Raw genomic sequence first — 72,089 nt, 5'->3', positions numbered from 1 at the left:
AGACTTGCCAAAACAAAATGCCAATCTGTGTCAGCTGCTACTCTGCTACATTTAAGATGCGTGGAATTTAATAAACGCAAACACAATAACGTATATAAACCCAGAGAATATATTCATAAGAGTTTTAGGCACTAGAATTTAATGCTGTTATCCGTGGAGCCTGATCAGTGTCTCAAATGCATTTTTCATGTCGTGAACATACTGAGATTATCCTATACCCATAATGCACCTGGACACAGCATGTCTACACTAAAACCTTAAAATTTGGTTTCTTCTCGAAGCAGATCTCTTTTTGCAGGAGGTAGAACTACACATCTGCTACAAAATGTTTAACAGGTAGGTGTTCAACTGATTTTAAATTTTATAAGAGTTTATAGTTGTTCAGCTTTGTTTACTGTGTTAACGGTCTAAATCTATCTATCTATCTGAAGATAATTAGTCCGATAATGGTTTGCAAAGTTATTTGAAAAGATAATCCGATAATGAAAACATTATCTTTGATAATTATCGGTCATCGGATTATCGGAACTGTGCCCACCACTGCAAAACACACAGTTAAACCAATCCAAACAATAACAAAAACAACCAACAAATGACACACTCGCCTTCCAAGAAACTCTCACATGGCCCACTGCCAGCATGCACTGGAGAGAGAGCGAGAGAGAGAGAGAGACATTTGTCTCCATATAGGACACAGCTGACAGAGACATTCTGCTCTGTCCACAGTGCTGCAGACAGTAAAAGCTGAACAATGAGTCATACAATGGGACTGGTCAACTCTGTTCTTGGAAGAAACATCACCTTTGTTCGTCCTCCATATTTCATATTAACTGGATTTTCTGGCATACCTCATATGAACTATTACTATGTCTTTCTCTTTTTTGTTTATATTGTGTCAGTGTTGAGAAACACAGCTGTGATGGCTGTAATATTGTTGGACCAAAATCTAAGAACTCCAAAATATGTTGCAGTTTTTAATCTTGCATGGACAGACCTGCTTGGTAGCACTGCTCAGGTACCAAAGGTTCTTGACATCTTTCTGTTTAATCACCACATCATCTCCTATAATGACTGTATGACATTTCTTTTTTTCTGCTACATGTGTCTTTCTATGCAGGCTCTTAATCTGGTTGTTCTTTCCTATGACAGACTGGTAGTGATCACCTTCCCACTGCACTATCACATGAAGGTCACACACAGGTTCATGTTTTCTTTGATTGCGAAAAAAAGTAAAAGCTTTTAAAACCTGCAGCGCTCACCTTTCATTAGTGGCAATTTATTTCCTCCCAGTTTTAATGACATTTACCTTCAATAGATACATTGATTCAAATGGCAGAATTATAAACTTGTCTCTGACCTCTGTCATTCCACCCACATTAAACCCATTTGTTTATGTTCTACAGACACAAGAAATCAAAAAATCTGTGACAAGGTTGTTGAAAATCAAATGCCTTCGTACAAACTGAATTCTATTTTCACAATGAATAAATTCAAAGTGCATGATACTTTAGACTATCACTGCATACCGTATGTTTTGGAATACACAACACACGTAAAAATTGCATCTTAAAGAGCAAAAACACAGATGTCAGTTGCACCTCTTTTCTGACGGGAGCGTGCATTGCCGCTTGTCGGCAGGCTGATGCGGTCAAAGTTCAACCCAATGCAACTTTCGACGCTCTGAGCTGTGACAATAGGAATGACGTGTCGGGCCAAAACACTGAAGACTAGTGGCAGAAACCACTGATCTGTACAAAACAGAAACATCACAGGACTGCTCATTTATACAGCAGTTTTCTGAAGAAAAATCCTTGGAAATGTTTTTTTGTTGTTGTTGTTTGTTACCTCAAAATTTCTGATTACTGTTAAAAAAAAAAAGTTTTGAACACTTGTAATTAAAATAGCTAAATAAATCAATAAATGGTTCTTTAGAAACCTTTCATTTGTAAATTAAAACCACCTGTTATTTCAGATTAGATAATTCTTGTTTAACATAAGTAACCTCGGACATTTATTTTTAGACAAATAAAATAACATGAAACTTTGTACATTTTTAAAGTCTGGTAGATTATTTATATCTCATTTCAATCAGAAAAATAGACACTGTAAATAAATACAAATGTTTATTATAAATGCAACAGGAAATAATTTAACAATGACTGCAGTGTGATTGTAAAGTAGGATTTCTGTGACATAAACCTCATGATGAATTTTTTTATATAGTCATTTCAACTTGCAGTAAGTAAGTCCCTTCAGCTGCTCCCTTGTTTGCACTTGGGGTCGCCACAGCAAATCCAAGGTGGATCTGCATGTTGAATTGGCACAAGTTTTATGCCGGATGCCCTTCCTGACGCAACTCCACATTACATTGAGAAATGTGGCAGAGGTGGGATTTGAACTGGGACCCTTCCGCACTGAAACCAAGTGCATTAACCACCTGTATACATATACGAGGTCTCTTAGATAATAAACCGACCCTTTTATTTTTTTTTTTAACTATATGGATTTGAATGACATGCGATGACACCAATCATGCTTGAACCCTCGTGCGCATGCGTGAGTTTTTTCACGCGTCGGTGACGTCATTTCCCTGTGGGCAGGCCTTGAGTGAGATGTGGTCCCGCCCTCTCGGCTGAATTCCTTTGTTTCACACGCTGCTCGAGACGGCGCGTGTTGCTTTATCAAAAATTTTTCTGGACCTGTGAGGAATATCCGAGTGGACACTATTCGAGAAATTAAGCTGGTTTTCTGTGAAAAGTTTAACGGCTGATGAGAGATTATGGGGTGTTTCTGTCAGTGTACGGACTTCCCACGGAGCGGGACGTCGCGCAGCGCTTCCAGGCGCCGTCGTCGGCGTGTTTCGAGCTGAAATCATCCTAATTTAAGGCTTAATTCACCCAGGACATCGTGAGAGAACAGAGAAGATTCAGAAGAGGCCGGCATGAGGAATTTATGCGGACATTCCACTGTTTAAGGACATTTTTTTAATGAAAGACGTACGCGCAAATTCGCCGAGTCGTTTCCGTGATGACTCGGCAAATCTGTGTGCGCCACGACAGGAAAAACACCTCCGTGTTGAAAACCATTTGTAGAATTCAGGCGGCTTTTAATGGCTTTCAACAAGTGAGTAACTGAGAAATTGTTTAACAGCTTGGGCATGTTCCAACTTGCCCGTTAAGATTTCCAACGGAGGTGTTTTTCCTGCCGCGACCCCCCGCGGTCGGGTCCAGCCCGACATGCGACTCTGCCCGCACGTTCTTTCATTACAAAATGACCGTTAACAATGGAATGTCCGAATAAACTCCTCATGCCAACTTCTTCTGAAAGTTCTCTGTTCTCTGACGACTTACTGCGTCAACAGAGCCTGAAATGTGGAAGTTTTCAACTTGAAACGGCGAGACGCTGCCGCCTCGAAGCGCAGATCGCCGTCAGGCGCCGTGGACCGTCCTTAAAGCGACACTACCAGACCAAAATCTCTCATCAGCCATTAAAATTTTTACTGAAAACCAGCTGAATTTATTGAATGGTGTCCACTCAGTTGTGCCTTACAGTTTTGAAAACATTTTTATCAAACAAAGCAACAGTCTCTGAGCCATTCCTAAACAATGAAAAAAATCGACGAGCGGGTGGACGACTCCTCACTCAAAGACTGCCCACAGGCGAATGACGTAGCCGACAGGCGTGAAAAAACTCTCGCATGCCCACGAGGGTTCAAGCATGTCTGATGTAATCACACGTGATTCAAATCCATATGGTTTTTGAAAAAAATAATAAGGTCGGATACTTTTCGTATATATATATTACACTTAGCACTGGGATACCAATTAAGTAATTATTAAGAAGACTGCTCATATGGCTGAGGGTATTTTATATTATATGAGGGTGTTTATATTCTATAATATCAAAGCTTACGGGCAGATTAGCAGCAGTATTTAATTTGCATTGATACAATGCAAATATAATACAATGCAAATACAATAATTTGCATACAATGTCATCAATTTGATGTACTTGCACAGCAATGCCCCCCCCCACCCACTCACAAAAAAAAAAAAAAAAAAATTGCAATTTTGTCAAAATATGTAATTTCCTTTAATGTTGTTATCAGGACAGAGTAATTTCTAAAATATGAATTTGAGCACAATAAGTGGAGAGTTTCTACTTGTGCAAATGTCTTTTGACTTTGATTTCTGGACATTTTTAATGATCCGTTCATTTATTGTTAAAATAAAAAATGAAACAGCTTTATAAAAAATAATAAAATAGTTGCTGTTGAAAGAGCCTTTTATTTAGATGCAGGTGATGTTATGTTGGATACTCGGGACCAGATGAAGGTCTCTTCTGCAGCTTTGAACTCTGGTGGTGTTGCTGAAGAGCAGAGATGTTTACTTTTGACTGGACTTTGTGGTGTTCAGCTCATCAATGTATTTAGGTTGTCTGCACAGCAAATGTTCCTGATTGGGACAAATAAAAATATTTCTTTAAATATAAAGAAACACTAAACAGTTTATATATAAAAAAGGAAAAAAAAAAAACAGAAAAAAACGATGGAAAAAAACGCCCGAAAAAAAAATATTTTGTGGTCTCTGAAAAAAGCTGTAGCTTTATTTGGTAAAAATAAAAAAGACTGAAACATATACAAATTAAAGTGTTCACTCAGATCAACTGTGCTCTAAGCTAACCTTCACAGCAGTGCAAACGTCACGTTTTATTTTAATATTATTCTCACCTCGATAAAGCTGCAGAACTAAACTCCATTGGGCAAACTGGGACTTCGCATATAACCAAAAAGTGTGAGATTTCGGACTGAGCGGGTTTACTCCATCCCCCGGCTGCCTGCCTTGGTCTGCCCAGGAATAATGCCTGAAGGCCAGCTTCTCTGTGCGGGTCAGCCCGCTGTCGCGGTTTGATCGATATCCCACCAAGTCATCAGTCCTCCCTTCGTCGGCATCACTCCGAAAAGTAGCTGAAAAAACGCTTCTCCCAGCAGGGTGATGGGAGAATCGTTCTACTGCTGTTTATTAAAGCTTTTTTTGTGCTTCAGGCAACGCAAATTCAAGATGGCGATTGCTGAACTTTTTTCAGGTTGTGGAAACAGCCAGAGTGTGACGTAGCAATCTCCGTCCCATTGCCACTTCCGAAGCAAAGCTTCTGACGTCAGGACATGTTGGAAACGCATCTGACAGATTGGAAAGTGTTGACGGATTGGCCTGAAGTGTTCAATGTGAAAGGCCCTTTATGGTTAAAAATTTAAACAAACTAATTCTGGGCAAGTAATTGAAATTAACGTCACTCCTGTCATTTTACAAAGTGAAAATATCAGCTATAAGTTTTAGTTTTAAAGTAATGCACTAATATTGAAGGTTTTCGAGTTTAGACATACATGCTGCAATGGGAACATTAGTTTCCTGACATCAGTGGTTGGTTCGTTGGTATACAATTTACTGAAATGTGCGGTGGGTTTTCCAAATAAATCTGTATTTGTAAATATGTAATTTTTTCATTTGTAAAAAAAGGCAATTTGAAAACTGAAAATTCTGTTTGTTAAGTGATTCAACACTTTTAGCCAATGTGTGGCATCAACATATGCCATGAACTCATGCCATCTACTGGATGGCAGTGTTCTATGGATTTTGACCCATCTACTGGATGGCAGTGTGAATGGCGCCCACCCAAATATCACACGGTTGTTGAGCTGAATCACAATTTAACAAACAGAATTTTTAGTTTTGCAAATGTCTTTTTTAATGAAAAAAATTATGTATTTTACGAATACACATTTATTTGTAAAAAACCAACACACATGTTACAGTAACTTGTGTGTTGGTTTTCACATACAATAAACCAACCAATCAGTGATGAGTGGAGGCTCACTTTACCCATAATGCCTTTTGGCATCTCTGTGTGTTAATGTTCAAACATTAAAAATTAGTGCATTATTTTAAAATTAAAAGATATGTGCTATAGTTTCACTTTGTAAAAGTGACAGAATTGACATTACTGTTGTTCAACTATCTGAATTCATTTGATTTATAAATTAAAAGCACAAGTCACTGGTGCCAAAACTATTCCAAAAAGTGCCAAGAGGGTGCAGGTTTTCCTTATAGCCATTGACTTCAGCAGGTGATTTCACTGATTAAAATCGTTTTGAACAGGTGGGATGAGTTCATCAGTGACTTTCTGAGTTCATCAGAAAGCCACTGAGGATGATGATTAATACAGACAGGAGCCAACATGTATGATTTTAGGGTTTACAAATGCTTTTCACTGTTACTAACTATGAAAAAAAAAGCGGTTAGGAGATTAGTGGAACTGTGCCCACCACTGCTTATGACATTGACATAATGTGTTTGACACATGTAATAGTTAGGACAGTGTCATGTCACTGTTATGACAATACCTTCAAGTAAAGTGTTACCAAAAGGGCCTCTGGCTGCTGTGACATCTCAGACTGCGTCGCCATTAGCAGAGGGGATCATGTACACAGCTATCGCGATAACAGGAGAACTCCCTCGGCAGATAATAGGGTCTCATGCTAACCGCTAATAGCTCAAGGTCTTTACAGCAGAGTAGTTAATTGTGATGTGCTCAGAGTTTACACCATCTATCATTCACAAACAAAGCCAGCCCAAACAAATAACAAATAACTCACCCGTTTGTGTCTGTTTTTGTCCTGTACAAATCATTTTCTCATTCATTAAATGTGTTCTGTGTCAGCTGATGTCTGGAAAGTTTTGTGTATCCAGCTTGTCCTTGTCACTACAGTAAAGCACGATGTTGAATCCATCTCTCAGTGGCCATTTTCCCCTCCTCTTTAAAGATAAAAACAGCATCCAGTTAGCTGTGAATTTTTCCATAAACCTCTCATTGAAAATAAGGTGACATCCTGTTTTCATCTCAAGTAACGCCCGTTAGTGGCAGACGGTGCCAGTATCGCAGACCGAACGGTTCCCCGAAAAATCGGTCCCCCCTGATGATGCGGGTCATGGATTAACACCTCGTTTCTGCTTCAAACTGCACACCAGTCATCATCTATCTCAGTGACCAATATCTGAAGCTTTAGTACAACATTCATTTCCACATAAATTCAGTATTATTTCATGATAAAAGGCGGCGGAAACAAGCTGCTAGCTGATGAATTGGACATTTCAAAGCGTCACAGAATTTCACCTAATTTCTGCTTAAAATGGCCTCGTTTCTGCTTAAAATTGACTTTAGAATGATTTAAGAGGTTTTACCTTTATCATCTGTTGATTAATAATCCCATTAATCTAGTTGATTGCTTTGGGTGAAGAGACTCCGTCTCAGACGTGCTGCTGTGGTCCGAAACGACGCATGCGCAGATGCAAAAGGTGGACCGATTTTTAGGGGTGGACCATTTGGTCTGTGACACCGGATCCATTCAGCATTGTGTAAAACTCTTACTCAAATTTAGCATCATTATCATGAAACAACTACTCACTCACACTCCCTTATCTTCAACCGCTTTTTCCCATTAAGGGTCACGAGGGGCTAGAGCCTATCCCAGCAGTCATAGGGCGTGAGACGGGGTACCCTCCAGACAGGACACCAGTCTGTTGCCAGCTCTGACATGCCTTCATCTTCCAGTTCAGTTAGCTCATTCAACACGGTCAATAATATGGGAGACAAGAGCATTACGTGTTTTGCCAAGAATGTTGAAAGCATATCTGGGGGGAGTGTGGCAATGCTTTGTCAAGCTGTACTTTTCTGGTCTCCACTTCCATCACTAGACCGGACAGCATGGATGCCACTGTGTCGCTGTGGTGCAGTCTATCTCTTTTTATCTTGTCTCTCTTTCTTGTGAGCACATGCCATATTTAACACATTCACCTGTTGATGTAAACAACATTAAGACCCAACACACCAAATATCAGGGAGTGAGTGCAGAGTCCTGGGTCCCCCCTACTGAACTCACAAACACATTCACACCTGCACGCATACCTACGGACAATTTAAACTTTCCAATCCACCCAACCTGTATATCTTTGGATGTGGAAGGAAGCCGGAGCACACGGAGGGAACCCACACAAACATAGGTAGAACATGCAAACTCCACATAGAAAGCCCACAGGTGGGAATCGATACCATGACATTCTTGCTGTGAGGCAACAGTGCTAACCACTAAACCACTGTGCTGTCCATTAAACAACTACAGATTTTTTTTTTTTTTTTTTGTGAGTGGGGGGGCATTGCTGTGCAAGTACATCAAAATGATGTCATTGTCATGAAAAATAATAATTATTCAAGCCAAACAAAAGCTTTGGAAATTGTTTTTACAAATTTTAATCTCCCAAAAAGCTCACACACTGGTGATGTTATCACAGGTAAGACACGGAAACGATGTGAAAAATGTGAAAACTCATTATTCTTTGCTTTTTATGATGTTTTGGGGTCATGAAATTATTTCATTTTGTGAGCATTTAATCAACTTTGATAAAAAAAAAAATGTATTTAACATATGCTGCATTCAGAACCTTCGGAGGTTCAGAGATTTTGAACCCCAGCTCGGGGAAAAAAATTGCCTTGAACGCTACATCAGACCAGAATTTTCACTTGAAAACTCGTGAGGAAATTGAACAACCCAAGGTACCCGAGTTAAAGTCACAGCACGGTTTGCGACTGCTGAGACAATGTTACAAATGGTGAAAATGCATCTTTAAATGAATTATTAATTCCTCCTACATGTAATGTATTCACATTCTATGTACAATTAATTAAGTGAGCAACACCACACATCAGCAAAAAACGTCTGACAATTTCATTTATCCCAAAAGATTGCCTAGCTCTAAAGTGGTATAAGCTAAGTAGGTGACTCACATTAACAAGGTTCTCACAAATGTACTTTTACTGGAAGTAGGATTTTATTATTATTATTATTTATTATTATTATTATTTCCAAATGTCAGAAAGTTCTGAATACAGAATTAGGGTGGATGTTTATCAACTTTGGTGATAAAAGGAGGTGGGCTGAAGGGCCTGGATGTGTGGTCCTGTGCAAAACACCGTGAGTGAAACAAAGTCATGCATCTTGCAAAGAAGCTTGAGGAAAATCAAAATCATCCTAAAAAAAAAAAAAAAAACTGGCAAACCTTAACAACCCTTGGGATGTCTTAAAAAAAGCAAATAATACACTGTAAAATCACCAGTGTTAAATTACCACTGACAGTGAACATATGGCCCCACTCTGTGTACACTGTCAGTGTCGGTTTACACCGGTGATTTTACAGCATAGCAACCAGTGGTGGGCACACTTCCGATAATCATCTAAGATAATGTTTTCATTATCGGATTATCTTTTTAGATAACTTTAAAAACCATTATCGGACTAATTATTTTTCGATGAATTGTCGTTCAATAACTTTAAGACCGATAACTTAGTAAACCAAGCTGAACAACAGCAAACATTTTTAAAATTTAAAATCAGCTGAGACCTATCTGTTGAAAGTTTTCTGAGAGATGTATAGTTCCACTCTCTGCAAACAGAAACGAGCTAGTTTCAGGAGAAACCACTCTACCATCTGCAGAGAGAGAAGAACTGCTCAAAAAAAAAAAAAAATCATTTTTTTTAACAACACACTGATATACTGGCAATATCACCAAAGTCATCCACAGGCATACATTTTTAACTTGTGGTTCAAATTTTAACCAAACTATTTTCAGACAAGTTATTTAAAATTACTGTCATGCCTGAAGTTTTATGAAGTGAAAACATCAGATATATGTTTTAGTTTTAAAGTAATGTGCTAATTTTTAAGGTTTTGTGAGCACATGCTGTGTCCAGCAGTGCTTTATGGGTAATCTCAGTACGTTCACGACAGGACAAATGCATTTCAGACACTCTGTTCAGGCTCCACAGACAGCAGCATTAAACTCTAGTGCCTAAAACTCTCTTGCATATATTCTCTGGGTTTATGGATGTTATTTTATTTGCGTTTTTAAATTCCACCCATCTTGAATGTAGCATACACGGATTATCTGGGATTTTGTTTTGGCAGGTTTTTCAGGCCTCTGCTACCATCTATAGGCCAGTAGTGTTCATGGCAGTATTCACCCGAAGTAACAAGCGTCTGGGCACCAGTAGATGGCAGTGTTCTACTTATTTTGACCCCGGTTATATCAGATGGTTGTCAAATCAACTTTTTGGCTTTGCAAATGGCTTTTTTTTTTTTTTTTATACAAATTAAGTTTAAAAACAAAACAACAACAGCAAAAAACATTACAAGACAGCTCTGCGGTGTTTGTACATGCACAGTGCGAGTGGTTGGATGCTTGTAGCTCTTCAGGAGCAGGATAACCTCACGACGGCCGACCAGAATAATATCAAACAGGTTTTGATTTTCAAACCTGATCGGCGATTAGGAGATGGTCGTGAGATGTTAAACGCAGCTTGTTACTCCATGTACACTACATGATGCAGGATGCGCGATTAACCTGAAACTCGGTCCAACAAATTCTCGCACGAATGAGGAGGATTAGCAGCAATCTTCCATTCCAGCTTATTAATTAATCAAAAACCCAGACAGAGCTTTAATTCATTTGAAAGCTTGACTCTTAGTCTTGTCCATCCAAATTGGAAGTCCCAAAAACCAGTTTTATTTGTTATTATCTATCGTCCACCTGGTCTTTACTGTGAGTTTCTCTGTGAATTTTCAGACCTTTTGTCTGACTTAGTGCTTAGCTCAGATAAGATAATTATAGTGGGCGATTTTAACATCCACACAGATGCTGAGAATGACAGCCTTAACACTGCATTTAATCTATTATTAGACTCTATTGGCTTTGCTCAAAAAGTAAATGAGTCCACCCACCACTTTAATCATATCTTAGATCTTGTTCTGACTTATGGTATGGAAATAGAAGACTTAACAGTATTCCCTGAAAACTCCCTTCTGTCTGATCATTTCTTAATAACATTTACATTTACTCTGATGGACTACCCAGCAGTGGGGAATAAGTTTCATTACACTAGAAGTCTTTCAGAAAGCGCTGTAACTAGGTTTAAGGATATGATTCCTTCTTTATGTTAATGCCATATACCAACACAGTGCAGAGTAGCTACCTAAACTCTGTAAGTGAGATAGAGTATCTCGTCAATAGTTTTACATCCTCATTGAAGACAACTTTGGATGCTGTAGCTCCTCTAAAAAAGAGAGCTTTAAATCAGAAGTGCCTGACTCCGTGGTATAACTCACAAACTCGTAGCTTAAAGCAGATAACCCGTAAGTTGGAGAGGAAATGGCGTCCCACTAATTTAGAAGATCTTCACTTAGCCTGGAAAAAGAGTCTGTTGCTCTATAAAAAAGCCCTCTGTAAAGCTAGGACATCTTTCTACTCATCACTAATTGAAGAAAATAAGAACAACCCCAGGTTTCTTTTCAGCACTGTAGCCAGGCTGACAAAGAGTCAGAGCTCTATTGAGCTGAGTATTCCATTAACTTTAACTAGTAATGACGTCATGACTTTCTTTGCTAACAAAATTTTAACTATTAGAGAAAAAATTACTCATAACCATCCCAAAGACGTATCATTATCTTTGGCTGCTTTCAGTGATGCCGGTATTTGGTTAGACTCTTTCTCTCCGATTGTTCTGTCTGAGTTATTTTCATTAGTTACTTCATCCAAACCATCAACATGTTTATTAGACCCCATTCCTACCAGGCTGCTCAAGGAAGCCCTACCATTATTTAATGCTTCGATCTTAAATATGATCAATCTATCTTTGTTAGTTGGCTATGTACCACAGGCTTTTAAGGTGGCAGTAATTAAACCATTACTTAAAAAGCCATCACTTGACCCAGCTATCTTAGCTAATTATAGGCCAATCTCCAACCTTCCTTTTCTCTCAAAAATTCTTGAAAGGGTAGTTGTAAAACAGCTAACTGATCATCTGCAGAGGAATGGTCTATTTGAAGAGTTTCAGTCAGGTTTTAGAGTTCATCATAGTACAGAAACAGCATTAGTGAAGGTTACAAATGATCTTCTTATGGCCTCGGACAGTGGACTCATCTCTGTGCTTGTTCTGTTAGACCTCAGTGCTGCTTTTGATACTGTTGACCATAAAATTTTATTACGGAGATTAGAGCATGCCATAGGTATTAAAGGCACTGCGCTGCGGTGGTTTGAATCATATTTGTCTAATAGATTACAATTTGTTCATGTAAATGGGGAATCTTCTTCACAGACTAAAGTTAATTATGGAGTTCCTCAAGGTTCTGTGCTAGGACCAATTTTATTCACTTTATACATGCTTCCCTTAGGCAGTATTATTAGACGGTATTGCTTAAATTTTCATTGTTACGCAGATGATACCCAGCTTTATCTATCCATGAAGCCAGAGGACACACACCAATTAGCTAAACTGCAGGATTGTCTTACAGACATAAAGACATGGATGACCTCTAATTTCCTGCTTTTAAACTCAGATAAAACTGAAGTTATTGTACTTGGCCCCACAAATCTTAGAAACATGGTGTCTAACCAGATCCTTACTCTGGGTGGCATTACCCTGACCTCTAGTAATACTGTGAGAAATCTTGGAGTCATTTTTGATCAGGATATGTCATTCAAAGCGCATATTAAACAAATATGTAGGACTGCTTTTTTGCATTTACGCAATATCTCTAAAATCAGAAAGGTCTTGTCTCAGAGTGATGCTGAAAAACTAATTCATGCATTTATTTCCTCTAGGCTGGACTATTGTAATTCATTATTATCAGGTTGTCCTAAAAGTTGTTGTAAATGTACCAGAGACAATATTGGAATTAATTGGTTATCTGTAACTTACGATACATTTTTGGGTGTTTTATCTTTATCAAAGATAACTTTTCAGTTATCTGATTATCTGTTATCGAAGTTAATTTTTTGGTTATCTGTGCCCACCACTGGTAGCAACATCAGACTTAAAATTCTCAAGCCCAACACTTAACCACTAGACCATCACCTCCCATCAAGTCTGTTTTAAATGTCAAGTTAAAACTGTTTTATCTGATCAACATTTGGTGGAGGAACTTAACACCTTTATTACTCATTAATGGATTTTCATGTATGCTTGCACTGTCCAGATGAACGCGTTTAGACTCATATTCGTATATTATTATCACTTTACCAGGGCGTTGCTGGGCCGGTATCATAGATTTACGTCGACACTACCTGGCTATACCCGCCAGCTGTGCGTAAACAAATGTCATAGCACGCAGCCCAAGAACTGTCCGCAGAGGGGAAAAAAAAAAAACTGTCCACAGAGGAAAAGATGAAAAGGCGAGAAGTGTGTTTTGGTCCCAATATGGATATTCTGGATGATTTTCTCATGGATAGTACGACAATGAACAGCAGCTGAAGCAGCCAGCTTGATGAGGATGCACTGTCGAAATCAGAGAGCAGCGCGCTAGCCGACATGACAAGAGTTAAGTGAGCCAACTTTTTATGTACGCGTTACATGTTGTGTATCTCAGTAAAAAGTGATAATAATGCAAATAACATGCTGTTGTCGTGCTGTATGCATTTTCTGAGTCCCGACGTTCAGAAAATGTCTAACTCGGGCAAATATCTGTCATTTTGGGTGAATGGGCTCACCCATTGATCAGCTCCAGGATGATCAAAGACAGTCTGGAGTTACCTGTAAGTGCTGTGACAGTTAGACGACATCTGTGTGAAGCTAATTTATTTGCAAGAATCCCCCGCAAAGTCCCTCTGTTAAATAAAAGACGTGCAGAAGAGGTTACAATTTGCCAAAGAACACATCAACTGGCCTAAAGAGAAATGGAGGAATATTTTGTGGACTGATGAGAATAAAATTGTTCTTTTTGGGTCCAAGGGCCGCAGACAGTTTGTGAGACGACCCCCAAACTCTGAATTCAAGCCACAGTTCACAGTGAAGACAGTGAAGCATGGTGGTGCAAGCATCATGATATGGGCATGTTTCTCCTACTATGGTGTTGGGCCTATATATCGCATACCAGGTATCATGGATCAGTTTGGATATGTCAGACTACTTGAAGAGGTCATGTTGCCTTATGCTGAAGAGGACATGCCCTTGAAATGGGTGTTTCAACAAGACAGTGACCCCAAGCACACTAGTAAATGAGCAAAATCTTGGTTCCAAACCAACAAAATTAATGTCTCGCAGATGTAAAGAAATCATGAAAAACTGTGGTTATACAACTAAATACTAGTTTAGTGATTCACAGGATTGCTAAAAAGCAGTTTGAACATAATAGTTTTGAGTTTGTAGCATCAACAACAGATGCTACTATTATTGTGAACACCCCCTTTTCTGCTTTGTTTTTTTTTTTTACTAATAGCCTAATTTCATAGTCTTAAGAGTGTGCATATCATGAATGCTTGGTCTTGTTGGATTTGAGAGAATCTACTGAATCTACTGGTACCTTGTTTCCCATGTAACAATAAGAAATATACTCAAAACCTGGATTCATCTTTTTAGTCACATAGCAATACTATTATTCTGAACATTACTGTAAGTGTTGAACTGCAGGCACATCTGTGCACGCGAGCCTGCTGACATTTAAGATATATACTCAACAAAAATATAAATGCAACACTTTTGGTTTTGCTTCCATTTTGTATGAGATGAACTCAAAGATCTAAAACTTTTTCCACATACACAATATCACCATTTCCCTCAAATATTGTTCACAAACCAGTCTAAATCTGTGATAGTGAGCACTTCTCCTTTGCTGAGATAATCCATCCCACCTCACAGGTGTGCCATATCAAGATGCTGATTAGACACCATGATTAGTGCACAGGTGTGCCTTAGACTGCCCACAATAAAAGGCCACTCTGAAAGGTGCAGTTTTGTTTTATTGGGGGGGATACCAGTCAGTATCTGGTGTGACCACCATTTGCCTCATGCAGTGCAACACATCTCCTTTGCATAGAGTTGAAGAGAACACTTCTCCAACGTGCCAAACGCCAGTGAATGTGAGCATTTGCCCACTCAAGTTGGTTACGACGACGAACTGGAGTCAGGTCGAGACCCCGATGAGGACGACGAGTATGCAGATGAGCTTCCCTGAGACGATTTCTGACAGTTTGTGCAGAAATTCTTTGGTTATGCAAACCGATTGTTTCAACAGCTGTCCGAGTGGCTGGTCTCAGACGATCTTGGAGGTGAACATGCTGGATGTGGAGGTCCTGGGCTGGTGTGGTTACACGTGGTCTGCGGTTGTGAGGCTGGTTGGATGTACTGCCAAATTCTCTGAAACGCCTTTGGAGACGGCTTATGGTAGAGACATGAACATTCAATACACGAGCAACAGCTCTGGTTGACATTCCTGCTGTCAGCATGCCAACTGCACGCTCCCTCAAATCTTGCGACATCTGTGGCATTGTGCTGTGTGATAAAACTGCACCTTTCAGAGTGGTCTTTTATTGTGGGCAGTCTAAGGCACACCTGTGCACTAATCATGGTGTCTAATCAGCATCTTGGTATGGCACACCTGTGAGGTGGGATGGATTATCTCAGCAAAGGAGAAGTGCTCACTATCACAGATTTAGACTGGTTTGTGAACAATATTTGAGGGAAATGGTGATATTGTGTATGTGGAAAAAGTTTTAGATCTTTGAGTTCATCTCATACAAAATGGGAGCAAAACCAAAAGTGTTGCGTTTATATTTTTGTTGAGTGTATGTTATGGCTAAGGATAATCTCACTAAGTGTGTTCATGCCCACATAGTGCAGCAGATAAGTGACTATTTACTGAGGGATCGTTCAAATGGTGATGCAAGCACCAAATTTGGCACACAGGCACGAGTTCTGGTTGTCTAGACAACTGTTTCTGTGTGCGCACAGCCTCTCCAGCCAAAGATGGCAATCAAACGTGCGGACAGCCATCTGAGGCGCACAGCTGTTTGTGTGTGTGGGCACAGCCTTCTGTGGTGCAGAGCAGTTTGTGTGTGTGTACAATGTTTGTGCAAGACAACGGACTTGGGAGGTTGGACAAAATTGGACGACAATCAAACAGAATGCTGACACGGTACAGGAATGATGCAAACGATGAGGAACCGTCAAGACAGAAAACAAAACAGAATACGGATAAATTGAAGTTGACGTCGGGATTCGTACAGGAGTGAAACTGGACTATGGTTAAATGATGTCTCTGAAAGTCAACATAAATCCAGATTTCTTGTTCAGTTTTGGCTTAAGTATTCTTCGTTAGTGCTGTGTGACCGGGGCTTTGTTGCTAGGAAAGTTCAGTGAACAAAATACCAACATTCTGGGTGAAATGAAAATGTTTTCACTATTTGATTTCTTCGTGTGACTGACATCATGATTCAAGCATTCAAAAGGCTAATCCTACTGACACACAACTCCAACCACACGAGACAGTTCTTGTTGTTGAACGAAACCACGTCTCCCTAACCAGACAGAGTTGTAATGTCATCACGCATGCACGTAGGCGCTGTCTCGTGGCAATTTGAAAAACATCCGTTCTTCCTGCTCAGACGGCCATGCAGGGGTGAATCCAGGCGCAAAGGGGTGTGGTGGAGGGCGCCCCTAGATTAAAGGTCCACTTTGAAGACAATTTTCATATTACTACTACTACTGCTAATGCTATAATAATAATAATAATAATAATAATAACAATTAAAATGTTGAGAAAGAATTTAAATGTTCGAAAAAATGTTAGAAAGAATTTAATACCTACATTTATAAACAATGTATATTATAAATTGTAAGTTTTACAGTTACAGTGCTGTCAACAGTTAAGTATGAGGTCAAGAAAGATGTCTTTATTTTATTTTTTATAAAACAAGTATTTATATTCATTGAAGTCAAGAAGGGTGACTATAAAGTGAGTATAGGCAAAACGGGTTATTTTCATATTGAGGTGGCAGGGGCTTGTTGTCGGCAGCTGCTGAATGGAACAAATAAAGTAACTCTAGAGTTACTTTTAAAATTGAGTTATCAGTAAAGTAACTATGTTACTTTTTAAGGAGTAATCAGTAAATTGATTACTTTTTCAAAGTAACTGTGGCAACACTGATCATCGTAATTGCTCATGAACTCGCTGAATCAGCGTCATCCACATCCTCGCTAGCCATTGTTTACATGGCTTTGAAATGCCAGAACTCTGCTGGCGACAAGGTGCATTCTGGGAAGCGCAGGGGAATTATGGGAAACGTTAAAGTATCGAAAGGGTAAAGCAAAAGACGAGTCAAAGAAATGTAATTGAACTGTATAAAAAATGAAAGGGATATGAAAAGCTATCCAAGGGACTGAGAATGCCAATCAGCAGTGTTCAAACTGGGTCATTCCATGTCAATTCAATGAGGGCCTCACGCACTTTGTCTCAGATTTTCTTCAAATTTTAATAAAATATTCCCAGACTATTCAGAACAACAAATCTGATGTTTGAGGCCTGTAGGCCAAGTAGTTTCTGAGATATGGCCAATTTAGTGTGCATGGGGTCTGCCGTTTTTTAGGCAAAAATTATGGCCGTCATTTCTGGAGCCTTGTTCAAGGTAGAATATCTCAGCAAATAATGGACTTAGAGGCCTGAAATTTTCTGTGGCAGTTGTCATGGACACCCAGACCTGGACTATAGTCAAACAACAGACATTGACACTAAACTGTGAAGTTCATGTATGCTCAAACTATGGAAAATATTAAATTGACCATTCCGAGCATCTATGTTTGAGACACTGATTCATACCATTACACTCAAATAAGCCTCTCCTTTTCTTGGCTCCTTAATGGCAGCTATACTAGCTATGAAATATGTAAATTTGGCATTTCTGTGGTAAACAGTTATTGTGGGAGAAACCTCTGAAATCTGAAAAAAACATTGTGTGGTCGATTTTATTAGAAGAAAAGCTCGTGGGCAGTAAATAAAACTCTTCAAACTGATTCCATTTTGAAGGTATTGATATCTACTTTGTTTTATAAATATGGCCTTCTTTATGAAACTCCTTCCTGGTTAATTTAAGCATCCAATTATGACTAATTTTTATGGCAAATGTATTTCTAGGGGCAGCACGGTGGCTTAGTGGTTAGCACTGTTGCCTCACAGCGAGAAGGTCATGGGTTCAATTCCCGTGGCCTTTCTGTGTGGAGTTTGCATGTTCTCCCCGTGTTTGTGTGGGTTTCCTCCGGGTGCTCCGGTTTTCTCCCACATCCAAGGACATGCGGGTGAGGTGGATTGGAATCTTTAAAATTGTCCTTAGGTGTGCGTGTGGGTGTGTCTGTGTTTGTTTGTCTATTTGTGGCCCTGCGACAGACTGGCGTCCTGTCCTGGGTGTACCCCGCCTCACGCCCTATGACTGCTGGGATAGGCTCCAGCCCCCCGCGACCCATAATTGGACTAAGTGGTAGAGGATGGATGGATGGATGTATTTCTAGTGCTGAAGTGACAATTTCATTTTAATTGTGTGCACACACTGCATTCATACGATTCATGGCACACCCCAGAATGCTTGGACATAGATCTGCCAAGGGGGTTCCCCTTGGTTTCCATGGTTACTAGGCTTATATCCACCTGCATAAGTGTGATGTTGTGTGATGTGCCTGTTCTGCAAAGCAGAAGTTCTCTTATTGCATCATCCAACCCCCAATCTCAATTCTCTTTTGTACCCCTTCCCTTGGCCCTACCCCTACCCCTTTAAAACAAGGGGTAAGGTGAAGGGGTATGCCTCTAGCCCTATGAATTGAGACACCCCGCCGCCTTAGGAGAAAAAACCTGCCCATGTCAAACTGCCGTCTTCACTGTTTGTCAACATGGCAACCGAAGCGCAAGTTGTTGCAGTAGCCTGTTTGCTCTTTTTATTTTCTTGCCTTTCTGCGTAAATGCAAAGAAACAGAAGTCGCAGATTTCTTTGATGCATCACAATCATGTCATGTTAATTAATTGAATTAATTTGTAATGTATACTAATAATAAATAATAGTATTAATAATTAATTAGTAATTAATTTATGTTAATAATACTAATAATAATAATTAATCAGTAATAGTAATACATAATATTGTTTGATTAATCATTAATTGATTGATTAGTAATTAATTAATTAGTAATTAAAATAAATAAACACTTGAAATATATCAGTCTATGTGGAATGAATGCATACATTATACAAGTTTCACTTTTTGAATGGAATTACTGAAATAAACTTTTTCATGATATTCTAATTGATCAGCACCTGTATGTATGTTATGGGCTGCATCTAGTTCTGTTAACCTTATATTTCTTTTTCAAATTCTCCCATTTTTTGCATCCAGCCCTATTTCCTTTAGAAATTTCCTTGACAAATAATAGAAGTCTATTAGGACATCAGGTTATGTGTTGTACATGTGTGTATATATTTTCCAACTTATTCCCATTGGTGAAACTTCTCATTTTCTGCCTGAAAGCTTATCAGGAGACGAATGTGCTCAGGGCTCCCTGTTTGTTTACAAAGTACACACACGTTACAGACGTTGAAATCCAACAGCAGGGATCGCTATTATCCAATGATTTATGAACATACGAATTAACGTGCTTATCCTTTATCACGATTTTCTCCATTGTGAGAAATAAGTGTCTTATCATATCGTTTGTGTGTATATGCATTATAAAGCCTCAGCGCACGAGCGAAGTTACGATATCCCTCAGAACGACAATATACGCAACATGCATCCACCAGCATACACATTGCTGTCATAGGCAACGGCCTGTAAAGTTTTTTGGCAAGTTATAACTTTCTAAACAGCATCATTTGTAATGAACGCCATTTTCATTTTTGTGGCTCTGGGCGCCATGTTTGTTTCTTTGGAGACATCGGTAAGCTCCTCCTACCCCTCCAAACGGAGTAAATCTGGATGCACACTCCGTTTGGAGGGGTTTGAAGCCCTTCACCTACCCCTCCGCCTTGCTCCAAAAAGAGAATTGAGACACCCCTCTGTCTCTCGTGCCTGCGCAAAACGTAGGGGAAGGGGTAAGGGGAAGGGCAGAGGGGTAGAATTGAGATCTGTGATGGGCTTGACCCCTTGTTTCCTACAAGAAACCATGAAACTGAAAAGTGTTATTCCAAAGCATTACATGACTCTTACAAGACTGATCAATACCAACAGAAAAACTGCATTCAGTGTTTATTGGTCTGTTTAAAGATATCTGAAATGTAGATCATCAAAATATTCACCTGCAGAAAGAAGTGTGATGACATTCACTTTCATCAGACCAAAAAGAACAGGGAGGAAGATGTGCAGCCATTCTTACTCCAACCAGACTGAGAGCAGCAGCTTTGGACATGTCCAGACATGCAGTACTAAATTCACTGTATTGCTCATCATGCAGGTGGATATAAGCCTTGTAAACATGGAAACCTTGGGAAATCCCCCTGGCAGATCTATGTGCAAGTATTCTGGGGTGTGCCATGAATCATATGAATGCAGTTTGTGCACAATTAAAATGAAATTGTCATTTCAGCTCTAGAAATACATTTGTGAGTGCACAAATTAGCCATAATTGGATGCTTAAATTAACCAGGAAGAAATTTCACAAAGAAGGCCATATTTATAACACATTAAGTAGATATCAGTACCTTCAAAATGGAATCAGTTTGAAGAGATTTATATACTTGCCCACATGAGCTTTTCTTCTAATAAAATTCAACCACAAAATGTTTTTTTCAGATTTCAGAGGTTTCTCCCACAATAACTGTTTACCACAGATATGCCAAATTTACATATTTCATAGCCAGTATAGCTGGCATTAAAGAGCCAAGAAATGGAAAGGCTTCTTTGAGTGTAATGTATGCTTCAGTGTCTCAAACATGGATGCTCGCAATAGTCAATTTAATATTTCCCATAGTTTGAGCATACATAAACTTCACAGTTTAGTGTCAATGTTGTGTGGGCCGCCAGAAGAGGAGGTACTGCTGGCCCACCACCAGAGGGCGCCCTGCCTGAAGTGCGGGCTTCAGGCATGAGAGGGCGCAGCCGCCTCACAGGAGCAGCCAGGGTGACAGCTGTCACGCATCACCTGCAACAGCTGTTACCCATCATCTGATCAACAGGGGAATATCAGCAGGACGACGCCTCCACCTCTTTGCCGAGATATCGTTTCTACCGAGAAGGTAACGTGCTCAGCTGACTGTTTAACAGTGATCTTTGTGACTTTTGTGCATTGCTCTGATAGTATTTTCCAACGAGAGGTGGAGGTAACTTACCTGCCGTTCGGATTCCTGGGTGCGAACGCGCCCTCCTTTAATTGTCCTTTGTTCCTCGCCAGCAGTACCAGGTCCGACACGCGGAGGCAGTGGCCACCTGGGAGTTCGGGACTTGGCGGCTCCAGTATTCCCGGGGTCTGGTGGTGGAGGAAACCGTGTGGTTCTGGTTCTACTTTGGAGAGGCGTCTCCTATCTTCGAGCCTGCCCACACGACACCTGTGTGAATTTGACTTTGTCCATTATTGTAATCTGTTGTACTTGTTGTGCATATTCACAACAGTAAAGTGTGTTATTTGACCTATTCCATTGTCCGTTCATTTGCGCCCCCTGTTGTGGGTCCGTGTACTTACACTTTCCCAACAGTCAATGTCTGTTGTTTGACTATAGTCCAGGTCTAGGTGTCCATGACAACTGTCACAGAAAATTTCAGGCCTCTAAGTCCATCATTTGCTGAGATATTCTACCTTGAACATGGCTCCAGAAATGACGGCCATATTTTTTGCCTAAAAAATGGTAGACCCCATGCAAATTGGCCATATCTCAGAAACTACTTGGCCTACAGGCCTCAAACTTCAGATTTGTTGTTCTGATTAGTCTGGAAATAGTTGATTAAAATTTAAAGAAAATCTGAGACAAAGTGCGTGAGGCCCCTCAAATAATCCTTGAATTGACATGGAATGATCCAGCTCTAATTAAGAAGTGGAAAATGAAGGATTCTCTTGGAACCAAACCATGGTCAGGTAGACCAGCAAGAATTCTGGCAAAAACTGCCAGGAAAATTGTTTGAGATGTAAAGAAAAAGCTACAAATAACTTCAGCTGAAATACAGGACCCTCTGGAAAAAAAAGTGTTGTGGCTGTTTCAAGATGCACAAAAAGGAGGCACTTGAAGAAAAATGGGCTGCATGGTCGAGTCGTCAGAAGAAAGCCATTACTACACAAATGCCACAAAGTATTCTGCTTACAATATGCCACTCAGCACAGAGAACAAAGACATTTGGAGTGATGAGACCAAAACTGAACTGTTTGACCAGAATCATAAACATTATATTTGGACAGGGTCAACAAGGCCTATGATGAAAGCTATATCACTCCTACTGCGAAGCATGGAGATGGAATGTTGATGTTTTGGGGATCAAAAAAAAAAAGAAAAATATAATGTGTGAGCTACAAAGGCACAGGAAAAGTGGGCACAGTTGATTGCAGGATGAATGTAGCATGTAATCAGAAGATACAAGAGAAAAATTTGCACCCATCAGCCCGGAAGCTGCACATGGGATGTACTTGGACGTTCCAACATGATAACAATCCAAAACACAAATCGACAAGGCTAAATCGACCTGTCAATGGCCACAGCAGAATAAAGGTTCTGGAGTGGCTATCTCAGTCTCCTAACCTCAATATCATTGAACCACTCTGGGGAGATCTCAAACGTGCAGTTTATGCAAGCCAGCCCAGGAATTATGAACTGGAGGCTTTATTCCAAGAAGAATGTGCAGCTTTACCATCACAGAAAATCAAGAGCCTCAATCTACAACTACAACAACAGACTCCAAGCTGTCATTTATGTTAAAAGGGGCAATAGTATTAAGGGCTGGGGTATTAAACATTTGAACAAGGGTCATTTGGGTAGTTTCTGTTGTCAATATGATTTTAAAAGAGTCAACACCGTTTGATAATAAATAGATTCACACAATCAGTAACCATGAGTGAAAAAAAGCTTTTGTGTTATCATTCATATTCTCTGAAAAATGGCCCAAAAATTAAAAAAATTCTGCCAGAGTATGTAAACTTTTGAGCACAACCGTATATACCTTTTTATGTGTACTGAATTTTACAAAAAATAAATAAATAAATAAAAATAATAATAATAATAATTAGTGGAAGACACCCAAATCCTCAAGCCCTGGTGCAGTGTTTGGACTGATGATTGATGGAAAAAAAAAAATTTGTAAAGAGGTGAATGATTTGCTGTTTTATATGGATGCCGATTGTTTATCAGTGTTGTTGAGGAGTATCATTTGCATTATGAGGGGCGTCAACTTTGACATTTTGGCCATGTGGCACACTTCACTGCGCACAATTCAGCAGGCAGGTGCATCAATGTTGAGGAACACAGTGGCTGCAGAACACCAAGTCAACCTTGCTGTGGAAGACAGTTGTTAATTTCACCAGATTGGGCTCAACCAGTTGTCTGCTTTGGTGGTTACCATCCAGGATCTGAGGCGATGCAGGCTCCCAGAGAGAGAGAGAGAGAGAGAGAGAGAGAGAGAGAGAGAGAGAGAGAGAGAGAGAGAGAGAGAGAGAGAGAGACCTTATAGGCCAGAGCTCTCACTGACAGAGACATTCTGCTCTGTCCACAGTGCTGCAGACAGCAAAAGCTGAACGAGTCATACAATGGGATTATTCAACTCTGCTCTTGGAAGAAACATCACCTTTGTTCGTCCTCCATATTTCATATTAACTGGATTTTCTGACATACCTCATATGAACTATTACTATGTCTTTCTCTTTTTAGTTTATATTGTGTCAGTGTTGGGAAACAGCTGTGATGGCTGTAATATTGTTGGACAGAAATCTAAGAACTGCAAAATATGTTGCAGTTTTTAACCTTGCATGGACAGACCTGCTTGGTAGCACTGTTCAGGTACCAAAGGTTCTTGACATATTTCTGTTTAATCACCACATCATCTCCTATAATGACTGTATGACATTTCTTTTTTTCTGCTACATGTGTCTTTCTATGCAGGCTCTTAATCTGGTTGTTCTCTCCTATGACAGACTGGTAGCGATCACCTTCCCACTGCACTATCACATGAAGGTCACACACAGGTTCATGTTTTCTTTGGTTGGATTTTTCTGGGTTTTAACAATGGTTGCACTTCTAATTGCAGTGGGTCTTCTCACAAGACTTTCCATCTGTAAATCAGTGATTATTAACAATTATTTCTGTGATCACGGACAAATATATTCACTGGCCTGTAATGATAATATCCCCAGCCATGTAATTGCCTGGCTGTTAATAGTTATTATTTTTTGGTTTCCACTGACATTTATCTTGTTCAGTTACTCATGTATTGGCTGCGCTTTGGCTAAAGTAACTTCAGTTCAGGAAAGAATAAAAGCTTTTAAAACCTGCAGTGCTCACCTTTCATTAGTGGCAATCTATTTCCTCCCAGTTTTAATCACATATAGCTTCCCTATGTACATACCTCCAAATGTCAGAATGATAAATCTGTCTCTGACCTCTGTTATTCCACCCATGTTAAACCCATTAATTTATGTTCTACAGACAAAAGAAACAAAAACATCTGTGAAAAAGGTGAAAAGGTGTTGAAAATAAAATGCCTTTGTGCAAATTTAATGATAATTTGATGGTAAATAAAGAGGGCAGCACGGTGGCAACAGTACTGTTGCCTCACAGAAAAAAAGGTTGTGGGATTGATTACCACCTGAACCGTGTTGATAACCATTTGTAAAAACCAGGCGGCTTTTGATGGCTTTCAGTTGAGTGAGTATCTGAGAAATTGTTTAACAGCTGGACGTGTTCCAACTTGTCCTTAAGGCTTCCAACGGAGGTGTTTTTCCTGTGGCGGTGCGCGGCGCCGGCTGCGTCCCAACGCGCGGACCCGTCCGCACTTTCTTTCATTACAAAATCTCCTTTAACAGTGGAATGTCCGGATAAACTGCTGATCCCGACCTCTTCTGAAAGTTCTCTGTTCTGTCACGACGTCCTGGGTCAACAGAGGCTTAAATTTGGAAGCTTTCAGCTCGAAACAGGCAGACAGCGGCGGCTCAGGGCAAGTCGCGACGTCCCGCTCCGTGGGCAGTCCTTAAAGCGACAGCAACAGTCCATAATTTCTCATCAGCCATTAAAATTTTCACAGAAAACCAGCTGAATTTCTCGAATGGTGTCCACTTCGATGTGCCTCACAGTCTTTGAAAAAATTTTGATCAAGCAAAGCGTCAGTCTCTCAGGAAGTTCTCAGACAAAGAGATTCCGAAGGGAGGGGTGGACCACTCCTCACTCAAAGCCAGCCCACAGGCGAATGACGTAACCGACAGGCGTGAAAAAACTCTCGCATGCCCACGAGGGTTCAAGCTTGTTTGATGTAATCGCACGTGATTCAAATCCATAGTTTTTGAAAAAAATAAAAAGGTCCGATACTTTTCTAACAGACCTCGTATATGAAATATTAAGCTCAAAATGACGACAACCGTGTCATTTAAGTAATTAAATTTAATTGAGGATGGAATTGGGGGTGGGAGTCAATAAGCTTGTCTTCATCCCACTCCTTTCCAAGTTGATTCTGTTTATGTTATGTTAATTAATTTATGCCTTTTTTTGTCTTTATTAATTTTCTTTTTTCTTTTCACTATTTTATGAACAGTGTCGTGTGTACATAAAACTGTACTATTTGTTTATATTGTTTATATTATTGTTTATATAATATGTTGACTTGGAATAAACAAACAAACAAACAAAATTGTCATCCATCAGCAAAACAAACTCCACCATGTTTTGCATGTTTTTGCCCCTGGTAGTATGAACATCCACGGTGGTTGGGGTGTGCAATAGCACATTTCATATAGTATGAAAATTGCATGCTAAAAAGAATTATTACACGGTAAATGAAACACAATGGCAAATGGTACGAAAAATCCATGTCACATGATTTACAAGCCACCAATTAAATGACAAGCATCCTCTCAGCCATTATATCATAGCCTTTATTGACTGTAAAAGGTTGATTTGTATCTGATCCAGATTACAGATTTTGTGGCCATTTAAATTTAACGCTGGAAAACCCATTTAATGTATATTTTACAATACATCTTAATCAAAGATGCCCTAATCACTCTTATATTTGAAAGAAAGGTGCAGACTGGCACTCACTGTCACCTGACAAAGTTTGATCCTGATCTGATCCGGATTGTGGATTTTGTGGACATTTGAAATAAGTATTAAAAACACCATTTGATGTACATTATAGAAATAATGAATGTTTATGAGTTCAGTGATACGAATGATACGTACCATTCAACTCTGGCTCCCCTCATTGAATGGTATGTTCCAGCTTTCACCGAATTAAATATAATGGCTTTATTCAGGCAAATCCTGCGTTACTCCAGGAACTTTTGCTTATAGGCACCGCCCCCAGAGTATAATAGGCTGAAGCAGCTGTCAGTGCAGGGGGAGGGAGTGACAGGGAGCTTATCTCTCAGCCTTTTCTTTTCTCTCCTTTTCCCCTCCTCAACGTGTTGCTTGTCTGCACCACAGGGCTACCCTCTGCTTCTGAACCAGAGCTCTTGGTAAGTCCTTGCCGCTGCCAATTTTATTTTAGGAGGTATACTGGAGCTTCTCTGCAAAAATATCTGGAGCTGGCCACGAGTGAGAGACCTCCATGCAGCGTGCTAGCGTTTTTATACTGACCGCCGCCTATCGGCCGTTTGGAACGCCGTTAACCGGGAGGTGGCGTTTAGAACAGTGTACTGTCCGCTAGCGCTGCCATTTTGTCTGCCTCTGTCGCCAGTTAAAACGCCATTGAGGACGCCGATGTGGGCTCTATCGTCATTTTACACGCCGTTGGTTAGGGATACAATGCCGGCCGCCAATTACGGCGGTGTAAACTGCGGGACTACAGGAAGGGGAGGATGACACGGCAATTAAAAAGTATCAAACGCCGTTGTTCGCGGTGTCTCCGTCGTCAGGCTCCGTCGTCGGCTCCCGGAATTATTCGACATGTTGAATGATTTTTTTCAACGATTCCCAGTGAAGACGGAACCAAACCACGCCCCCGTACGCCGGCGTGAACTACGGCGTTTGATGCCTAAAACGGCCCGGAGGGGGCAAAATCTTTGCCGGGACGCTTCCGGGAGAGTTTACCGTCTATGTGTAAACGGTGCTTTAGTTACTTTACTGATTACTCAATTTTAAAAGTAACTAAGTTAGATTACAGTTACTTCATTAGTTACTTTCAGCAGCTCTCAACAACACCCCCTGCCACATCAACATGAAAATGATAACCCATTTTGCCAAAACTCACTTTATAGTCTCCCTTTCTTGACTTCAGTGAACATGCAAATTTGTTTTATAAAAAAATAAAAGAGTCAGTCTTTCTTGACCTCATTTAACTGTTGACAACACTTTAATGGAAAACTTACAGTTTCTAACCTACATTGTTTATAAATGCAACATTTAAATTCTTTCTCAACATTTTAGTTTTTGATATTATTATTTTATTAGTATGATGATTATTATGGTAAATGGACTGCATTTATATAGCGCTTTTTCCATCTGCATCAGACGCTCAAAGCGCTTTACAATAACGCCTCACATTTACCCCGATGTCAGGGTGCTGCCATACAAGGCGCTCGCTACACACCGGGAGCAACTAGGGGATTAAGGACCTTGTCAAAGGGCACTTAGTGATATTCCGGTCAGGCTGGGATTTGAACCAAGGATCCTCTGGTCTCAAGCCCAACGCTTAACCACTAGACCATCACCTCCCACCACCACCTTATAAGTAGTGTTAGTAGTGTGAAAAAATGTCTTCAAAAGTGGACGTTTAATATAGGGGTGTTGTGGGGGCCATGCTCCCCATACCCCTTTCCCTTTGGATTCGTCCCTGGATGGCCACCTGAGCAGGAAGAATTGATAACGTATTTATGGAAAAGCACGACCAGATTGACAGGTAGGACAGTTTTATCAGCGTTTTTACGTCATGTCATCCTGAGAAAGAAACTTTAGGTGCATTTTGGTGGAAAAAAGTATTAGTATGTGTTAATGCGTGCAGATCAGCTCTTTTTAGTGAGGACACAGAGCGGCGTTTTAAAGGAAACAAAGTGTAAAAATGCATTTGTAAAGCTCAGTGCAGGTGTGCAGCCATCACTGCGATTTGACAGACGACAACTGTTTTTCCATCTCAGAGCTGCTGCAGAAAAGCTTGCAGCGCTAAGTGGTCAGTGTGGGCAGTTCAATACAAAACCCACAATACAACAATAACAGTAATGTAAATTACTGTTATTTTTGAGTATCCTTGAGAAAGGATACTCCTCAAATATCCTTGAGTATCCTTGAATATACTCAAGGATACTTGGAGAAGTAACTTTAATCTGATTACTGATTTGGAAAGATTAAAGCATTCGATTATTTGTTAGTGAAAAAAAACGGTCAGATTAATGTAACACATTACTAAGTATTCTGCATCAACTTTCACTTTATATAGGCTGTGAAGGATTACTGTTAGCAGGATTATGTCAAAACTACTGCATGGATTTTGACGAAATTTTCAATGCAGATACATATTAGGCCATGGAAGACTCCAGTAAACTTTGGAGGTGATCTGGGTCCGGATCCAGATTCCGATCAAGTTTCACTTAAATAGGCTTTGAAGGATTACATCAAAAATACTTCACGGATTCTCAAAGAATTTTCACCACGGATACATATTAGGCCATGAAAGACTCCATTAAATTTTGGAGGTGATCTGGATTCTGTATCAAGTTTCACTTTATACTTGTATAGTCTTTGAAGGATTACATCAAAGCTACTTCTCAGATTCTGACCGAAGTTTCACCACTGACGTATATTAGGCCATGGAAGACTCCATTAAATTTTGGACATGATCCGGATCCGAATCTGGATTCTGGATCAAGATTTCACTTTATATACACAATGAAGGATTACAATTCAATTCAATTCAATTTTATTTTTATATAGCGCCAAATCACAACAAACAGTTGCCCCAAGGCGCTTTATATTGTAAGGCAAGGCCATACAATAATTATGTAAAACCCCAACTGTCAAAACGACCCCCTGTGAGCAAGCACTTGGCTACAGTGGGAAGGAAAAACTCCCTTTTAACAGGAAGAAACCTCCAGCAGAACCAGGCTCAGGGAGGAGCAGTCTTCTGCTGGGACTGGTTGGGGCTGAGGGAGAGAACCAGGAAAAAGACATGCTGTGGAGGGGAGCAGAGATCGATCACTAATGATTAAATGCAGAGTGGTGCATACAGAGCAAAAAGAGAAAGAAACAGTGCATCATGGGAACCCCCCAGCAGTCTACGTCTATAGCAGCATAACTAAAGGATGGTTCAGGGTCACCTGATCCAGCCCTAACTATAAGCTTTTGTTGTGAAAATGTAGTGACACGGACCCACAACAGGGGGCGCAAATGAACGGTCAATAGATGAGCCAAAAGGTAACAATTTAATGTTGTGAAACGTGCACAACGAACATACAGACAATCTCAGAATATAATTACAGTCCAATTACAAAGGTGACGTGTGGGCAGGCTCGAGGATAGAAGACGTCTGTCCTGAGAAGAGCCGGAACCACACGATTTCCGCCCCCACAGAACCTGGTGAATACTGGAGCCGCCAAGTCCCGAATTCCCAGGTGATCACCGTCCCCGACTGTCGGATCTGGTACTGCTGACGAAGAACAAAGACAGTCAAGTGTGGGTGTGTGTACACCCAGTAACAACAGCGGTGGGAATGCCACCTCCACCTCTCACTTAATACTTGCAGCGCGTCCTCAGAGGAAAAAGAGTGCCGTATTGCACAGCCTCCACAAAAGGACCGGAACTCCTGCAAACACTCACAATAAACAGATTCTCAATATTTCCACAAAGGCTGAGGATATTACCTCCAATGAAGTATGATATCTCGGCGATGAGGTGGAGATGACGTCTGGTCTTTATGGAGTGCGATGATGAAGAATGTGTAACAGCTGTCAGGAATTAATGAGTGACAGCTGTCACTCCCGGCTGTGTCCGTGGCGGCAGCGCCCTCTCGTGCCTGAAGCCCGCACTTCAGGCAGGGCGCCCTTTGGTGGTGGGCCAGCAGTACATCCTCTTCTGGCGGCCCACACAACAGCTTTAGCAAAAAGGAAAGTTTTAAGCCTAATCTTAAAAGGAGAGAGGGTGTCTGTCTCCCTGATCTGAATTGGGAGCTGGTTCCACAGGAGAGGAGCCTGAAAGCTGAAGGCTCTGCCTCCCATTCTACTCTTACAAACCCTAGGAACTACAAGTAAGCCTGCAGTCTGAGAGCGAAGCGCTCTATTGGGGTGATATGGTACTACAAGGTCCCTAAGATAAGATGGGACCTGATTATTCAAAACCTTATAAGTAAGAAGAAGAATTTTAAATTCTATTCTAGAATTAACAGGAAGCCAATGAAGAGAGGCCAATATGGGTGAGATATGCTTTCTCCTTCTAGTCCCCGCTAGTACTCTAGCTGCAGCATTTTGAATTAACTGAAGGCTTTTTAGGGAACTTTTAGGACAACCTGATAATAATGAATTACAATAGTCCAGCCTAGAGGAAATAAATGCATGAATAAATTTTTCAGCATCACTCTGAGACCAGACCTTTCTAATTTTAGAGATATTGTGTAAATGCAAAAAAGCAGTCCTACATATTTGTTTAATATGCGCTTTGAATGACATATCCTGATCAAAAATGACTCCAAGATTTCTCACAGTATTACTAGAGGTCAGGGTAATGCCATCCAGAGTAAGGATCTGGTTAGACACCATGTTTCTAAGATTTGTGGGGCCAAGTACAATAACTTCAGTATTATCTGAATTTAAAAGCAGGAAATTAGAGGTCATCCATGTCTTTATGTCTGTAAGACAATCCTGCAGTTTAGCTAATTGGTGTGTGTCCTCTGGCTTCATGGATAGATAAAGCTGGGTATCATCTGCGTAACAATGAAAATTTAAGCAATACTGTCTAATAATACTGCCTAAGGGAAGCATGTATAAAGTGAATAAAATTGGTCCTAGCACAGAACCTTGTGGAACTCCATAATTAACTTTAGTCTGTGAAGAAGATTCCCCATTTACATGAACAAATTGTAATCTATTAGACACATATGATTCAAACCACCGCAGCGCAGTGCCTTTAATACCTATGGCATGCTCTAATCTCTGTAATAAAATTTTATGGTCAACAGTATCAAAAGCAGCACTGAGGTCTAACAGAACAAGCACAGAGATGAGTCCACTGTCCGAGGCCATAAGAAGATCATTTGTAACCTTCACTAATGCTGTTTCTGTACTATGATGAATTCTAAAACCTGACTGAAACTCTTCAAATAGACCATTCCTCTGCAGATGATCAGTTAGCTGTTTTACAACTACCCTTTCAAGAATTTTTGAGAGAAAAGGAAGGTTGGAGATTGGCCTATAATTAGCTAAGATAGCTGGGTCAAGTGATGGCTTTTTAAGTAATGGTTTAATTACTGCCACCTTAAAAGCCTGTGGTACATAGCCAACTAACAAAGATAGATTGATCATATTTAAGATCGAAGCATTAAATAATGGTAGGGCTTCCTTGAGCAGCCTGGTAGGAATGGGGTCTAATAAACATGTTGATGGTTTGGATGAAGTAACTAATGAAAATAACTCAGACAGAACAATCGGAGAGAAAGAGTCTAACCAAATACCGGCATCACTGAAAGCAGCCAAAGATAACGATACGTCTTTGGGATGGTTATGAGTAATTTTTTCTCTAATAGTTAAAATTTTGTTAGCAAAGAAAGTCATGAAGTCATTACTAGTTAAAGTTAATGGAATACTCAGCTCAATAGAGCTCTGACTGTTTGTCAGCCTGGCTACAGTGCTGAAAAGAAACCTGGGGTTCTTATTTTCTTCAATTAGTGATGAGTAGAAAGATGTCCTAGCTTTACGGAGGGCTTTTTTTTATAGAGCAACAGACTCTTTTTCCAGGCTAAGTGAAGATCTTCTAAATTAGTGAGACGCCATTTCCTCTCCAACTTACGGGTTATCTGCTTTAAGCTACGAGTTTGTGAGTTATACCACGGAGTCAGGCACTTCTGATTTAAAGCTCTCTTTTTCAGAGGAGCTACAGCATCCAAAGTTGTCTTCAATGAGGATGTAAAACTATTGATGAGATACTCTATCTCACTTACAGAGTTTAGGTAGCTACTCTGCACTGTGTTGGTATATGGCATTAGAGAACATAAAGAAGGAATCATATCCTTAAACCTAGTTACAGCGCTTCCTGAAAGACTTCTAGTGTAATGAAACTTATTCCCCACTGCTGGGTAGTCCATCAGAGTAAATGTAAATGTTATTAAGAAATGATCAGACAGAAGGGAGTTTTCAGGGAATACTGTTAAGTCTTCTATTTCCATACCATAAGTCAGAACAAGATCTAAGATATGATTAAAGTGGTGGGTGGACTCATTTACATTTTGAGCAAAGCCAATAGAGTCTAATAATATATTAAATGTAGTGTTGAGGCTGTTATTCTCAGCATCTGTGTGGATGTTAAAATCGCCCACTATAATAATCTTATCTGAGCTAAGCACTAAGTCAGACAAAAGGTCTGAAAATTCACAGAGAAACTCACAGTAACGACCAGGTGGACGATAGATAATAACAAATAAAACTGGTTTTTGGGACTTCCAATTTGGATGGACAAGACTAAGAGTCAAGCTTTCAAATGAATTAAAGCATTGAATTAAATTAAATTAAATTGAATTAAAGATTACAATGAAGGATAAAACTACTTCACAGACTCTCACCAAATTTGCACCACAGATAGATATCAGGGCATGGAAGACTCCACTGATTTTGGAGGCAATGCAGATCTGGATCCAGATTTTGGATCAAGATTCACTTTATGTAGGCTTTGAAGGATTACATCAAAACTACTTCACAGATTCTCACCAAATTTTCACCACGGATACACATTTGGCCATGGAAGACACCATTAAATTTTGGAGGTGATCCGGATCCAGATTCTGGATCAAGATTCAACTTTATATACCCTTTGAAGGATTGCATCAAAACTGCATCAAGGATTTTGATGAAATTTTCAGCACAGATACATATTAGGCCATGGAAGATTCCACTGAATTTTGGAGGTGATCTGGATCTGGTTCCAGATTCTGGATCAAGATTCACTTTATCTAAAGTTTTATCTTATCTTATCTAGGCTTTCAAGGATTACATCCAAACTACTTCACGGATTCTCACCAAATGTGCACCACAGATAGATAATAGAGCATGGAAGACTGCACTGAATTTTGGAGGCAATCCGGATACAGATCCGTTTTCTGGATCAAGTTTCACTTTATATTGGCTTTGAAGGATTACGTCAAAACTACTTCACAGATTCTCTCTAAATTTTCATTACAGATACAGTGAGGAAAATAAATATTTGAACACCCTGCGGTTTTGCAAGTTCCCCCACTTAGAAATCATGGAGGGGTCTGAAATTTTCATCTTAGGTGTATGTCCACTGTGAGAGACATAATCTAAAAAAAAAAAAAAAAAATCTGGAAATCACAATGTATGATTTTTGAATAATAATCCGGATCCGGATTCTGGATCAAACTTTCCCTTTATATAGGTGTAGAAGGATTATGTCAAAACTGCTTCATGGATTCTCACTGAATTTGCACCAAAGACAGATATGAGGGCATGGAAAACTCCACTGAATTTTGGAGGTGATCTGGATCTGGATTGGTGGACATCAGAAATCTCTGATTGCTCTTGTTTATTTGTTAATTTATTTGTCTGCCTGTCTGTGTTTTAGCAAGATTACATCAAAACTACCACCCGGATTTTGATGAGATTATTTACCACAGATAGATATTAGACCAAGGAACACTAATTAATAAAGTAACTAGTAATCTAACTTCGTTTTTAAAACTGAGTAATCCCGTAAAGTAACAAAGTTCATTTTTTAAAGAGTAATCAGTAATTGGATTACTTTTTCAAAGTAACTGTGGCAACACTGATCATCGTAATCGCTCATGAACTCGCTGAATCTGTGCCATCCTCCCTAGCCATTGTTTACATGGCTTTGAAATGCCAGAACTCTGCTGGCGACAAGGTTCTGGGAAGCGCAGGGGAAAGGGGGGAAGCAAAAGACTCGTCAAAGAAATGTAATTGAACTGTATAAAACATGAAAAGGATATAAAAATATTTCCAAGGGATTGAGAATGCCAATCAGCAGTGTTCAAACTCTAATTAAGAAGTGGAAAATAAGGGATTCTGTTAGAACCAAATCACAGTTAGGTAGACCAGCAAAAATCCCAGCAACAACTGCCAGGAAAATATATATTAGGAGAGGGTCATCAAGGCCTGTGATGAAAGGTACACCATTCCTACTGTGAAGGAGGTGGACCGCTGATGTTTTGGGGATCAAAAAAAAAAAAAAAGGAAAATATGATGTGTAAGCTACAAAGGCACAGGAAAAGTGGTCAAAATTGATGGCAGGATGCATGTAGCATGTAATCAGAAGATCCAAAAATTTGCACCCATCAGCCCGGAAGCTGCACATGGGATGTACTTGGACGTTCCAACATGACAATAATCCAATACACAAATCGACAAGGCAAAATCCACCTGTCATTGGCTACAGGAGAATAAACCATCTCAGTCTCCTGACCTCAATATCATTGAGCCACTCTGGGGAGATCTCAAACATGCAGTTCATGCAAGATAGCCCAGGAATTTACACCAACTGGAGGCTTTTTGCCAGGAAGAATGGGCAGCTTTAACATCAGATAAAATAAAGAAGCTCATCCAAAACTACTCCAAGAGACTCCAAGCTGTCATTGATGTTAAAAGGGCCAAGTATTAAGGACTGGGGTTTGTAAACTTTTGATCAGGGTCATTTGGGTAGTTTCTGTTGTCAATATGATTTAAATAGAGTCAACGCCATTGTTTGATAAGGGCCCCTTCACATATAACACGATCGGCCTTTTTTTAATCTGATGGCCTATATGCGATCCATTTAAAACTGGGTTATTATAAAGCTGTTTAATAAATATGAAATATGATCATGTCTGAGCGCACACAGCATGGCAAGGGGCCTGTCATCTGATCGCAGCACACTGACAACTGGAAATGACAGGCTCAGTGCACATGACGTGTCACATTAAAACCACAGAGACCACCGCCTGGACAGGTACATTAATAGTTATGACAGCACCTACATACGCAATTCCATAAGAAATAACTAAAATGAATGGCGACATAACACAGAAACAGAGTGACACTTGTTTCTGGGCACTGAACGGAGAGCGGGCCGCTGACAGAAGCTGCTGTTGAGATCTCTGCTCCTGGACATACCAGCTGGGAAACACTTACCGTGTTTTGAAGGACATGAACTTGTCAGGTTTTACCCTGGCTCGGTCCTCGCCCGTTATGTTTTGTTATCAGTCTCTTCATTGATTTCCTTTTGTCTGCTTTTTTGACCATCTGTTTATTTTGCTTGTCATAGCTGCTTGTTTTCTGTTCATCACACTATAGCCACACCTTGAGTTCCGTTCTGGTTAAGTTTAGGCTTTGAGCCACCATCTTTGATTTTTGTTCATCATTGATTTTGTCACAGCTTGTTTTCTGTTCATCACACTTCAGCCACATGTTGAATTCTGTTCTGGTTAAGTTTAATTTTGATTCACTGTTTTTGATTACTTTTGTCACTAAGTTTATTTGTCAGGTTTTCCACATTTGTCTTCAGTTATATTATTCATGTCAGCTCCGTTCTAGTTTTAGCTTTGATTTTCTAGTTGTCTCACCCGATTCTGTTCATGTTTAGTTTCAATACAGTCTTGGATATTTTAGTATTGTTTGTCATGTCCATGTTGTCACTGCACTCCTTTGTCTCAGTTCTCATGCTTTCACATCCAGTTTCATTTGGATCAGTCACGTCCTCAGATCAATCCACTCTCTTGCCAATCACCTTCTCAGCTCTGTTGGCCACGCCCAGTTTTGTTTGCCACCTCCTTGTCCACCTGTCATAGCATTCTCTTGTCTCAAATAGCCTCTCCTCTTTGTTAGTCCACGCCTTCCTCCTGCCTGCTCACCACGCCTGCTCCATATCACATCCTAATTAACTCAGTGTATTTAAGATCTGCAAGTTTTCTTTTCCACTGCTTGCGCGTTGATTTTGTTGATTTTGTTATCTTCGTCCGTTATCTACACCAAAATTAAAAGTCTATAACTGTTTTATTATATGGTAAACAAGAAAATTGGGAGTTTGTCAAACATACTAAAACTGAAAAATCAATCTCAAGTTTCAGCTCTTTATTATTACTGTCATACTGCACCAACAGATCCAAAATACTTCATGAGCACAATCTCTAAAGCCCCTTTCACACCGGGGCTGCCTCGAGCTTCCTGTGGTGTTATGATGACGCAGGAATGTCTGTGTCAGGTGTGCGCAGCGGGGGCAGAGAGAAGGTGAGAACGCAGCCTGCAGGTTCTCTGCACAGAGGAATCAGAGTGCAGTTTGGCTGCAGACAGACTGTGCACTCTGATTTATCTTCTAGTTTATATTTGTGCTGAGCTGCAGGTCTGCACTCTGAGTTCTGTTATAGTTTATCTTTCCTACTTTGACCACGAGATGCGTGTGCGAGATGCACATGCTAGATGCGTGTTCGCCCGCGCGTGAACGAACCGTCTGTGAGTAAATATGGAGATGTCTGGAGTTCTACTTGATGTGGACATGTCCTGTCAATCAGTCTGTGAGCAGGACTTTTATGGACTGTATTTAAACACATTTGTGAGAGAAGACCGAGGAGCTGCTGCAGCCAGCAGCGTTTTTTTTTTTTTCTGTGCCCTTACTTTTTACTGCATTGTGTACACGGCATCGTCATGACGACGCACAACGCAACTCAAAGCGGGCCAAAGTAGGAGTTGTATCTCGTTATCTGATTGGTCATTATCGATAGAAGGCATCGCTCGATTGGCTAGCACTACGCTGCATGCGAGGTGTACTCGGCTCTACCAGCAGTCAACTTGGCATGTGGTACAGCTCAGAAAGTGGCAAATGGGCCAATCAGAAGTTGGCAAAATCACATACCATATAATAATCTGTGTACCAGACCCTGCCTGAATTATTGTTTTTATATTGAATATGGTCATAACAGCTCAAGTATCTCATGGACACGTCTCTACTCTCCAGAGTTACAATTGTGGCTCTCTTTTTGCCATAAAAGAGTCAAAGAAGTCCTTTTTTAGTGACTGGGGAAAGTACAGTCAAACTTTTCCTCCACCGTTTATTTTTTCACCTGACTCACCCAAGTGCTTGCTGCTGTTTCGAGCTCCGAGCAGGAGGAAGAGGCAGATGCGAGGCGTCCAGCCCAGCATCCAGGTGAGGCGCAGACCGGCTTTGCATCTGAGGACCGCCATGCTGGATCACCGGTGTCTACAGGAGATTCCTCTCCTCGAGGCACGCTGTGGAGTCGGTGCATCCTCATCGCCCTCTGCCGGGGTCTTCGCGGCCGGTGTTCTGGAGCTGGTGGGATGCTGGAGTTGGACCCACTGGGACGTTCGTTTCTTCCAGTGTCTGCACCTCTCTGTCAGCGTGTGGCTTCTAGACGCAACTGGAGACCGAGTAGCTGTGTCGCGTGCCTTCATCCAATCCCGCTGTGCCCGGCTGATGTGAAGACTGTGACATCACCCTCATCTCGGATGGGTCTGTTGAATGTCCGCTCAATTGCAAATAAATCTTTTTCCCTGATTGAAGTTTTTATCAGGTGTAACTTGGATTTTTTGTTCCTCACGGAGACATGGCAGAGAGAAGGGGAGTTTATTCATTTAAATTAACTCTGTCCTGATGGATGCTCCGTTTTTGGGATGCCTCGCCCCTCTCGTCAAGGAGGAGGTCTCATGATGGTCTTCAGGAACAGTTTCACTTGCAAAGTGATGAACACTCAAACCTTTCCCTCTTTTGAATCACAGGTGTTTAAAGTTGGTTCTGCTGACTCTTTTTATTGTGTGCTGATTTATCGCACTCCTCGCCATGCTGCTGTCTTTTTAAAGGACTTTAGTGACTTTTTCTCATCAATAATAAAGTTGGAAAATGTTTTAATTATTGGTGATTTTAATATTCATGTTGATGACAGCACTTCTTCCCCTGCAACGGAACTTTTAACATTGACTGAGACTTTTAATTTTGAGCAGCATGTTTCTGGTCCCACACATCAGAAAGGCCACACTTTTGACTTGGTTTTCTCTCTTGGCCTTAATGTTGCCAACCTCTGTATAGAGGATGTTCACATGAGCGATCACTGGTGTGTTTTATTTGATTTTTCTGTCACTTCTCAGCCTGTGCGACCTGAGATTAGGTCACAGAGGCGCATCATCACTGAGAACACTGCAGCTGGTTTCTCAGCCAGGTTTGAATCTAAGCTGCTCATGGAGTGTCGTAATGTGGACGGCTTTTTTCCCCACACTTTCAACAGTCATTGTGAATCCATTTTGGATGAGGTTGCACCTTTTAAATCTAATTTGGTGACTAAGAAGACCATAGCTCCTTGGTTTAATGACTGTATTCGAGATTTGAAGCAACTATGTCGGAAAACTGAGCGTTTGTGGAAGTTTTCTAAACTTGAGGTCCATAGGTTGCACCTCAGGGAACTTGTGTCCTCTTTAACCCTCTGGGGTCAACGCCGTTGTATACAACTGCTGAGACCAAATTTTACTAGAAACGTACTTTTTTTTTTTTACTGAAAAGTTAACTCCGTGGACATTCAAGCTAGCCGTCCACCATCTTTGTACTCCTCATAGAAGCTGTGCGATGACGTGCACAATGTGAGTGTCCAATCGGAATTGGTTCACCGTCACATTGTTTTCCAAAATCCAATTGTAGGGCAGATTTACCTCACGTGATGAACCAAAGATTGTTTTTAGGAGTGATGTGTTACCAGTTGGCCCTTTTGAATAGCCCCCTGGCTGTTGGCTCCAATGCGCCCTGTCGGTGAAAGTGAGCAGACGGAGGGCCTCTCATACAATCTCACGTGTTCAAACAAAGAGTGTGTGAGTATCAGCATTGCTCCACTAGTTTGCCTGTGAATGTTATTGGATAAGCCTGTGGCAAGCTCTCTCGCTCCGGCATAAAGCACTGTTTACCAGTGAGGGGGAGTGGCCGCTCCTCAACCTGTGAATGAGCCTTGAAGTGTGAAAGCTGCTTTTAGAGCAGGAGAGAATAAACACACAGTCAACTTAGAAGTAGAAGTTTGGGATGTGACCTTTATGTACAACACCTGGCAAAAATTATGGAATCACCGGCCTCGGAGGCTGTTCATTCAGTTGTTTAATTTTGTAGAAAAAAAAGCAGATCACAGATATGACACAAAACTAAAGTAATTTCAAATGGTAACGTCTGGCTTTAAGAAACACTATAAGAAATCAGGAAAAAAATTGTGGCAGTCAGTAATGGTTACTTTTTTAGACCAAGCAGAGGGAAAAAAATATGGAATCACTCAATTCTGAGGAAAAAATTATGGAATCATGAAAAACAAAAGAACGCTCCAACACATCACTAGTATTTTGTTGCACCACCTCTGGCTTTTATAACAGCTTGCAGTCTCTGAGGCATGGACTTAATGAGTGACAAACAGTACTCTTCATCAATCTGGCTCCAACTTTCTCGCTGTTGCCAGATCAGCTTTGCAGGTTGGAGCCTTGTCATGGACCATTTTCTTCAACTTCCACCAAAGATTTTCAATTGGATTAAGATCCGGACTATTTGCAGGCCATGACATTGACCCTATGTGTCTTTTTGCAAGGAATGTTTTCATAGTCTTTGCTCTATTGCAAGATGCATTATCATCTTGAAAAATGATTTCATCATCCCCAAACATCCTTTCAATTGATGGGATAAGAAAAGTGTACAAAATATCAATGTAAACTTGTGCATTTATTGATGATGTAATGACAGCCATCTCCCCAGTGCCTTTACCTGACATGCAGCCCCATATCATCAATGACTGTGGAAATTTACATGTTCTCTTCAGGCAGTCATCTTTATAAATCTCATTGGAACGGCACCAAACAAAAGTTCCAGCATCATCACCTTGCCCAATGCAGATTCGAGATTCATCACTGAATATGACTTTCATCCAGTCATCCACAGTCCACGATTGCTTTTCCTTAGCCCATTGTAACCTTGTTTTTTTCTGTTTAGGTGTTAATGATGCCTTTCGTTTAGCTTTTGTGTATGTAAATCCCATTTCCTTTAGGCGGTTTCTTACAGTTCGGTCACAGAGGTTGACTCCAGTTTCCTCCCATTTGTTCCTCATTTGTTTTGTTGTGCATTTTCGATTTTTGAGACATATTGCTTTAAGTTTTCTGTCTTGACGCTTTGATGTCTTCCTTGGTCTACCAGTATGTTTGCCTTTAACAACCTTCCCATGTTGTTTGTATTTGGTCCAGAGTTTAGACACTGCTGACTGTGAACAACCAACATCTTTTGCAACATTGCGTGATGATTGACCCTCTTTTAAGAGTTTGATAATCCTCTCCTTTGTTTTAATTGACATCTCTCATGTTGGAGCCATGATTCATGTCAGTCCACTTGGTGCAACAGCTCTCCAAGGTGTGATCACTCCTTTTTAGATGCAGACTAACGAGCAGATCTGATTTGATGCAGGTGTTAGTTTTGGGGATGAAAATTTACAGGGTGATTCCATATTTCTTTCCTCAGAATTGAGTGATTCCATATTTTTTTCCCTCTGCTTGGTCTAAAAAAGTAACCGTTACTGACTGCCACAATTTTTTTTTCCTGATTTCTTATAGTGTTTCTTGAAGCCAGAAAGTTGCCATTTGAAATTACTTTAGTTTTGTGTCGTCTGTGATCTGCTTTTTTTCTATAAAATTAAACAACTGAATGAACATCCTCCGAGGTCGGTGATTCCATAATTTTTGCCAGGGGTTGTAATAGCAGACAGAAATTTATTTGAGATGAAGACAAACAAAATGCATAGACCATTTTGTATATATTGTTCAAAATGTGCATTTGTGTTTATTGTTTGAACCTTTTTGTTGTACAGTCTTTCACACAAGACCTAAAATTACCTTTATAAAGTGTCAAAACAGTTGTTTATTATAGTTTGCTGTGTGTTTTGAATAAATGGGTGTGGAAAATTATTTTCCGCTTTACTTTTTCCTTTTTATTTCTGATTGTAAACCTTTATTACACTTATAAAACAGCACTCCCACCCGGAAACTGAACATTCTTTGAATGTTCATTGAACGTTTGCATGAGAACGTTTGCAAACATGGCATGAACATCATATGAATAAAGAATGAGGACAGGTAATGTTTGCATGCAAACACATATACATTATATATATATACATACGAGGGCTGTCCGTAAAGTATAGGTCCTTTTTATTTTTTTCAAAAACTATATGGATTTCATTCATATGTTTTTACGTCAGACATGCTTGAACCCTCGTGCGCATGCGTGAGTTTTTCCATGCCTGTCGGTGACGTCATTCGCCTGTGAGCACTCCTTGTGGGAGGAGTCGTCCAGCCCCTCGTCGGAATTCCTTTGTCTGAGAAGTTGCTGAGAGACTGGCGCTTTGTTTGATCAAAATCTTTTCTAAACCTGTGAGACACATCGAAGTGGACATGGTTCGAAAAATTAAGCTGGTTTTCAGTGAAAATTTTAACAGCTGGTGAGAGATTTTGAGGTGATTCGGTCGCTTTAAGGACTTTTCACAGTGCGAGACGTCACGCAGCGCTCTCAGGCAGCGTCATCAGCCTGTTTCAAGCTTAAAACCTCCACATTTCAGGCTCTATTGATCCAGGACGTCGTGAGAGAACAGAGAAGTTTCAGAAGAAGTCGGTTTCAGCATTTTATCCGGATATTCCACTGTTAAAGGAGATTTTTTTAATGAAAGACGTGCGGGCGGATTGCAGCGTCGGCTCACAGCCGCCGCGACGCTCCGTCACAGGAAAAACACCTCTGTTGGAAGCCTTGAGGACAAGTTGGAACATCTCCAGCTGATAAACAATTTCTCTTATACTCACTCCACTGAAAGCCATCAAAAGCCAACTGGATTTTAACAAATGGTTATCAACACGGAGGTGTTTTTCCTGTGCCGCCGCGCCGCGTCGGCTGCGTCCCGACGCGCGGACCCGTCCGCACGTCTTTCATTAAAAAAATCTCCTTTAACAGTGGAATATCCGGATAAAATGCTGAAACCGACTTCTTCTGAAACGTCTCTGTTCTCTCACGACGTCCTGGATCAATAGAGCCTGAAATGTGGAGGTTTTAAGCTTGAAACAGGCTGATGACGCTGCCTGAGAGCGCTGCGCGACGTCTCGCACTGTGAAAAGTCCTTAAAGCGACAGAATCACCTCAAAATCTCTCACCAGCTGTTAAAAATTTCACTGAAAACCAGCTTAATTTTTCGAACCATGTCCACTTCGATGTGTCTCACAGGTTTAGAAAAAATTTTGATCAAACAAAGCGCCAGTCTCTCAGCAACTTCTCAGACAAAGGAATTCCGACGAGGGGCTGGACGACTCCTCCCACAAGGAGTGCTCACAGGCGAATGACGTCACCGACAGGCGTGGAAAAACTCACGCATGCGCACGAGGGTTCAAGCATGTCTGACGTAAAAACATATGAATGAAATCCATATAGTTTTTGAAAAAAATAAAAAGGACCTATACTTTACGGACAGCCCTCGTATATGTGCCCTTTATTGTGTTATCGGTGTATCACATATATTCACCTCTATATGTTTATATTGCTGTTGTAGGATAAACTCAATAACATTTTATTTACATTTTAATGGCATCTAAAGGAGGACATGCATGTGCACATGCATAAGCTTCTGAAAAATGTGGAAGTTATCTTCAACTGCAGGATGTGTGTGCACTGCAAGATGTCTTGTGTTATCAGGTGGTGAAAACAGCGTTTTCCATTTTCAAAGTGTTTTTCAGTCGCTTTTACATAATATATGATAGACATGTTAGATTTACACAGAAATGAAGCTGTTTTGGAGTGGATTCTGCCATGTTGCATTAGCAGCCAGAGAGAGACCAGACATCACGGTGCATCTCTACTGTGACTGGCTGTCACAACCCCCCCCCCCCCCCAAAAAAAGACAGATTTGCAAGATTGTTAGTTTCTCAAACCTGTAATCTGGGTCAGGAAGAAGTTCAGGATGGTCCCGTCTATACTTGTACTCGGATAGGACATCTTCGGATTATGGACAATTGTAGAAATTATGGTAGTACTGTCCATTGATGTGATATTTATTGCAGCCGCCATGACAACTCTGTAAATTTGTGGCACGTCCCTGGCAAGGCTGCCTTTGACGGTTCCTGACTTGTCCTGACTGCCAAAGATAAACAGGAGCCGAAGCGTACAAGCCGCCCCTGACGATGCTTGTTGCCGTATCCTTCCCTTGTTCCATTCCAGGGGTGTATGCAGTTAAGGTATTGATTAGGGCATTCCTTTGGTGCCTGGTTCCCTTGTCCTCACCATCAAGTCTGTCATTAGTACTCTTGAGGTGCAAGTTGAAAATTTACATTGTTAGTCATAACCAATTATATATATATATTTACTGTTCAGATACCGTATAATTTGAGCGGCATGGTCATAACTGGTATTCAACTCAACACCTTATTGCATAGGGCCTATATTTTTAACAAGTTGTTTATTTTACTTGCAGAATTTTCTCAAGTTAGTTATCAGCGAGGTATACCACACTGGTGAAAGCAGATCAGACATAAATGATTAATCCTCTGTACCCACTGCTATTGTGTAAAGGGCCTTTCACACCACATGCTTTGGAAGCATCAGAGGCATCACAAATCGGTCTAAAAAGCATTATTTTCAATGAAACACCTAGCTTTTTACAGGCGTCAGAAGTGTTGCATCAAAAGCCGAGCTAAAACAGACACTTCTGCTGGGAGCATGCTGTTTTGAAACAAGGTTCGGTCAGATCGGCACACAGAAATGATCACACAGACTGCATTTTGCTAGAACAAAAAGGCGTATATTTATTCCCCACAAAAGCAGTTACATCAAGCACAAGTGGTTGCAGCGCATGAAACATCTCTTTCTCTCTTACCGTGACGCCTTTAAGGTGGAGAGCCAACACCTTCGGCAGAGTGCGCTTGTCAACCGGCTGGGCGTTCGTACGTAAACCCGCAGCAGACTCTGTCGGAGCATGGCTCTGCCCCCTCTTTTCTAGTGTGTGCGCAAAGGGAGGGTGAGTGGCCATTTCAAACTCCCTGGCGCACATAATTCCTTTAATCAACAGGCATCAAAAAGGTATTTCCTTTTACAAAAACATAATAAAAGCAGTTCTTCACTCCCAGTTCAGAATGACCCCAGCATGCTTCACTCCCAGTCGTTAGTGGCTAAAAAAAAAACAAAGTTGTGCAATCAGTGTAATAATAACAAGTACATCATTAGGGTTACTTTAAGACAGGGGCAAAACAACATAATCTTTTTCTCCACACATTCCACTCTTAGTGTTTTGCACCAGTCAATTTATGTAACCACTAGCAGATTCAGGTAATCCTGGACCTGCCATAGCATTTCCCACATTTCTTCTAGTGATTCACAAACAAAATTTTGAGTAATATAGTCTTGATTATACCTGTTCCAAACAATATACTCATATACAAAACCCGATGTTGTGGGGTCTAATGTGACATTGTATTCGTTCACTCCAAAAGGATCATGAATTAAAGTTAATTTCATCTCATTCGTTGAAATATTACCCATTCCACCTCTCGCCTTAAACGTATAACATAGATACATGTAAAAATGTTACAAAAAGTCATCACACATATTGCTATAATTAATATTATCAAAGGTGGCACTAAGGTACTCCTGGCAGTGACAGACATCCCTGAAAAGATATCCCACCAATGGTGTGCTGATGCTTGCTGTACTAATTTTGCCACATGTTTGACCCGGTCACTAGCTATCAATGTAGACACCATGAGACTGGAGACGTTGGACGTATGTGACTATTAATTGCTGAATTTCCGTAGATTGTTCCAATGCGCATTTGAAACGCTCCAGGGAAAGACTCCATGGGGAATGCAATACATCCCATTGTACCGAAGTCAGCCGACTCGATACAGAATAATTAGTCAAACGATACGTCCGGTTTCCCCAATGCCATAAGTGCACATTGTTCAGGCAGCCAGTAAACGGAACCGAAGGTACTTGTGAATTGTTTCTCATTGTTGCAACACACAGAGCATGTGGGCCAATTTGCCACAACATTTCTCTTGGTGTTTCCCTGGTCCAATCACAAAGTACAACCTCTGAGTCGGTTAGACATGGATTGGCATATCCCATTTGCAGCACACAGGCCATACCTTTATCTGTGGTATCACACATTTTGGTATCAAAAGTCGTATTAGTTTTTGGTTCTAACCACTCTCCATCCATATGCAAGAACCAATAGCCATTAGTCGTAATTACCGGTAACACTTGATATTTACAAACAACCTTTGGTTGTGTCACATTGTACTGGGTCCAGTGTCCAGTACATACTGTTTCATTACACTGTGTAAATTCTGGATGTAACTTTAACCATAAGGTATCAGTTATATTCCAAATCAATTTCCAATCATGATAGTTCCCTGTGGTAAGTATACGCTGAAATCTTTCTCTTTGAGCTTCAGCATGAAGAGTTTGTATAGCACATGCTGTCCAATTTCCCATATGAGATAAATTTTGGAAGACATTAAATGTTTCATTCCATAATGCCAATTGCCATTTGAAATTCTTTTGCCACAAATTAGTATTTTGTACTTGCCCTACTAAGGCTTTAGGCAACCATTCTCCTACCTGATGGATTACTTGAGACGAATATTTCCCTGTGTTTGATAACATTGTTCTGGTCACTTCATTATCAACTGTGTTTGATACTCCTAAGACAGTTCCTGTTCCTCCTAATAGAGTGTCATACCACGCCCTTCGACGTCTTTTGCAAATTGGAATCTTTGGAAAGGTAATTTGCCAATATACCTTTGTTTTCACAGTTGATGCATACATGTACTAAAGATGATATAATCAGTTGACACCCTTTACCTATCACTGGTATATTGTAATTCTTATAACATTGTCTACATTTGTAGATAGTACAATCACTAGTCAAATTTCCAAATGAACATTGTTCATTAGCTGCACAAGTAAAATTGTCTTGGGTCCTGCTTTGGGTGCTGTTTTTCCATGAAAGAGTCACCACTTGATCAGCAACCACCAGTTGATGTCCTTCTGTCATTCCCCAGCAACAGGGGACCATGGCACCACCTACAAGGAGGAGTATGACCCAGCAGCCGACACCTCCAATCCCGGGGCTTCCACTGGTTGCCATGACGACGCCCACCTCCTGTGGTTCTTGATCACCCGATCAGCAACTCCCACCAGGGCATCAAGCCTAGACAACACAAGTGTAACTACGGGTAGAATGACAACGGTTAGTCTTCTCTTACATAACACTTTGATACAGGCACATTTACCCATTTTTCTTCACCCTGATAGAGTATACTAACAGTTGCATTATTCCCTTGAGCTATAATTTCTGCCGCCTTAGGCGGTCCGTTAGGTTGTTTAACCCAAACTTTGGCACCTGCTTGATCTGAGGAACCAAAACCTTGTGTTCCTCTTGTAGTTATCACTACAGGTTTTGGTATTTCCTGTACCATTCCCATTTCACAAGGCTTGATTACCAATTGAGCAATTTTATCTCCTTTGTTCAATATCATAGGTTGTTCTCCAAACAATCTACAAACCACTCCAATTTCACCTTGATAATCTGCATCTATCACTCCGGCTTGAATAGTTAGCCCTTTGAGTGATAGACCACTACGTGGCAGGACATGCCCATATGTCCCTTTTGGACACTGTAAACCTAGTCCTGTTTTTACCACTTGAATTTGGTGAGGTACCAATGTAACAGTTGCCAATGTTCTCAAATCCAGTCCTGCTGAGCCTGGAGTTGCTCTGACAGGTAATTCCGCTTGTGGATCAATTTTCCACATTTTGATGCTGTCAGTAGTATGCTCTATCATTTCTCCTGAAATCATCCTTATCAATGGTGTGGATCCGGACCCTATAGGTCGATTGTTTAACTGATCCACTGCAGTAGTCAAGTCCTGTTTCCATTGTCGCATTGTGCGATCTTTTGACAGCTTCAATAGGGTCTTTAAGGAGCCCATTCATTCGTTCTACTAGTCCCGCCGCTTGCGGGTAATAGGGAATATGATAAATCCATTCAACATGATGTTCTTTGGCCCACTCTTTTACTTTATTCCCCGTAAAATGAGTACCATTATCAGTTTGAACCTGTACTGGTCTGAGCTGGTCCCTGAATTTTTTCTGGATTGCCATGAATTAATGAGGCCTCCGCTCCTGTGTCCACTAAAGCCGAAGTAACTTGAACTGATTTAATCCAAGAGGCTTCTTTTTTTTTTAAACAGGTGCAACTTATACACCAGAAAATACAGTACTAGTAACAATAAATTCCCACTTTCCACATATAACATTTCTGCAACTAATTCATTGTAAATCAAGACTCAAGACAGCAGGTGTGTTTAACATTCCTGAACATGACAGACGTGTCAAAATGAGTGCACACAAATCCATCATCATCTCTAAAATACCTCCCAATGGAGCTTTCTCTTTAACCTCCACCCGTTTTAACATCTCACATAAAACCGGTGGAGTCGCGGTGGGAATTGCTCCAGTCCACGACCCAGGGCGTCCCCCACGTCGCCGTAGAAGCTGGCCTATTTCTTTAGAAGTGATCCCATCCCACCCAGGGACCACTTCTTCCTGTTGAGATGCCTCCTCTGCATCCTTCTTTCCCAATCTAAAGCAAGACTCCTGCTGAGATGCCACCTCCGCATCTCTCTTTCCCAATCTAAAGCAAGACATTTCTGTGTGTAGTCTGAGCGTAACCGTATCCTGCCGACAACGCCACAAATGTTTTGAAACAAGGTTCGGTCAGATCGGCACACAGAAATGATCACACAGACTGCATTTTGCTAGAACAAAAAGGCGTATATTTATTCCCCACAAAAGCAGTTACATCAAGCACAAGTGGTTGCAGCGCATGAAACATCTCTTTCTCTCTTACCGTGACGCCTTTAAGGTGGAGAGCCAACACCTTCGGCAGAGTGCGCTTGTCAACCGGCTGGGCGTTCGTACGTAAACCCGCAGCAGACTCTGTCGGAGCATGGCTCTGCCCCCTCTTTTCTAGTGTGTGCGCAAAGGGAGGGTGAGTGGCCATTTCAAACTCCCTGGCGCACATAATTCCTTTAATCAACAGGCATCAAAAAGGTATTTCCTTTTACAAAAACATAATAAAAGCAGTTCTTCACTCCCAGTTCAGAATGACCCCAGCATGCTTCACTCCCAGTCGTTAGTGGCTAAAAAAACAAAGTTGTGCAATCAGTGTAATAATAACAAGTACATCATTAGGGTTACTTTAAGACAGGGGCAAAACAACATAATCTTTTTCTCCACACACGTGCGCATTCCTGCTTGTCGACAGGCTGACATTCAAAGTTCAACCAAATCCAGCGTTCGGCGCTCTGAACTGTGACAAAGCTTCGCACTGTCCAATAGAAACGTGTCAGGTCCAAACATGGAAGACTAGTGGCAGAAACCACTGATCTCTACGAAACAGAAATGAGTCACAGGACTGTTCATTTACACAGAGCAGTTTTCTGAAGAAAAATCCTTGCAAATTTTTTTTAACCCCAAAATTATTTTGATTGTGGAATCAATTTGCTATATTAAAGCTTTTTTTTGGTTCATCGATACACATACAACATGGCGATCATTCAGCCTTCCTCTGGAAAAAAATCAGAGTGAAAATCTCCGCCCCCCTGCTGCATGTGACATGTCAGGGCATAGGGAGGCGTTGACACAACGCGACTGACAACGCATTGGGAGGTGTTGCCTGACGCGTATAAATCATACAATGTGAAAGGCCCTTTAGTTACTAGTTTCCATAAATACAGCATGTTTCATAATGTACTGTGTAAAAAAAAAAAAAAAAAACAGCAAAACTTTATTGAAGTGAAGAGGATCTAACAAACAGAAAATACATTAACTCACTTCTTCAAGTGACTTCACTGGAAGGCCCATTACTTCCAGGCACTGCTTGTAATTGGTTTAAGCCCACACTTCTGGTTTAGCTGGCCATTCTTCGGTTGATCGTCCCAGCAGAGCCCACATTGTTCTCTCTCTTGGTATGTCTGGGAACCGACACTTTCAAGGACGGTCCAAGGATGCAGTGCATGAACTTTGTCATTCAGCTGTTTGATATTGTGAATGATGTCATTCTGCTTCTCCTGGAACACAAAATGTATATAGATCCACATGTTACAACCTTAATACAGAAGTTCTCACTTTATTAAATCCTATGCTTCACAAATGATTAAGCCAATGCTGTTGACCTTTCATCATGAGCATGGACAAATCTGTGAATGAACTAAGTGATGAAAGTGAGCCATGCATGGAAAAAAAAACCCTGACAGTTCTTGGCAAGGCCCTGGCGGGGTCTGGTGGTTGTCCCCCAGAAAAATGTGAAATCTCAAATGCATTCTGGTGCTTTCTCAGCTCTAGTTACCCACCAAAAGAATCTCCAAAAATTAATTTCTTTGTAGGGACAGGTCAGTTTTTCCGCTCCAGATAAGGTGGTAAACCTCAGTAGTACAGCATAGAAGTCCTTATGTTTCAAGTGTATGGTACCATAGAAAGTATGCACACACTATGCAAATGAAACATTATGCAAGGGACACAGATTTTTTTATATAAGTTTTATATAAGAAATTCTGAAACTTTATATCAGCAATAAATAAACATGTTTATTGAGTAACAGGGCCTGTAAATTATTTCTTTAAGGAAGGAAAGTTAGCATATACAACTTCTTTACTGACAGATTTTACTCTATTTTCAAATTATACCCCAAATAGAACAGAGTATTTCTTGCCAGAAATGTTTGAATATTTTGCTTGCTGAATGTGAATTTTACAATCTACTGGCACAAGACACTATACAGTCTTATTTAACCATTACAGTACAAACCTCTGCATAAGGATCAGGCTGATGTGAATCAACTGCAGGCACACACTCAACCCACTGATCAGATGGAGGATTCACTGATTCAACAACTCTTACGGCAGCCGGCATGGTTGCTGTTGGGGGGGAACAAGCAATAATCTAAAAATATTATCACAAACTTATCTTCATAAAGTCTCTTTCTGGGCACTGACATTACTTAAACTTCAATTGTGGCAACAGCTAATAAAACACAAAGTATATATTTTAGTCATTTTTTAGTCAAAATATTAATTAGGCCTGTGCCTCGCTGTGTGCTAGTCAAAAATGTGTTGGTTTGGTTCCCATTAATCCATGGCTGGCATAATCAAGCTTCAAGCAAGTTTTATTATTTCTGGCTAAAACAAGTTTGTGCTCACATCAGGTTCCGTTACCTTAAAGTGTCTTTTGATATTCAGTGTCGATATCACGGCACAAAGGCTACCTGATGGTAGCTATGTGGTGTTTCTTCGTGAGGAAACCCAGTCGACGAGCATCCAGCGTTAGTCTCCTCTTCTGCTCTCAGTGGTCTCTTAATCATAGTATAGAGATTGAACAGGCAAATTAATTTGTGGAACACAAACTTTTATTTGCTAAAACAGAACAGAGTTGAGTGCTGTAACTCAGCTAAGTCTTCTTCTTCTGTTCTGTTAAACAGCGGGTTTTAACCCAACTCGGTGCACTACTGCCACCAACTGGTTCGTGAGCAGCACTGCAAGCAACTGTGAAGCAGCAAGTATATTAACAAAATCATTTAATAGTAAATAGATCTATGTACACAAACTACTTTAAATAAAATAAATTCATTTGAATTGTATCCTCTGACAATGTTGGTCAAACGTTTTTTAAAATAAAGCACTATAGTGTTTCAGACGTTCTGACCCAATTATTACACTAGTTTTGTGAGACAGCATTTCTCTGAGCTGATAAACCTGCTCTGCCTTTACCTTTAACCAAAAAAGGAACCAAACGCTTTTGCTAGAAATGTGTTAACTTAATTGGCAATACTTGAATGTATAATGTGATTACAGGAAATTCTACACAATGATCACTGATGCTTTTTTTTTTTTTTACCAGAATGAGTATGTTGCATTTTACATACAGAAAGGATTGTATCCAGGTGTTACAATTATATTGTGTACAATGTACATGTTATACCCTGGATAATTATAACATCATGCCTCACTGCAAACATGAATTAAGCAGCTGATATTAAAGGAATCAGAAAGCAAGAAATATGCTGTTATGGTAACAATTCCCAGCAAACACTGTTCAACTGTGACATGAAGTCATCCTCAAATGAGGCCTGAGTGAAACACTAAACCCTGGACAAATGTTCATTCTGGAAATGTGAAATGTAGTTGATTTCTGCCACTGTAACGTGTGTGACTGTTATATTCATCTCATGTTCAGCATGTTTGTTTAAAAACTTGTTTGAACTGCAAGTTGTGAAGTGACTAGTAAAAATATTATTTGTCTGTGAGCTGTTTTATTAAAATGTCAATGCTTCCTGCTCATGCATGTTGAAAACATTATTTTGTAAATCAATTTTTAATACCTTTAATGTATTTTTCCTTATTTACAAAAATGCTAAAGATATGCTTTTATAAAATTTGGCAAAATGTATGTAACTCAGGAGTCCAAAATTAAATTAATGGTTTCCTGTAATGTGAAATTTTACATATATATATATATATATACACACACACACTTTTCTTTAGAGGCAAGCTTTACACATACAACATGAACATTATGTGAATGTTCGCAAACACACTGAACATTAAGCATGCATTCTATGAACATTTGATTGATTTTTGCAAATGTTTGCTTACATGTTTGTCTAATGTTTGCTTCCATGCAAACATTAGACAAACATCACAAACATTAAATGAACATTTGCAAATTTGCTGAACAGTAAATGAACATTCTATGAACGTTCAGTTGATGTTCGCAAATTTTCGCTTCCATGCAAACATTAGACAGACATCACAAACATTACATGAACGTTCACAAACTTGCTGAACAGTAAACAAATATACTATGAAAGTTTGTTTGATGTTCGCTTCCGGATGGCATATATATTCTGAAAGTACAGGTTGTCCTGAAAAAAAGAGACATAAAACTTGATTGTGGGATGCAGCGAGAGCTGTTAACAGCAATAATAAAACATTTATGCCAGGCGAGTGAACTGTCCAAAAAAATGCACCGTTCTAGTCTTATTAGATCTCTCCTTCGCATTTGACAGTCGATCATAAAATCCTTCAAACAAGACTACGCAGTTCACCTGTTGTTTGTAAGGTCATAGTTTTAGTGTCACTGCAAATCAGATCATTTCTGATGCTGCCAGTTTGATGTGTGGTGTACCCCAGGGTTCTGTTTTGGGCACAATTTTGTTTATGTTCTATGTTTTTCCCTTGGGAAAGATTATCCAGGAGTTTGTTGATGTTTGTTATCATTTATTTGCTGATGACACTTACTGCTCATTTAAAGCCTCTGAGATCCAGAAATTGGACTGCCTTGAGAAAAAAAAAAACAATGGCTCGGCGAAAATTGCCTGCAGTTAAATTCGGATAAAACCAAGGTGCTGGTGGTTTCCCCCAATGATGTAATTCTGGGGATTAAACAGTATTTAGGTCTTTTGAGCTCATCTGCAAAACCCTGAGAAATGTAGGCATTATCTTTGATAAAGAAATGTCATTTGAGCATCATTCCAGGCAGCTAACCAAAAATTGTTTCTACCAGTTGAAGAAGATTTCCAAACACAGATCAATTATTTCAAAAGATGATCTTGAGTTGATTATTCATGCATTTGTATCTTCTCGTTTGGACTACTGCAAGTTTGTTTTCCTGTCTAAACAAAAAGGAGCTGTCCCATCTGGAGCAGGTCCAAAATTCTGCAGCAAGGCTGCTGTCTTGCACAAATAAAAGGACTCATATTTCTCCTTTTTTAAAGTCCCTTCATTGGCTCCCAATGTCGTTTGTTTCCATTTTAAAATCCTGGTGTTGACTTTTAGAGCTTTGCATGGCCAGGCTCCCCCCTACATTAGAGACCTGTTATGTCCCTACACTCCCTCTCACAGCTTGAGGTCAGTGGATCAGAACCTTCTAAGGGTCCCTCGTACCCACTTTAAGACCAGAGGAGATCTTTCCAGGCCGTTGCGCCGAGGCTCTGGAATGATCTCCCTTTGTCTCTTCATTCACTGGACTCTGTTGATGTTTTTAAGAGAAAACTTAAAACCCATGTGTTTCTCCAGGCATTCAATTCGTAGTAGTGAGAGGGCTGTTTTATGACCACTGTAAATGTCTTAGTGTTATTTTATTGTGATGTTAATTGTATTTTTACAGAATTTTTATCTATGTGTGCCTTTTGTGAAGCACTTTGTGACTTCCCTTGTGTGTGAAAGGTGCTATATAAATAAACATTACTTACTTACTTAATTAAAGCCTTTTTCTTATTCCACCACCTGCCTGGGTGTCTGCATTTTGCTCCCTACCACCTGCTGTGCCCTGACTACCTGTGAATCATGACAGAACTAACAATTTTCCTCCATGAGGCGTGTGTCTCTGCCTGCTGTCCACACATGGAAATACATAAAACATCATTCACCTTTGCACCAGGCTGCAGCAGCCACACACAGTGCACCTTAGCTGCGGGCCGGCCCGACGTGTGTCCATACATTGTGTAATTTCTCTTTTTTGAAAACATACATTTATCTCCTTGTTGATTTTAGGCAATTCACGCTCCTGTTATAAGACAGCAATTGTAGTGCAGTGGTAAAGTTTCCGATCCGTGGTAAAGTTTCCATCTGTTAATCACATATTTTGTAAATTGCAGTTTCAAATCCCATGTGTGGTATTTAATTTTTTTAATTTAACTGGGGTTATTTAACTGCAGAGTTCTGTATTGGGTCCCTTTTATTTTTTTATATCAACTCCGTGATTTTCACTAATTATATACCAATATCTCATCTATCAGTGTCTGGTGATTGTATTAATTATACCCGGCTGGACATAAGACATAATGAGAGCGCACTGCTTCATTCATGTTATGTCACGACTGTACGTCTGTGTTCATGGGTCAGCAGAGGAACAGACGGTTCATACTTGTATCGTCCACTCGATAAGAGGGATTCAATAAAATGCAGTGTTTTTTCTGGTGTGTATGTTTTTGTTTCTGCACAGCAGAGGCGCAATGTGGTGCAACACGTTCCAGCTGCTCGCACTGTGCACCGTTGCGGCTATGTCGTGCACGCAGTGGTGGGCACAGATAACCAAAAAATTAACTTCGATAACAGATAATCAGATAACTGAAAAGTTATCTTTGACAAAGATAAATCAGTAAACCACTCAAAAATGTATCGGAAGTTACATAACCGATACATTCCAGTATTGTCTCTGGCACATTTGTAACTACTAACAAGCTGAATTTGAGTTTTAACACCACGATCGCTTTTGGAAGCATCAAAAGCAACAACAGACCCAAACAATGAGCCCGCAGTTCTACGTTTGAACATCGTGCCCCCTGCTGGATGCTCTCATTTACTACACAGCTTCCAGCACAGACGCAAGCTGAGAGCAACCACAAAGCCAGCTCTCTACTAATCACAAGGCTCCAGTCAGGCAGAGGTCTTGGAAAATAAAGTCATGCTGACTTATGGTTTGGTGTGAATACTGATAGAATAACTCCATTAATGTAAATTCTGTCATTTGTACAAATTTAAAATATAACATATATCTTTTAATGTTGAATAATGCACTAATTCTGAGGTTTTGTAACAAACACAGACAGATCGCAAAGGATTCTGGGTAAAAGTGCCTCTGCTAAACACTTATTGGTTCAGTCATTCATTATGTAAACCAACACGTTAATGTGACGTGTGTTGTGTATTGGTGTTTACAGATAAATGTGCTTTTGTAAAATATTCCATTTTTTATTTGTAACAACAGGCATTTTTACGGAGCCCTGGAAGTGTCATCGCAAAATGTTTTGCATGTGGAGAGAATGTGCACTCATTTTATTAGTGCCGTGTGCACGTTTTATTATGTTGTAAAACATGCACTCAGTATTGTCTTGACACATGAATGTTGGCTTTACACTGCGAGTTTGGCCCTTTTTCGGATGATTTTTCATTCGTGAAAGAATTTTTTGGACCGAGTTTCAGGTTAATCGCGCATCCTGCATTTTGTTGTGTACATGAAGTAACAAGCTTGCGTTGACCACCTCCTGATTGACGATCGTATGGTCGAATGAAAATCAAACCTGTCTGATATTATTCTGGTCAGCTGTTGTGAGGGTATCCTGCTGCTGAAGAGCAACAAGCATCCAACCGCTTGCACTGTGCATGTGCAAACACCGCAGAGCTGTCTTGTAATGTTTTTTTGTTGTTTTGTTTTGTTTTTAAACTTTGATGTCTCCCATCGAGAGTTTTTGTAAATTAAGTTTGAAAAAAAACTTACATTTTGCTTCTGTAAACACGAGTTTGATGTGCGGTTTTTGAACGTACAATGTGTGTGAGAACATAAATCGTGTGCTCTGAACTTTTACACCATGCGGTTCTGTTGTACAGTTTGAACTGAAACCGAGTACAGTGATTAAAAATATCATACAGTGTCTGCTCAGCTTCAGGACGAATACTGCCATGAACTGCCATGAACACTAATGGCCAGTAGATGGCAGTAGAGGCCTTGAAAACTTGCCAAAAAAATTCCAGATAATCCGTGTCTGCTACATTTAAGATGCATGGAATTTAACAAACGCAAATACAATAACAACGTCTATAAACCCAGAGAATATATTCACGAGAGTTTTAGGCACTAGAGTTTAATGCTGTTGTCTGTGGAGCCTGAACAGAGTGTCTGAAATGCATTTGTCCTGTTGTGAACGTACTGAGATTACCCTATCCTACCCATAATGCACTGCTGGGCACAGCATGTGCTCACTAAAACCTTAAAAATCAGCACATTACTTTAAAACTAAAACATATATCTGAGATTTTCACTTTATAAAATTTCAGACATGACAGTAATTTTAAATAACTTGTCCAAAATTAGTTTGATTCAAATTTGAACCATAAGTTAAAAATGTATGCCTCTGGATGACTTGGGTGATATTGCCCGCATATCAGTATGGTGTTAAAAGAAGTGATTTTTTTTGTTTTGTTTTGGTGACTGTTCTTCTTTGCCTACAGAGGGTAAAGCGGTTTCTCCTGGAAGCAGCTCTCTTCTGTTTGCAGAGAGTGGAACTATACATCTATTAATAAAGTTTTAACAGGTAGGTGCTCAACTGATTTTAAATTTTGAAAATGTTTGTCGCTGTTCAGCTTTGTTTACTACGTTATCAGTCTAAAAGTTATTGGACAAAAATTTATCGGAAGATAATTAGTCCAATAATGGTTTTTAAAGTTATCTAAAAAGATAATCCGATAATGAAAACATTATCTTCGATAATTATCTGTTATCGGATTATCGGAACTGTGTCCACCACTGCATGCACGCCTGTGCGAACACGCATCCCTCACGACAGGTGGAATGTTTCGTGGTTCCCCTTTTCGCTTTTGGTTCATGGATTTTCTTCCAGTTTCTGCATCTTTCATGTTATGCGTGAAAGGGCCTGAATGAATGGATTCACACAGGCACTAACCATGAGTGAAAAAACGTTTTTCTGTTATCATTCATATTCTCTGAAAAATGAAAAAAAAAAGAAAATTCTGCCAGAGTATGAAAACATTTGAGCACAACTGTATATACTTTTTTATATGTACTGAATTTAAAAAAAAAAATAAAAAATCAGTAGAAGACACCCAAAACTATTCAGCAGGCAGGTGCATAAATGTTGAGGAACACAGTGGCTGCGGAACCTTACTGTGGAAGACAATTGTTAATTTCATGAGGTTGGGCTCAACCAGTTGTCTGCTTCGGTGGTTAACATCCAGGATCTGAGGCAGTGCAGGTAAGCTGACCTGACCTGGTAACAGAAACTGACTAAATAAAGCACACACAGTCAGAAAGAGAAAGACAGAAAGAGAGAGAGAGAGAGAGACCTTATAGGCCGGAGCTCTCACTGACAGAGACACTCTGCTCTGTCCACAGTGCCGCAGACAGTAAAAGCTGAACAATGAGTCATACAATCGGATTATTCAACTCTGCTCTTGGAAGAAACATCACCTTTGTTCGTCCTCCATATTTCATATTAACTGGATTTTCTGACATACCTCATATGAACTATTACTATGTCTTTCTCTTTTTTGTTTATATTGTGTCAGTGTTGGGAAACACAGCTGTGATGGCTGTAATATTGTTGGACAGAAATCTAAGAACTCCAAAATATGTTGCAGTTTTTAATCTTGCATGGACAGACCTGCTTGGTAGCACTGTTCAGGTACCAAAGGTTCTTGACATCTTTCTGTTTAATCACCACATCATCTCCTATAATGACTGTATGACATTTCTTTTTTTCTCCTACACGTGTCTTTCTATGCAGGCTCTTAATCTGGTTGTTCTCTCCTATGACAGACTGGTAGCGATCACCTTCCCACTGCACTATCACATGAAGGTCACACACAGGTTCATGTTTTCTTTGATTGGATTTTTCTGGGTTTTAACAATGGTTGCATTTCTAATTGCAGTGGGTCTTCTCACAAGACTTTCCATCTGTAAATCAGTGATTATTAACAATTATTTCTGTGATTACGGGCAAATATTCTGGCTGGCATGTAATGATAATACCCCCAGCTATGTAATTTCCTGGGTGTTAACAATTCTTATTCTTTGGTTTCCACTGACATTTATCTTGTTCAGTTACTCATGTATTGGCTGCACTTTACTTAAAGTAGCTTCAGTTCAGGAAAGAGTAAAAGCTTTTAAAACCTGCAGTGCTCACCTTTCATTAGTGGCAATCTATTTCCTCCCGATTTTAATTACATACACCTTCACTATATACATACCTCCAAATGTCAGAATGATAAGTCTGTCTCTGACCTCTGTTATTCCACCCATGTTAAACCCAGTAATTTATGTTCTACAGACACAAGAAATAAAAAAATCTATGAAAAGGTTGTTGAAACTAAAATGCCTTTGTGCAAATTAAATTATAATTTCATGGTAAAAAAAAAAGCACTGTTGCCTCACAGCAAGACAGTCATGGGATTGATTCCCACTTGTGGCCTTTCTGTGTGCAGTTTGCGTGTTCTCCCTGTGTTTGCTCGGGTTCCATCTGGGTGCTCTGGCTTCCTTCCAAAGACATGCAGGCTACACAGTAGAATCACCAGTGTAAAACTAACACTGTCAGTGTTAATTTAACACTGGTGATTTTACTGTGTAGGTCAATTGGAAACTTTAAATTGTCTGTAGTTGTGTATGCGAGTGTGAATGTGTTTGTTTGTCTATTTTTTCCCTGTGACAGACTGGCGTCCTGTCCAGGTAGTTCTCCGCCTCGCGCCCTGTGACTGCTTGGATAGCCTCCAGCCCCCCATGACCCTTAATTGGATTAAGCAGTTGAAAATTAGTGAGTGAGTAGTAAATAAAGTCCAGTTGCATTAGAATATCAGTGTATTTTGATTATCTGGAAAATGAAATATGAAAAAATATTGTAGACTAATGTCTGTAGGTGTACAAGTCAGCACTTTGCTGAAAATCATTTCATTTTGCTTTAAATACTGTCTGACCATCAACCAATCTTGGTGAATAATTTAAAGTTTTGCTTGTGATACAGTCTGAAACACAAGGTTTTTGGTTTAGTTTAGTTTTCTTCATTATTTGTTTTATATAATGACGAAAATAGATCCTTGTCATTTGATATTTTATTAATTTATAATTTATCAAATCATCTTCCGCCAGCAAAACAAACTCCGCCATGTTTCGATAAACATCGCCTCTGGTAGTGTAACCATGCGTGTTGGTCGGGGCGTGCAATAACACATTTCATATAGCACCAAAATTGCTCTCTAAAAAAGAACTATTCCACGATAAATGAAACACAATGGCAAATGGTACAAATAATCCATGTCACGTGACACACAAGCCACCAATCAAATGACAAGGATCCACTCAGCCATTATATAATATCCTTTATCGACTGAAAATGGTTGATTTGGATCTGATCCAGGTTACAGATTTTGTGGCTATTTAAATTTAACATTGGAAACCATATTTAATGTATATTTTACCTTATATCTTAATCAAACATGCCCCATTAACTCATATTTGAAAGAAAGGTGCAGACTAGCACTCACTGTCACCTGACAAAGTGTGATCCGGATCTGATCCGGATTGTGGATTTTGTTGACATTTGAATTAAACATTGAAAAGCCCATTTGATGTACATTTTACATTATATCTCAGTACCTCAATCACTCTCATTTGTGAAGAAGAAATTTGTGACAATGAGGTGCAAACTTGCACTCTCAATGAATAGACTAAGTTTGATCTGCATCTGATCTGCATTGCAGATTTAGTGGATATTTGATTTTAACATCTTCAACTGATTACTCCAGCTAAGGGTCATGGGCATTTATTTATTTATTTATTTGTCTGCCTGTCTGACTGTTCACAAGATTACGTCAAAACTACTGCATGGAATTTGATTAAATTTCACCACAGATAGATATTAGACCAAGGAAAATTTTAGAGGTGATCTGGATCCAGATTCTGGATCAAGTTTCACTTAATATAGTCTTTGAAGGATTACTGTTAGCAGGATTACATCAAAACTACTGCATGGATTTTGATAGTCTAGTAGTTTTTTTTTTGTTTTTTTTTTTTGCGTCATATCATCTTGAGATATGCATGAATATATGGTAAAAATATGAATATGATTGTCAACTGTCCACATTGGCATCTGGGGTGAGGAAATTGGCATATTTTGACACTATTGCAAAATTATCATTTTTTTCAACATTAGAAATTTTGTTAAAACAACCTGGTGTTTAAATGCGTAAATATGTTCCAGTTTGGATTTTCTACCATATTGAGGCCTTTGTGGAAGGCAGATCACACTCGATACATCAAGACTGGCAGAATTTCTAAACTCTACAGCAAAAGTATGAGTATGGCATGATCAGTTTCAAAGCTGTGAGGCATATAGGGAGTTCATTATTAACATGCACAGTTGGTAGAAAACATCGTTTTCATAATATTTATAAATATATTTATAAATATGTTTAAGTTGTTTAGGTTGTTGTTATCATATACATACTATTATTATTACCATTATTATTATTATAATTATTATTATGATGATTATTATTTTATTTTTACTTCTATTTTGTAATTTGATTTTTAAATGGACCACAATGGAAATAAGTGCTTTCACTTTCTTGTGTCTTCCATGTATTTTTAAAGTATTTGCAATTATATTATATGCTTAGATTGAACTTATTAAATAATATCATGCACTCACGCACTATGCTTTGAATATAAAGATGATTTACCCCCCGCTGTTGGAATGGTGTGTTAGTCCAGAATGCAATTAGCAACATTATCTAATATCCATAGTTTCTCCAAAAATATTATTCTTATCAATGTAATGTTTTGGCAATGTTCATCCTTCACCCAAATGCATAAGCCTACCAAAAGGCAATGTCAAATGTCAGTGGCAGCTTTCCTCAATTTTTCCATGATTAAAGTTATAAACATGAAAATTCAGTAAGGTATATCTTATATATTAGATTCCAATTCTAAGGTGGAACTATGCCAGTATACAAAGATAGATCTAAATATCTAAAAAGGAAGAGTAAAATAGGAGAGTAGAAAAGAGTAGAGTAGAGCCACTTAGATGCCTGGTCTTGAGAACCAGGGATGGTTCTCAAGACACACACACACGCATGCATGGACAGCCTAAGAGGTGTTCATCTTTTCCGCAATTTCAATTTCAATTTATTTAATTTTATATAGTGTCAAATCACAACAAAGCTGCCTCAAGGTGATTCACACAAGAAAGGTCTAACCTGACCAAACTCTAGAGCAGTGGTGTCCAAAATATTCCACAAAGAGCTAAGAGTGTGGAGGTTTTCTTTGCAGCCACTGACTTGAGCAGGTGATTTCACTGATTAACATCACTTTGAGCAGATGGGATGAGTTCATCAGTGAAATCACCTGCTGGAGTCAGTGGCTACCAAGAAATCCTGCACCCCGTTAGCCCTTTCTGGAATACTTTGGATACCACTGCTCTACAGCAAGCACGCAGGCAAGAGTGGTGAGGAAAACTCCCTCTGGTGATAATGACGAAGAATCCTCAAATAGTCCAGACTCATAGGGGTGACCCGCTGCTTAGGCCACTCTAACAGTTACAAGGTTTTTACAAAGCTGTAGAAACAGAAAACAGGAAATCAAAAACAACATCTGCAGCATCAGCTTCAGGCATGGCATTTCATGGTCAGTCCAGCATCCCATGTTCCGCAGCTGCCAGTCTTGCACGGTGCCCTTTGCACCTCGGATAGAGAGAAAATGAGCAGAATCAGTCAGCCAGAAAAACCACACATAAGGTATAATTCATTAGCAGTAAAGCAACAGGAAAGCAAAGAAAATACAATGGTGATCACCGGCTGCTAGCCCTATGGAAGTAAATCTGTGCCATCAGAGTTTGAAGGTGAATTTCTAAGGTTGAATCTGTTTAGCATTGAAATATTCAGCCTAAAAAAATCAACCTAAAAAATTTCAACCTAATAAAATATTTCAACCTAAAAAAAAAAAAATCAACCTCAAAAAATAGAAAAGCAAGGAAAAGCAATCAGTCCCTGTCTCAGTCATCCAACATCCAGCAATGTATCACGTCGCCGTCTTCTTTCGATTTGGTTTTGGTGTCACATGACCAAAGGAGCAAAACGTGATTGGCTGAATGTTGGATGCTTTTCTATTTTATGAGGTTCTTTTTTTTTTAGGTTGATTTTTCTTTTCTTTTCTTTTTTTTTTTAGGTTGAATTTTTGAGGTTGATTTTTTTTTTAGTTAAATTTGTTTTTAGATTGAATTTTTTGAGGTTGAATTTTTGAGATTGAAATTTTTTTAGGGTGAATTTTTTGAGGGTGAATTTTTTGAGGGTGAATTTTTGAGGGTGAATTTTTTTTTTTTTTTTGCTAAACAAATTCAATCTTATGAATTCAACTTCAAACTCTGATTCTGATGATAAAAAAATTTCAATCTTAAAAAAATCAAATTCAAACTCTTATGGCACAGATTTACTTTCATAAATTAGCACAGTCATTTAGCTTCTTCAAATCGCCATACGTCAACAAAACAAACTCCACCATGTTTTGCTAAACGCAGCCCCCGGTAGTGTGAGCATCCGCGGTGGTTGGGGTGTGCAATAGCACATTTCATATAGTACCAAAATTGCACGCTAAAAAGAATTATTGCACAGTAAATGAAACACAATGGCAAATGGTATGAAAAATCCATGTCATGTGACATACGAGGGTAGGCTGAAAAGTTCTAAGGCTCACTATAATGCAGTTAATACATTGCTCCCCATGAAGGAGTAATGCATTAACTGCATTATAGTGAGCCTTAGAACTTTTCAGCCTACCCTCGTACAAGCCAGCACTAAAATAAGCATCTTCTCAGCCATTATATAATATCCTTTATTGACTGGAAAAGGTTGATTCGGATCTGATCCAGATTACAGATTTTGTGGCCATTTAAATTTAACACTGGAAACCCAATTTAATGTATATTTTACAATACATCTTAAACATGCTCTAATCACTCTTATATTTGAAAGAAACTGTGCAGACTGGCACTCACTGTCACCTGACAAAGTTTGATCCTGATCTGATCCGGATTGTGGATTTTGTGGACATTTAAATTAAATATTGAAAAGATCTTTTGATGTACATTATAGAAATAATGAATGTTTATGAGTTCAATGATACAAATATTTCATGCGGTGAAAGATGGAATGTTCCATTCAACAAGGGGAAGTCGGGTTGAATGGTACGTTCCAGTTTTCACCAAATTAAATATTTGTTTCATTGAAAGAATGTAAAAACATTCATTATTTGTTTTATATAAGGGCTAAAATAAATCCTTGTCATTTGATATTTTATTAATTTATAAGCAACAGAAAAGGATTGTTTTGTCTGTGTTAGAAGAATTAGCATCGTCAATTAGCATCTTCAAATCATCGTCCGTTAGCAAAACAAACTCCACAATGTTTAGCTAAACGCTGCCACCACTATCCAGTGTTGCCACAGTTACTTTGAGAAAGTAATTCAATTAATGATTACTGATTACTCCTTAAAAAGTAACTTAGTTACTTTACTGATTACTCAATTTTAAAAGTAACTAAGTTAGATTACAGTTACTTCATTACTCATTAGTTACTTTCAGCAGCTCCCCACAATATCCCCTGCCAACATGAAAATGATAACCCATTTTGCCAATACTCACTTTATAGTCTTCCTTTCTTGAGTTCAATGAACATGCGTATTTGTTTTATAAAAAATAAACTGACAACACTGTAACGGAAAACTTAGTTTCTAACCTACATTTTTTATAAATGCAAGATTTAACTTCTTTCGCAACATTTTATTTTTTGATATTATTATGATGATTATTATGGTAAATGGACTGCATATATTTAGCACTTTTTCCATCTGCATCAGATGCTCAAAGCGCTTTACAATAATGCCTCACATTTACCCAGATGTCAGGGTGCTGCCATACAAGGCGCTCGCTACACACCGGGAGCAACAAGGGGATTAAGGACCTTGCCCAAGGGCTCTTAGTTATATTCCGGTCAGGCTGGGATTTGAACCAAGGATCCTCTGGTCTCAAACCCAACATTTAACCACTAGACCATGACCTCCCACCACCACCTTATAAGTAGTGTTAGTAGTGTGGAAAAAATGTCTTCAAAAGTGGACCTTTAATGTGTTTTTAACCTTTTAAACATTATTTATGACCTATGCATAACACAAAATGACATTATAGATAGATAGAGAGCGAGAGAGAGAGAGAGTACAATACAACCCACATAGTGTCACAGTTATACAACCCCTGGCAAAAATTATGGAATCACCGGCCTCGGAGGATGTTCATTCAGTTGTTTAATTTAGTAGAAAAAAAGCAGATCACAGACATGACACAAAACTAAAGTCATTTCAAATGGCAACTTTCTGGCTTTAAGAAACACTATAAGAAATCAGGAAAAAAAATTGTGGCAGTCAGTAACGGTTACTTTTTTTAGACCAAGCAGAGGGAAAAAAAATATATGGACTCACTCAATTCTGAGGAAAAAATTATGGAATCATGAAAAACAAAAGAACGCTCCAACACATCACTAGTATTTTGTTGCACCACCTCTGGCTTTTCTAACAGCTTGCAGTCTCTGAGGCATGGACTTAATGAGTGACAAACAGTTCTCTTCATCAATCTGGCTCCAACTTTCTCTGATTGCTGTTGCCAGATCAGCTTTGCAGGTTGGAGCCTTGTCATGGACCATTTTCTTCAACTTCCAGCAAAGATTTTCAATTGGATTAAGATCCGGACTATTTGCAGGCCATGACATTGACCCTATGTATCTTTTTGCAAGGAACGTTTTCACAGTTTTCGCTCTATGGCAAGATGCATTATCATCTTGAAAAATGATTTCATCATCCCCAAACATCCTTTCAAGTGATGGGATAAGAAAAGTGTCCAAAATATCAACGTAAACGTGTGCATTTCTTGATGATGTAATGACAGCCATCTCCCCAGTGCCTTTACCTGACATGCAGCCCCATATCATCAATGACTGTGGAAATTTAAAAGGTCTCTTCAGGCAGTCATCTTTATAAATCTCATTGGAGCGGCACCAAACAAAAGTTCCAGCATCATCACCTTGCCCAATGCAGATTCGAGATTCATCACTGAATATGACTTTCATCCAGTCATCCACAGTCCACGATTGCTTTTCCTTAGCCCATTGTAACCTTGTTTTTTTCTGTTTAGGTGTTAATGATGGCTTTCGTTTAGCTTTTTTGTATGTAAATCCCATTTCCTTTAGGCGGTTTCTTACAGTTTGGTCACAGACGTTGACTCCACTTTCCTCCCATTCGTTCCTCATTTGTTTTGTTGTGCATTTTCGATTTTAAGACATATTGCTTTAAGTTTTCTGTCTTGACGCTTTGATGTCTTCCTTGGTCTACCAGTATGTTTGCCTTTAACAACCTTCCCATGTTGTTTGTATTTGGTCCAGAGTTTAGACACAGCTGACTGTGAACAACCAACATCTTTTGCAACATTGCGTGATGATTTACCCTCTTTTAAGAGTTTGATAATCCTCTCCTTTGTTTCAATTGACATCTCTCGTGTTGGAGCCATGATTCATGTCAGTCCACTTGGTGCAACAGCTCTCCAAGGTGTGATCACTCCTTTTTAGATGCAGACTAATGAGCAGATCTGATTTGATGCATGTGTTAGTTTTGGGGATGAAAATTTACATGGTGATTCCATAATTTATTCCTCAGAATTGAGTGATTCCATCTTTTTTTCCCTCTGCTTGGTCTAAAAAAGTAACCGTTACTGACTGCCACAATTATTTTTCCTGATTTCTTATGGTGTTTCTTAAAGCCAGAAAGTTGCCTTTTGAGAGTTCCTACCTGCTAGACTTGTCTTCTCTCGGCTTCCCAGGTGGTCACTGTTTTTAGGGCCTGAGTAGGCAACGTCCTACGAGGACACTATTGTAATTGCGCTGTTTATTATTATTATTATTATTATTATTATTTATTATTAGGGCCCGAGTAGGCAACGTCCTACGAGGACCCTATTGTAATTGCACTGTTTATTATTATTATTATTATTATTATTTATTATTATTATTATTATTATTCTCACTCTTGAAATCGAAATTTTGGCCTCTTCCCATGCTCAAAAACTCACCAAACTTTCCAAAGTCGTCCGGCCGGATCCGAAATTCGATATTTTGGGGGCGTTGCACATGGTCGCAGAAAAACCGCGAAATAGCGCCCCCTAGAAATTTTTAAAAACCCCTCCTCATTGGGCTTTTTTCATCGTAGCCTCACGAAATTCGGTACACATATTTACCATGCCAGGATGCACGAAAAAGTCTATTACTGTCATGGTGAAATAACGACAGGAAGTCGGCCATTTTGATTTTAAGTTTCGATTTTGAGCAAATTTTTGCCATTTTTGGCCATTTCCACTACTTACATTTGAACGAACTCATCCTAGGGATTTCATCCGATTGTCTTCAAATTTGGTCAAAATCATCACAACACAATGGTAATCAAAAGTTAGCAAAAGATTCTAATTAAGTCAAAAGGCGTGGCTGCTACGGGTCGTCAAACTTTGGCAAGCTTTTCGGAGCACGCCATTTCACTTTGAACGGCTGTCACGCCCACATACTTCATCGTAGATCCTTCAAACTTGCTGGACATTTACATATCTTAAGTTCCCACCTGCGCCATAGCGCCCCCCGCTGGTGGCGGGAAATGTCCTATTTTTACTTTAAGAGGTCCTGATGTCACATACTTAACCCAATCAACTTCATTTCACTTCTAAAACATGCACAATAAATTGGTGAACGTAGGCGATGAACGCCGTGAAGTTACGAGTAACGGCGTCTGTGTGGCGGCGTGCCGAATATTGACCATTCGCCATGAAATTACGTTCTTCCTTTTGACGGCTTTAATTTTGTCACATCATCATGAACATTGACACACAGGTTGAGCACGACAACCTCTTACAATTCATAGGGGCGTCGCCCATGGGCGGGGCAAAATGCCTCAATAGCGCCCCCTTGAAACTTTCAAAAACCCCTCCACATAGGGTTTTTTTTGGAGTAGGGAGATGAAAATTGGTACACATGTGTGACTTGCATAGACGTACAAAAAAGTCTCTTGCACCATGGGTCTACTCTAAACAGGAAGTCGGCCATTTTGAATTTCCTTCTCATTTTGGCGTGATTCCACGTTGTATTGAACGAACTCCTCCTACGGATTTTGTCCAATGCACTTCAAATTTCTTTGACAGCATCCAAAGATGATACTGACCAAAAGTTATCGAAAGCTTTCTCTATGTTGAAGGGTGTGGTCGCTATGGTGCCGCCATTTTGACGCTTTGCCATGGAACATCAAATCATGATAACTCCTTCATGCTTTGCCTGATTGACTTGAAACTTCACATGTATGATGACGGTTGGCCCTGAACACACCCGGCCCCTCTGTTTGTACACTGAGCACCCCCTAGTGGATGAACAATCAACATGTCATAACTCCTTCATGCATTGTGTCATTTGTTTAAAATTTTAACTGTGTGATGAGTGGTTGCCCCTGCATGTACATGCCCACATGTGGTCACAATGGCACCCACTGGCCTGGGTAGGCGGTCGCACGGAACGAGGGCCCGTATATGACTGCTTGCAGTCCTAGTTATTATTATTATTATTATTATTCTCACTCTTGAAATTGAAATTTCGGCCGCTTCCCATGCTCAAAAACTCACCAAACTTTTCAACGTTGTCCGGCCAGATCTGAAATTCGATATTTTGGGGGCCTCTCACATGGTCGCAGAAAAATCGCGAAATAGCGCCCCCTAGAAATGTTCAAAAACCCCTCCGCATGGGCTTTTTTCATCGTAGCCTCACGAAATTCGGTACGCATATTTGCCATGCCAGGACGCACGAAAACGTCTCTTACTGTCATGGTGAAATATCGACAGGAAGTCGGCCATTTTGATTTTAAGTTTCGATTTTGAGCAAATTTTTGCCATTTTTGGCCATTTCCACTACTTACATTTGAACAAACCCGTCCTAGGGATTTCATCCGATCGACTTCAATTTGGTCAAAATCATCACAACACAATGGTGATCCAAAGTTATCAAAAGATTCTAATTAAGTCAAAAGGCGTGGCTGCTAGGGGTCGTCAACTTTGGGGAGCATTTCGGAGCACGCCATTTCACTTCGAACAGCTGTCACGCCCACATACTTCATCATAGATCCTTCAAACTTGCTGGACATGATGAGGGCTCCGCCCTGAACGTCTACATATCTTAAGTTCCCACCTGCGCCATAGCGCCCCCCGGTGGTGGCGGGGAATGTCCTATTTTTACTTTAAGAGGTCCTGATGTCACATACTTAACCCAATCAACTTCATTCCACTTTTAAAACATGCAGAACAAATTGGTGAACATAGGCAATAAATGCCGTGAAGTTACGAGTAACGGCGTCCGTGTGGCGGCGTACCGAATATTGCCCATTCGCCATGAAATTACGTTCTTCCTTTTGACGGCTTTAATTTTGTCACATCATCATGAAAATTGATACACAGGTCGAGGACGACATCCTCTTACAATTCATAGGGGCGTCGCCCATGGGCGGGGCAAAATGCCTCAATAGCGCCCCCTTGAATCATTCAAAACCCCCTCCCCATAGGGGTTTTTTTGGAGTAGGGAGATGAAAATTGGTACACATGTGTGACTTGCATAGACGTACAAAAAAGTCTCTTGCACCATGGGTCTACTCCAAACAGGAAGTCGGCCATTTTGAATTTTCTTCTCATTTGGCGTGATTTCCACATGTTGTATTTGAACGAACTCCTCCTAGGGATTTTGTCCAATGCACTTCAAATTTCTTCCAGATCACCCTGAGACGATACTGACCAAAATTTATCGAAAGCTTTTCTGTATGTCGAAGGGTGTGGCCGCTATGGTGCCACCATTTTGACCCTTCGCCATATGAACATTATACTTAAACAGGTACTGAAGTCACATATTTAACCCCATCAACTTCCTTCCGCTTCTAAACAGGCAGATCACTTGGTGAACTTAGGCGATGATCGCCGTGAAGTTATGAGTAACGGCATCCGTGTGGTGGCGTGCCGAATATTGCCCATATCGCCATGAAATTACGTTCTTCTTTTTGACGGCTTTAATTTTGTCATATCATCATGAAAATTGAAACACAGGTCAAGCACGACAACCTCTTACAATTCATAGGGGCATCACCCGTGGGCGGGGCAAAATGCCTCAATAGCGCCCCCTTGAAACTTTCCAAAACCCCTCCCCATAGGGGTTTTTTTGGAGTAGGGAGATGAAAATGGGTACATGTGTGACTTGCATAGACGTACAAAAAAGTCTCTTGCACCATGAGTCTACTCCAACAGGAAGTCGGCCATTTTGCATTTTTCTTCTCATTTTGAAATGATTTCCACATGTTGTATTTGAACGACTCCTCCTAGGGATTTTGTCCAATGCACTTCAAATTTCTTTGACAGCATCCAAAGATGATACTGACCAAAAGTTATCAAAAGCTGTTCTCTATGTTGAAGGGTGTGGCCGCTATGGTGCCGCCATTTGACCCTTTGCCATGGAACATCAAGTCATGATAACTCCTTCATGCTTTGCCTGATTGACTTGAAACTTCACATGTATGATGACGGTTGGCCCTGAACACACCCAGCCCCTCTGTTTGTACACTGAGCACCCCCTAGTGGATGAACAATCAACATGTCATAACTCCTTGATGCATTGTGTGATTTGTTTAAAATTTTAACATGTGTGAAGAGTGGTTGCCCCTGCATGCACATGCCCACATGTGGTCACAAGGGCACCCACTGGCCTGGGTAGGCGGTTGCGCGGAACGAGGGCCCGTATATGACTGCTTGCAGTCCTAGTTTTTGTTTTGTTTTTGGGCGGTTTGGATCCCGGTCGATGTTTCCAGGACAGTTTGATTTCCATCCCACAGGTGACCGTGGACCTCATCCCACCCACAGACATGGGTGCGCTTTCCTGCGAGGTGGAGGATTTCATCTGGAAGCACTGGATAGACTCTGTACAGGTGACTTTGGGCCTCATTTTTCCACAGTCTTGGGGTCGCTTCCCTGGATAGGTGAGAGTGTTTTTTTCTGAGAGCATTGGATTGATGTCCTGAACCCTAAACATTTTTTACCCCTCGGTGGACCTAACCTCCAAACAGTTCCTGTTCCCCTGTGGGCCCTGGAGAGTTGCTCGGCCTCTGTGGTCTTCGCCGTGGGCTCTGGATGGTTTCCTTCCTGCCCTGTTTAGTCGCCAGGAGGCGCTCTTTGAGGCGGGGGGGGGGGGTACTGTCTTGGTCTGCGTTTGTCCACCTCTCTCCTTCCCTTTTTAACCTTGTGTTAGTTTGTTAGTTTTTTCCCCCTAGATGGCGTGCTGCAGAGCTGAGGAACACATGTAACTCATCATCTCCTCACACCTGAAGCTTATCTGCTTAAGTGCTTCAACAGGAGCGGGCTACTTAAACCCCGGCTTTAAGATCAGTTTTTGAACGGATTCTTTCCTTTCCCCAGGCCAGATTCAGCCATGACCTTATTCTACTGGCTCCAGAATGCAGTTTTCCTTATACCCCAGGATTCCTGCTTGATCTCAGACACCCAAGGCCTGTCCGTGTGTGCACTGCAGCTCCCAGAGTTCCACCGCAACAAGCAGGCCCTATCTTGGCTCAGCAGGCCATCTAACCAGCACAGCATTGTTCATGTGTTTATTGTAAATACATCTCTTTCTGTTCACAATCAGTTCTGTTCATTGCTACCACCGTTTAAGTCCATCACCCATAATGGTCCAATTCTGTCTGGACCCCCAACCATAACATCTTTCTCTTTTTTGTTTATATTGTGTCAGTGTTGGGAAACACAACTCTGATGGCTGTAATATTGTTGGGGCCAAAATCTAAGAACTCCAAAATATGTTGCAGTTTCTAACCTTGCATGGGCAGACCTGCTTGGTAGCACTGTTCAGGTGCCAATAGTTCTTGACATCTTTCTGTTTAATCACCCCAACATCTCCTATAATGACTGTATGACATTTCTTTTTCTGCTACACGTGTTTTTCTATGCAGGCTCTTAATCTGGTTGTTCTCTCCTATGACACACCGGTAGCGAACACCTTCCCACTCCACTGTCACATGAAGGTCACACACAGGCTCATGTTTTCTTTGTTTTTTTTTCATGGGTTTTAACAATGTTTTAAATTCTAATAGGGCTGCAGCTATCAGTTATTTTAGCAATCGAGTATTCTATCGATTATTCTGGTGATTTATCAAGTAATCGGATAAAAGTACTTTTGCATTTTTAAACAACATCAATAGTCCAGGGCTCTCCTTAAGCAGTGGCACGATGTCGCTGCACATTCACCCCACAGATTGTCAAATTTAGTGTATCCCTTTCTGTTTCCTGGATAATTATTTATTTTTCCACATCTTTACAAGATTTGGATCTTTCCTGGTGTCAGGAGCTCAGCACTCCCCTGACACAAGACCGTAAGCACAGCGGGTCGGTGTATCCTCAGTCAGTCAGGCTGCACCTGAACATGAGCACAGTGGTGCGATGATTTATCCAAACTGACTCCAAATGACTAAATGAGTATTTTATTTATTTTGGAAAAAAATATACATATGTATATAAATTATACATATACCCGTCATAACTACTACAAAGTATACACTGATCCATGAATTTGAATTTCAAAAATACATAAACATGGAAGCAGCAGTGCACAACAGAATCAGAACACAATCAATCACAACACGACAGAATCAATAAACCTAGTTTAACATGCCATAGCAAGTAATCAAATAATTTTTATAGAGCCTTTTAAACCAGTCAAACCACCGAGTGATTTTATATTATCTGGGCAACTATTCCAAATATTTACACCTTTGACAGAAACACAATGACTTTTTACAGTAGTCTGAATCTTTGGTTTCTGAAATAATAATGTTCCTCGTAAATTGTAACTGGAGTCCCTCATTTCAAAACAGGTCCTTTACGTATTGTGGCTTCAGTCTATTTTTTCACTTTGAACATAATTTGTATTATAATGTAATCAATCTAGTGCCAAAATTCAAACTATGCAAACGGACAAAGGATTGTTGGCTCATGGTAGGTTTCTTACTAATATTACTTATAGCTTTCTTTTGAAGTAAAAACATGGGATTTGTGTTAGATTTGTAGGTGGGTCCCCAAACGTCAATACAGTAGGTCATGTACGGAACAAGTAATGAGTGATATAAAGTAACTAATGAGTGTTGGGGGAGGAAGTCTTGTGCTTTATATAAAATGGCAATGAT

General features: G+C 40.0%; 2 protein-coding genes, 2 long non-coding RNA genes and 1 pseudogene across 4 annotated transcripts; all 5 read left to right on the top strand.

Moving 5' to 3' along the window:
* Positions 1-763: 763 nt before the first annotated feature.
* Positions 764-1,466, top strand: LOC117517943 (olfactory receptor 52E4-like). Its single transcript, XM_034179069.1, is given in 2 exon segments — positions 764-1,224; positions 1,226-1,466. Coding segments are annotated over 2 exon segments (702 nt in total).
* Positions 1,467-23,581: 22,115 nt separating this feature from the next.
* On the top strand, positions 23,582-24,521 carry LOC117517942 (annotated as a pseudogene).
* Positions 24,522-27,798: 3,277 nt separating this feature from the next.
* Positions 27,799-53,337, top strand: LOC117516560. Its single transcript, XR_004562464.1, has 4 exons — positions 27,799-27,809; positions 30,670-30,680; positions 48,576-48,581; positions 53,197-53,337. It is a non-coding gene; the product is annotated as an uncharacterized LOC117516560 (long non-coding RNA).
* Positions 35,553-46,313, top strand: LOC117516559. Its single transcript, XR_004562463.1, has 3 exons — positions 35,553-35,564; positions 41,802-41,807; positions 46,200-46,313. It is a non-coding gene; the product is annotated as an uncharacterized LOC117516559 (long non-coding RNA).
* A 3,776-nt stretch (positions 53,338-57,113) lies between the features above and the next one.
* LOC117517941 (olfactory receptor 1-like) lies at positions 57,114-58,140 on the top strand. Its single transcript, XM_034179068.1, has one exon. The coding sequence runs from the start codon at positions 57,169-57,171 to the stop codon at positions 58,138-58,140; it is 972 nt and encodes a 323-aa protein (XP_034034959.1). The 5' UTR covers positions 57,114-57,168.
* The last annotated feature ends 13,949 nt before the right edge of the window (positions 58,141-72,089 follow it).

Source organism: Thalassophryne amazonica, chromosome 9, assembly GCF_902500255.1.
Source record: "Thalassophryne amazonica chromosome 9, fThaAma1.1, whole genome shotgun sequence".
NCBI classification, from domain to species: Eukaryota; Metazoa; Chordata; class Actinopteri; order Batrachoidiformes; family Batrachoididae; genus Thalassophryne; species Thalassophryne amazonica.
Note: the sequence above shows the minus strand (reverse complement) of the source record. Positions and strands in the feature narration are given on the sequence as shown.

Bases quoted from the DNA above. Each gene is read 5' to 3' on its own strand.
- LOC117517941 (XM_034179068.1), top strand. From the start codon at position 57,169: ATGAGTCATACAATCGGATTATTCAACTCTGCTCTTGGAAGAAACATC.